Here is a 72089-nt window from a genome sequence, read left to right on the forward strand (position 1 = left end):
CAGCCAAAGAGATTGCTGAGCCAAAACCTGCCTCACTCTCTCTCTCTGTCTTCCATATACTCTCTTCTGTTCTTCTTCGGGGTGACCTTAGATCCCAGTACACAGCTTATTGGTACTGTCTTTTTTAATGGTCTATGTAACCGATTTGTTATCACGAATCACTCAATAGATTCAAGTCCTTGAAGGGTTACCCTATTATCTGAACAAGCACTAAAGCCTCAAGACCTGTACTTACTGAACCAGATGTGGGTCACATTGGATACCTATAAGGATTGACGTTTGTTTAAGGAGAGGGGCGTGATACAGATATTACAATACAAGGCACATCTGTAAAAAGGTTCATATACATGTAGACAAATGTGATGCAGACATTTTCCAAGATTACAGGATTGTGTATGTGACAAATTACACCAGACCCGAAAAATAAACCGTCTGTGGAAAGATGAAGAAGAATAAGAATGTCTTCTCCTCCACAGGTCCTCATATAATGTGTGAGACAATTCTTTACTAATCTGCTTCCTTGGACCAAATCTCAAAGGAAGAAAGAACCACAAATCGCCCATCGCAGCTACAGATTCGTTGCAGCCGATTCGTCACACACACAAAAAATCTCCTACATGTATAAAAAAAAATTCCCATATGCAATGACTAAATTAATTCATAAAAAATTTCATTATCGCCCTCTATTTCGCTGCACACGCTTGTACATACAATTTAGCGTTACATTTCTGGTGAATGTGCCGGAACCTGCGCTATCGTGTGGAAAGTGCCACAGCGGAAGTGAAGACTCTGCCTCTTCCTGTGAGGCGGACAATAGACCGGAGCGGGCAGAAGCAGCGAGGTGAGTGCGGAGCCGGTACTGAGAAGGGGGCCGGGGGGAGAGTGGCCACGGCGGGCTGCACAGGGTTAATAGGTGAGGGGGAAAAGCCGGGTTATACAAGTCAGTAGTGGGTGACGGGTCTGGGGAGTTGTGAGGCCTAGTAGCTCGGAGTGATGATCCGATCAGCTAATGATACAAAGGGAGAGCCATCCTGGTAACCTAATACCACCTGCCTGTGTGCCCCCATGTGATCGGGCACCCCCCTATTACTTAGTATATAGACCTAGTGTGGGCCACAACCTCTGATCCTGCACTGTATAAAGTGGGGGGCACTACAACTCCCAGCATGTGGCTATTTCATTGTGTGAGGGCTACAACTATCTGCACATCCATGGTGGGGGGAGCTGCAGTTACAGGGGAGATATTAGATGTCTTATCACTGAGACCATAATTAGAGTAGGGGTCCCAGGGGTGATGTATTCTATATAACCTATATAGCTATAGTGGTATACTAACAATCCCATAGAAGCGTATGGACCCCCAGCAATCATTGTGGCTGGTCATACACTGGTCCTGTGTAGCTATTGGTACAAAGGGAGATGCATCCTAGCAGCATACACCCCTGTACATATATAACCATGTTCTCAGATGTAAGAGGGCAGTGCAATAATCTGCAGTCAGGTATCAATGGTGGCTGCTGGTTTTCTGTTCATCCAGCATCCTCCACCCCTCCTCCAGACTTGTGCTTTGAAGAAAAAGGTGACCCATTTCTATACACATTATTAAAGAGTGCTTCCCACCAAAACCTGTTTCTTTGACCATTTGTTGCTTTACATACATTCCAGTATCCAGTCACCAGATATGGCAAATAGTGTTGTAGGCTACATCCTCAGGTCTGTGCCGACTATGCCCCGGTGAAATTGTTAGAGACTAATATTAGGATGCTACACATCTAGTTAACTGTGTTACTTCGCTATGTCTTAAAGTGATTTTTCCAGCTTAAATATTGATAATCTATCCTAAGGATAGGTTGCTAAGATCACATCTGTGTGGGTTTGACACTCAGCTTATGTCCCATTCAAACGTCACAGAGAGCAGAACGGAGGCCACCTCAGGTTCCGGTCAAAAATACGGGAGCTGTGACTGGATGCTGGTGCAGTATACCGGCATCCAGTCGCGCACTCCGCTCCGGATTAGGCCCAAATGAATGGGCCTAGTCAGGAGGGAGAGTCTTCAGGTGGATCCGCCTGAAAGAATGAGTATGTCGCTTCTTTTTCTGGCTCCCATTGATGCAGCCTCAAAATCCTGACCAAAAAACCCCATGTGAACTTACCCTCACTCTTATTTTCTGTGTATCAACTGCTGAGAACATCTAACTGCTCATCTTATAATAGTGATAGGATAGCTCATCCAATATTTTTAGTACATAAAACCCATTTAAAAAGGACACTATGCTCTGCTGGGCAGGTGTTATTTTGTTAAAGGTTGAGAACCACTGGATCAAAGCGCTATCAATGATTCTCATGACCCTTATTTAAAGGGGTTGTTGGAAATAACTATAAAACCCTGCACTAATCAAAACACCCTCGCCCCTCCTACTTTCTAAATTACATTATCAATCAAAAATGTATATTTACCCATTTTCTGTCTATCCGGTAACAATTTGTCTCTATTTCCAGAAACAGATGCCCCCTCTCCCCATAATTTTTTGCTTGGAAAACCCCTTTAAGTTTATATTTGCAGATCTGTCATTAATAGTATAAAGTCTTTGTATAGTTGATTAACTGACTTTTTTTTTTTTTTCCAGGTTCGATGTTGGGATTGGAAGAGTAATCAGCAAACATGTCAAGTAAGTGACTAATAAGGTTTTATTGATGTTTTCAGTGCAACGTTTGATTGTCCAAGTATAGAAAATATCCGGCTACAAGTACAGTTAATGGTGACTTTGCAGTGTAAGCTTTAAAAAGAAAAAAGAAATGCAGAAAAAAATATTAGTTATTCTTTGAGGACATGTAGAAAATTAGCTGGCAGTTTTGTGTGTCATTTAATCCTTTGCAAACTCTCCTGAAGCTGTAAGGCTGAGTGCACACTGGGTATTCTGGACCGGGATCTGAGGCAGAGGCCGCCTCAGGTTCCGGTCCAAAATATGGGTAGCTGCGACTGGATGCTGGTGCAGTGCACTGGCAACCGTTCGCGCACTCTGCTCCGAATTAGGTCCAATGAATGGGCCTAGTCGGGAGGAGGGAGTGTCTTCAGGCGGATTCACGAGGCGAAACGGCCTGAAGAATGAGCGTGTCGTTCTTTTTTTCTGGGAGCCGGAACAAACGGCTCCCGGAAAAAAGAACTGACCGGCTCCCATTGATTTCAATGGGAGCTGTCTTTTTGGTCAGGATTTTTAGGCGGATACGTCCTCAAAATCCTGACCGAAAAACCCAGTGTGAACTCAGCCTAAGAGACATATTGGGGAGGGGGATCCATTATCCTCTGCTCATTGTGAACACCAAACTATATGGTGTGCTGGTATCGTCCTGTAGTCTGTACTGACTGCCAGCAGTTTCAATACCACAGTTTAGAGACACAAAAGTTGACCATACACTTAAGAATGCATTACATCTAGAGATGAGCGCGTACTGTTCGGATCAGTCGATCCAAACAGCACGCACGCATTGAAATGAATGGACGTAGCCGGCACACGGGGGTTAAGTGGCCGGCCGGCGTCAAAGTGGAAGTACCAGGTGCTTCCATTCTTTTTTTTTTTTTTTTTTTTTTTAATGTAGATTGTGAGCCCCACATAGAGCTCACAATGTACATTTTTCCCTATCATTATGTCTTTTTTGGAATATGGGATGGAAATCCATGCAAACACGGGGAGAACATACAAACTCCTTGCAGATGGTTTTATGCCCTTGGCGGGATTTGAACACCAGGACTCCAGCGCTGCAAGGCTGCAATGCTAACCACTGAGCCACCGTGTGGCCCCCAGGTGCTTCCATTCATGTCAATGCGTGCGTGCTGTTCGTATCGGCTGATCTGAACAGTACTCGCTCATCTCTAATTACGTCCTGTCTGTCCATTTAAAAGGCACGTGAACTTTATGACAACTTAAGATTTTCTCGTAACATTTGTGTCATTACTAAATGTTCGGTTACTCCCTGCACCTTTGCCAACCTGTTCCATAGACCTTCATTCATATTTGTGGAGATATATGCAGATATGTCAAGATGGGAATAACTGGTTGTAATTCTCAATCACATTGGCAGGAAACGGGCAAGTGCGGCTAGTCTATACCATTTCCATAACTCCCATTGAAATGAATGGACGGTACAGAGAGGGCATAGCACAGCTGAGCTACTCTGCTACACATTCACTTCTTCCGGAATAATGGAAACCTCACACAGGAGCACCGCTTGTTTCTGTAAGTTGAAACTTGTGGTAAATTATTCCCATCTCGGCAAGGATTGACTGAGATGGGAATGAGACATGAAACTAAATGATTGAAAACCCAGCTATATTTTGTTGGGTTTTCAGGTTCTGCTAATCTTAGGTCTTGAGCTACAAATTGGCTAAAAAAATCTATTCTTGGGGCCACTTCACAGATTCTGACAGTGTAACTAGCAGTCCTGATCTTCCCATCAAAACAGCAGCCACAACAACAGAACCCCATTAGACAATTTTGGTATTCTGCTTTTAGGCTAAGGCCCCACGGGCCGTATCCGCAGCACTAAAGCGCTGCGGGAACAACCACTGCGTGATCGCATTGCGGTTCTTTCCACAGCGCTTTTAAGAGAAAGTTCACAGAGGTTTCGTCTGCGGACTTTCTCTTAACATTATATCTATGGGAAAGCCGACAGCGATTCCGTAGATATAATTGACATGCTGCAATTTGCAAAGCCGCAACGGCTTTGCAAATTGCAGCGAGTTCGCGCTGCGATCCTTTCAGCAAAGTGGGGATGGGATTCGCATGAATCCCATCCACTTTGCTTGCACTGTACAACGCTGCAATTTTTCCCGCAGCGTCTCCACTGCGGGCAAATCGCGGAGTTTATGTCCTGAGGGACCCCGGTCTTAAAGAGGATTTCCAGGAATAGAAAACATGTCTGCTTTCTTTGAAAAACAGCGTCACCAGTGTTCACAGGTTGTGAGTGGTACTGCACCCCCGTTTCATTCACTTCAATATAGCTGACCTATAATACAATACACATCCTGTAGACAGGAATGGCACCGTTTTTGGAGGAAGGCGGCCATATTTGTCTATTCCTGGACTGTCCCTATAAAAACAGTTGCTTTGCAGTCTATGGGACCTTCAATCAAAAGAATGCAGGTTCAAGCCCCCTGGTGGTTGTAGGGGGGGGGGATAATAAAATTGTTTAAAAAATTGAAGTCAAAGTGCATGTGAAGTAAGACTATGCACTGTGTAACTGGAACAAATAGTTTTTTTGTAGTTGTAGCATGAAATTTTCTTAAGGCTGAGACCCTAGGTTGCTGGAGATGTAGCTTTTTACAGATTTTGCTGCAGTTTTTTTGAGCCAAAGCCAAGAATTAGTACAAATGGAATGGGAAATCTATAGGAAGTTCTTATACTTCTACCTTCTGCTCAATCCACTCCTGACTTTGGCTCAAAAAAATGCAGCAAAATCTGTAACAATAAAAGCTGCGTTTCCGCAACGTGTGGCCTCAACCTAAAGTGGTTTTCCCGTGAACATAACCATGTTTAATCTTGTACACAATTAAAAGTTAGATGTTTCTGCAATTCTGAAGAAATTAAAAATGTATTAAAGTTTTTTTAAAAGCTTTTCTCTGACCATCGTAGCAGCAAGTCTTTTGGTGTGATCGACTGCCAATTAATATGAACAAGAATTTAGGAATTTTCTATGGTCAGAAACGCAGCCATGATTTTCTTATTGTGGCCGGGTTATCTTCCCATGCATGTGTTGTCCCTGCCTGATAACCTGTCCATGATAAGCAACCCACATTGAGATTGTGGCTAATGCCAAACTATAGAAAGTCCCTGTATTCATGGTCATATCCATCGGCAACTGATCATGACAACGACAGTCACAGCTAAGATGGTTAGAGAAAATCTTTACAGCTTTGCAAAATGTATTACTTGTATTTGTAAAGAATATTTAACTTTTAAATGTCTACAAGTTTAAATATGGTTATGTTCATGGGAAAAGCCTAAACTTGGATTTGCTCGGAAGTTTTCTTACTAACTCCGATCACTGGATGGGCTATCCCAGAACTCTTCTGTTGCTGACATCTATAGTAACTACATATCTTGCCACCAATTTACCATGTGTTCTTCTCCACAGAGCGGCCATCATATGCTCCGCCTCCTGCCCCGGCACCCACAACAGTAAGTGAAGCTGTTTATTCTTTCCAGTACTGCGCTGTAGAGCGGCTGTGGGTTATGTTCCTCTTCAGCGCCCTCTGTAGTGGACTTGATGTACCCACACCCTTCTGAGAAACCCTAGAGTAGAGCACAACAAAGTTTTAAATTAACGTCAACTCCGAAACCCAGAAAATGGATGTGCACTAATTTTAATCACATTTGTATGTGAGTTAAAATTAGTTTATTACTTTTATTTTATTTATTTTTTATTAATGGGCAACCTCCGCTCTCCTGATTGCTCAACTTTCTATATGAAGCAAATCCCCATGCCTGCTTTTTCATATAGTTACATGTTTGTCTGTCATTGTGTATGTTTGTGGTACCCGTGTACTTGCTGCTATTCTACTGTGTGATAAACTGCATTGCCTGCTGTTTGATTTCTGATTTGTTGTTTCTTTTTTTTTTTGTTATCAGTGTCTATCCTATCATGATACTAGCCACAAGTTATAAATTGTGTGTCCGATGTCCAGATCTCATGTACACTGTGCAGGCATTGGAAGCAGATCTATTAGTTCTGGGCATGGCATATATGCCCACATCAATATTTAAGTTGGCTTTAACACCTTTTTGGTGACGGAGGTGTCTGGCAGCTACTTAGTCTCCACCCAAGACAGCACAATTGGATGTCTCAAGGGATATTTTGACTTGGTGAATAAGTACTGACCCTTAGTTCTGTGGTCAATGAAATTCTTGACTTTCCCAAATCTTTTGAGAATAATTCAACAAATGTGTATCCTTTAAAGTAACTGAGAGGCACTAATGCTTTCTTACAAGCTGCTCATGTGCTTAAAATGATACGTTTCACAGCTTCTTATACATGCCATATGCAAATCATTATCATTTTGTGGCTTGTTTGGTTTTGTTTTTCTGTATTTTTATTTTCTTTCCTTTGTTTGAACTCATTTCTCATTCGTGTTTTTGTCTCATTTGTTTCCATCAGCAAATGCCCAGCACACCAGGGTTTGTGGGATACAATCCATACAGTCATCTTGCCTACAACAACTACAGGCTGGGAGGGAACCCAGGCAGCAACAGCAGGGTAACGGTAGGAGATTGTAATTATGTGTGACCCGAGGCCTTGCAGCACAGATGGGTTTGCCTCCACGGAGGAGTCCGGCCTCTCTCCTAAAGCCTGGTTAACCATGCAGTCTGAAAAAGGAACTGTCTGGTTAACTATGGCATAGGAGAAGAGACGTGCGTAAGTGGTATTACCATAAGAATTCTGGCTGCTGACCCAAAAACACAGATTGTGTTAATCCTATGCGGTAAGGCTTCTGCTTATAAAGTGAACCTCCAGTCACATTTTGGAGTATGTGAGACTGTTGTCCTAAAACCCACAGGCATTAAGAGATTGCTCCATAAAGGCCACCCCTGTCTATATACCCTATTAGAGTTTATGGTTATCATAGAGAGGGGTTCCTCACCTCCCCCTTTAGGAGACTCAACTGAGAGCTGATGTGTAAGGACCTTTTTCTGCCCAGTGAGTAGTTAGAGTTAGCTTTTACTGATGATAACTGATCGGACGTTAGAGAAGCCAGCTCTACAGCAATTTGCCATAACATAGGCGCTCATGGGCAACACGGTGGCTCAGTGGTTAGCACTGCAGCCTTGCAGCGCTGGAGTCCTGGGTTCGAATCCTGCCAGGAACGACATCTGCAAGGAGTTTGTATGTTCTCCCCGTGTTTGTGTGGATTTCCTCCCATTGTACAAAGACATACTGATAGAAAAAAATGTACATTGTGATCCCTGTATGGGGCTCACAATCTACATTAAAAAAAAAAAAAAAAAAGGCGACCATTTAAGTGCTTTTCACAACTGAGTATTTTCTACAATTGTCCTCTGCAAAATAAATAATTTGCACACAGTTAATGCTTTGATGGCTGTTAATGGTACTATCAAAGCTGTATACGTGGAGGTCTGAGCTGTAGACACAGGTATATTGATTTAGTATAAAACCTTGTTATTCTCTGTAAATGAGGGAGCGAGGTTACATATGACCAAGAAATTAACTTTTTGCACTTTTCTGGTTATTGGAAACTTCCCCATAGCTAAACTTCAACCAAAGATCCTAAAATGATCTTAAGCTATAAGGTTGTTGTAATAGACCAACACAACCTTCTCCTGTGTGACAGATAGTAGAGTTTAGTAGAGGAGACTTAAAAACTTTATAGCACCTGTCAGTCTTAAATGTTGTTTGTGACAAGCATGCTTTAGTGAGTGACAAGGTATGAACTCTGAAAAGCCCCAACTTATGATCTTCTCTTTCAGGCTTCATCCGGGATCACTATACCAAAGCCCCCGAAGCCTCCAGATAAGCCGCTCATGCCATACATGAGATACAGCAGGAAGGTGAGTGATTGATCTGAGTTTTAGGAGGCGCTGCTTTTTGTCTCCATGTCCGTACTATGTCAGAAAGCCCTGTTTATTCCCATAGAACAAATCTAGAATAAACATTGTACCTAGAGAAACCTGTAGAGCTTTAAGTAATAAAAGAAAAATCCTCTCCGCCACCCTTAATGTCTCTGAATAGGTCTGGGACCAAGTGAAGGCTTCCAACCCTGACCTTAAGTTGTGGGAGATTGGCAAGATCATTGGTGGGATGTGGCGTGACCTAACCGATGAGGAGAAGCAAGAGTACTTGAACGAATATGAAGCTGAAAAGGTATGAGGAAGTAGTGCTTAGATAACTGAAAAACCTCCCTAAAAAAAAATCCCATTAGAGCCTCAAGTGAAGGCTTCAATCGTTGTTTCTTCTGTGGTGTGAGGGTTGACTCAGCTGTTCACTGGGTCCCAGGCTGCGCTAGGTTAGGAATCAGTCCTAGGTACCAGGAGCATTAAGTGACACAAATTTACATTGTCCCATATACCCCCATTCCTACCCCCCAAAAAAAGAAATAGGTTGCTTATGCTTCTCCCTAATGAAGCTTAGGCAAATAGTGAAGAAAAATATCAGTTGTGTATCCTGCTGATAGTTATAAATCATTATCGATATCTATAAATGTCAGTTGTCCCAAAATTTCCAATACATTTACTTCTTAAATCATATTTACATCAGGAAATGTATTGTGTCCATGAGATACTTCTAACTCATTGTAAGGGTCCATTCACATGTGAACCGTCCGCGCGCCGCGTCTCTCTCTGGTCAAAACCTGCCTGCCGCGACCATCGTGGTCGCGGATTTCCCCTCCTATGTCGGCTCAAATGAATGAGCCGACACAGGAGGGTGCTGCCGCTAGGCGGAAGCCACGGCCCAGTGCGCCGCGGTTTCCGGCTGAAGATGGGACATGTCGCTTCTTTTCTCCGCTAGCAGCAGCCCACTGCTAGCGGAAAAAAGAAGCCCGGCGGTCTGCATAGACCACCATTGTAAAGGGGTGGATTTTGAAGCGAAATCCGCTGTCAAAATCCACCCCTTTGCCCACGTGTGAACGAGCCCTAAGAAGAACCTTTTAAAGGGAATTTCTATCATAAATGTAAGTGCGAAAAACAAAGCTTTTGTGTTATTTTTTTATTAAATGAAAATAGTTTCTCATTCACAGGCCACAACCCGTACATACATTAGCTACTCCTGCTCACAGCTTAAAGAGGACCTTTCATATATCATATATATATCTCTAGAAAGCCGACAATGCTCTGGCCTGTGAGGAACGCCCCTCCTAGCTATACTCATCCATAACCCTGTACTGTCAAAGGGGGTGTTCCTTACCACTCAGCCATGACACTAAGCTGTGAAGAACCAGTACCTTTCTATAGATGAGTACAGTTGCAGGGATGGGGGAGGCGCATTCCTCACAGTTTAACATCATGGCTGGGCGGTAAGGAACGCCCTTTCTGACAGTACAGGACTATGGACAAGTACTGTCAGGAAAGCCCTTCTGACAGGGGTAGAGATCGTTACTGATAAAACGGCACCAATATATCTTGCCTCGGGTGCACATAAAAGGAAAGCAGACAGTGTGCTAAATTCAGTGCACTGTTGGCTTTCTAGCGGAATATAAAACCGCATGTGCCAGAGGACATGAAAGGTCCTTTCTAAGTAGTTGGTATTTGATCTGAGCAACGCTCTGGGAGCCAAACAGCCAGACTCTGTATAACTGAGCTCACTCTTTGTTTATATAACAATTAAGTTTGCTTTTTTTAAAAAAAAAAAAAAAAAACTTTCAGACTGAGACCCCAAGCAGCGAATTGCTGCAGAAATACGTTGTGTTTTTTTCACAGGTGTTCTGCTTGTTATACCTATATATGTTGCGGTTTTTAAAATTGCAGCATTTTCACTGCAGATTTTTCTTCTGCAATGTGTGAATGGGATTAGCCAGAATCCCATCCAATATGCAGATACTGTTTTTTTCTCACAGCAGATACTGCATATTTGAAACATGGCGCCCCTGCCTTACTTTTTCACTGCACTGAACTTCTATACACTTTTGACAAAGACTCCTGGAATCTGAATAGCAAAAAAATACAAAAATTAAATATCTTTGTCTTCAAGAGGTTAACAACAATGGGCCTGTGTAAGGCTCAAGTCTGGACGTTGACTAAACCATGATGTGAATAATGTCTTGTGGAATTTATATAGAGTTGTTTGTCCTAAAAGCATTAAAGGTCCAGGTTGTGTAGGGGATTGTAGGCAATATTTCACACAACACATGGACTAGGTATGAGGCTTGTTCTCAATTAAAGAAACAATGTTTTTCTACTCATGTGTAACCCCTTTAAAGGTGTTATCCAGCAGGGAAATGTTTTTAGGCTTGTACAGAATAGGTTAAAAACTTAATAGACCTAATACCTAGCTTCCCCCCACCACAATTATTGCATTGGCATGTTGCTTTATCCCTTCTCGACAGATAGGAAATACTTGCTCAGTATAGTCTATAGTAGTGATGGCGAACCTTTACCCAAACTGCAACCCAAAACCCAATACATTATTGTGGAGTGCCAACAGTTTAACTTTTAAAACTCTGTGGATTCACAATTAGGGACCCACAAATTACAGTCGTGTGAATGGGGCTTTACAGAGCTTGTACTGAAAGGTAAAGGTCTCTGCGTTTGGTACTTTTGAAAAATTTTCTATTTACATCGCACAGGATCTGTTTTATAGTGACCGTGAAATGTTATTACATCTTGTACTAGTATGTCTGCTACAAAACAGATCCTGTCTGATATAAATAGTGAGGTGACCCCACACAGTACAATCTGCCCTGCAGTGGCCCCCCCACACAGTACAATCTGCCCCGCAGTGGCCCCCACACACAGTACAGTCTGCCCCTCAGTGGCCCCCACACACAGTACAGTCTGCCCCTCAGTGGCCCCCACACACAGCACAATCTGCCTCGCAGTGGCCCCCACACACAGTACAGTCTGCCCCGCAGTGGCCCCCACACACAGTACAGTCTGCCCCGCAGTGGCCCCCACACACAGTACAGTCTGCCCCGCAGTGGCCCCCACACACAGTACAGTCTGCCCCGCAGTGGCCCCCACACACAGTACAGTCTGCCCCGCAGTGGCCCTCACACACAGTACAGTCTGCCCCTCAGTGGCCCCCACACACAGCACAATCTGCCTCGCAGTGGCCCCCACCCGGTACAATCTGCTCCGCAGTGGCCCTCACACAGTACGATCTTCCCTGAAGTGTCCCCCACAAAGGATTAAATACTCCACATAGTATTAAATGTTTCACAGTAGTCCCCCTCCCCACACAGTAGTAGTAAATGTTCCACAGTAGTCCTCTCCCCACACAGTAGTAGTAAATGTTCCACAGTAGTCCTCTGCCCACACATGGGGCTCTGTGTGCCCTCTCTGGCACGCGTGCCATAGGTTCGCCATCATGGGTCTATAGGGTCTGCGGTAACTGCTGTTTTGGTGGTCGGGCTTTTTGTACCCTGGTGGACCCGAGTGAATGAGAACCCATCAGAGATGTGAACCTAGCCTTAAAGGGTTGAGGTGGACCTTCGCCTTTTCAGAAAAATGAGCCAAATTGGAGGAGCTTTCACAGCTGTGTCATCCGTGGCAACATTAAGTAAGATGCTTATATTTTCAGTGTCCTGCTTCAATCTCTCCCACCCATTGCAAACAAGGGGAAATAGAAACTGCCTCAAAATCAGTGCCAAATACTACTGTGTGAACATCCCTTTAGGATACATCTTTTTTCTTTCTTTGCATCTTTTCGGATATCACGACACTGAGAGGCATGGCTTAGATTGTGCAACTCCTTTTAGCTTCTCTCTTTTGTACAAGACGTATAGAAAGTTTTACATACCATTTTTTACACTAGTACTTGATGCCATGTCTTTAGTCTCGCCTTCTACATCTAGAATGGTGTCTATCACTGTACAAATAATGAAGACGCTTTCTCTCTTTCTGGTTAGAGCTATGGACTCTTGTCTCTGACTTCATTGTTTCCAAACCACAGCCCTGTTGCTGGTATTAACCTGTATTCTTACACGTACTAAATTATGAGCAGATTTCATAGATCAAAGATGGCGGCTCAGTGTACAGATCTTACAAAGTTGGTCAGCACAGCACGTACTTCATGTGAATTCGTTCACTTTATTATAAGAAATGCAGATCTGTCCTGTGGGTAAATTGCAGACTGTTTGCAGGGACACTTGTGCTCTTTAACTAAGCTTTGCCCGTTGTACTAAAATGGCGAATGGCTTGCTTTGTGATTGCTGTGCAGGTATTTTATGTGCATTTGCTATGCTTTGTGCATGACGCTTGTCTTTTGCCGATTTGTGATTTCAGGCTAATGTGACAAATTCACTTACTAGAACGACCTGTCAATGAAATGAAATGTTAATAAACAGCCAAAACAAAGAGCCCTGGTGAACTAGGCCAGAGGAAAGGTGGATGTCAGTATTCCTGCTGGTTTAGAGCCATGAGGATGTGTAGTCCCATTGTCCCTGGTGGTATAGGGCAGTGAGTAGGTTAATTCCTGTATCCCTGGTGGCCTAGGAAAGTGCGGGAGTTAATCTGTAACTCTGGTTGCCGCAGTTCTCCCTACAATCGAGCAGCGGTTCAGAAGCTGTCTGATGATCAAGCAGAGAACTCAGAAGTCAAGCATGTGATCAAAGTTTGTATGGCGATCCTAAAACCTTGAGGGGCCAGTGTTATTAACCATGCATTATGAGGATCTGTTCCTTCTGTAATAGAAAGCAGAAACAGGATGCAGGAGGAGAAGACAGTCCAGTCCTTACAAGCCTGTTATCCATGGATTGTGAAGAGCTGCTGATAAGATTTCTGTACAAGTAATGCTATTACCTTGATGGTTATTATCACTATGGCTGGAAGATTCGGCATAGGTGCAGTTTATATTTGCACTGCGTTTCCTTAAAGTCCTTAGATCCAGATTAGTTTCAAATACCTTATAATACAAATGAAAATAGGACGTAGCATGTTTGCCTTGAGAATGGGCTGTGTGCTCCACAATGCACTGGGTATAATACTCGTAGGTCTGGTATGGTGTGATAATCACATGTATTGTGCTAGAACCGTCCAAGTGTTGGAAAAAGGTTACTATAAGGGCCACAAAATTGATAAGGGGGTTATGGGGGACCTCCGTTTTGAGGAGAGACATAGGCTAAGGTCCCACATAGCAAAATGCAGCAAAAAACCCATATGGGTGGAAGCTGAACAGGCTGCTTGAAGAAACACAAACGCCATGCATATTGTCTGGTCCGGCGATGTGTTTGGTATTCTTCATTGAACTCTGAGTCTCATGTCTACATGTCTTCTAACTATAATAGTTGTCAAGATAAAATGCTGCTTATTACATATGGGGTAAAGGTTCCCCAGAAGACAGCAAATGCAGGATCTGTCAATGAAATAGTTGTAGTATTTGGAGAGGATGGGAAGAGACTTGAGACGTCTGCATTTTTGGAGCCATGTATATGGTGTATTTAATCTTTGGATCCCTGAGTTTATGCCCCTGCCATAGATTTGAATGGACAGCAATGTGCATGAGCAGAGATTCTTGTAAAGAAAAAAGTTTATACAGCAAGACAAACTGAGCTATTATGCCAAACAATGACATCTGCTTAGCGCAAAGTTTCTTTTCTAAATATAGAAAACATGCAACATAGAAAATGGACTGCTAATGTTTTTTCAGGTTGAGCGTAACTCCTAAGTACAGTCCTGGAACAATCCATTTAAGTGTCAGTAGACTGGGGATGCGAGGTCCTGTAAGGCGGAGGTCATTCTCAGAATAAATCTGTAGCATAGGCATTAATGGCTGTTACTTGTATATGATGGTAATTGTGGTTACTGGTGTGCTTCTTCTGCAGATTGAGTACAATGAATCTATGAAGACGTACCACAACTCGCCTGCTTACCTCGCGTACATCAATGCCAAAAGCAGAGCTGAAGCGGCCCTGGAAGAAGAAAGCCGCCAACGCCAGTCCCGCATTGATAAGGGAGAGCCATACATGAGCATCCAGCCAGCAGAGGATCCTGATGGTAAGTGTATACCATTCCCTGCAACTGGCCAAAGCTGTATATACGGATGTTTGCATGTGGTGGATTTCCATGTACATGAACACATAAATATCCATGTATACGTATTGAATGTTGCTAGCAGCCAGGGGGCGCATGGTTAAGCGTTTTTTTTTTTTGTTTTTTTTTTAACTCCCTTGAATTGTATGGATGATTTCCTAGCAGGTATTCCGGCTCCCCCTAGTGCCATATTCTAATATAACATGTTTTGCTTGCTCTGTTCTGCCCGTGGTTGTTAGCATTGCACCTGTAAAATTGCTTGCGATTTAGTCATGAGTATTATGTATACCTTATTCCTAACCTCCGAATCGAGATATTGGGGAACAGTCTGCTAGCTCTAATTGTGTTCATCGCTGAAGTATCTCCTCTAACTTACTCATATACCTTTATTTTGAAGACTACGATGACGGGTTTTCCATGAAGCACACAGCCGCCGCACGTTTCCAGAGGAATCACCGCTTGATCAGCGAGATCTTGAGCGAGAGTGTGGTGCCCGATGTCAGATCTGTAGTCACCACAGCCAGAATGCAGGTCCTTAAAAGACAAGTCCAGTCCCTTATGGTTCATCAGGTTAGTTCTAAGGAAGAACTAAGTGCCGTGGCTTGTTACTTCTCTCACTCACTAGTACATCATTTCTTTCTATATTCCCATTGCAGGGTTGTTTGCGTGTCAACCAATATCTAATATATGATTGTTGTTAGAAACTATTAATGTATATTTGAATCCTTTGCTAGATGTATATGTCATATATTCTCTTTATAAATGGCAGCATACTTTGTCAGCTTTTATATCCTGCATGAAAACATTCCAGCAAGTTATGGAATCATACACAGCCAAAGCACACTGGAATATTATTTTTCGAGGGTCATTTGGAGACGGAGAACTCCATAGATATACAATTCTGCCACTAGAAGGAGAACACTAAGGCAAAAGTGTTAGCTCCCTATGTACAGCTTCTACCCCATCCCAAGCAGATACTGAGCTGACTAATTTTAGCTTGTTGTCCTTAGGAGGGACACCTTCCTGTTTTTGATGGCGTTCTCTGCCTTCCTTATTTTAGTTTTTTCCCTAGTAATTTTATAGGTTCACAGAATGAAATCTGCAGTGTTACATATAAGGCTGACAACTTATATTCATCTGTGTGAGGCTTGATACACACAGAGTTCTCCCTGCGCGGTCCAGTCCTACAGCTTGGCTGTCTACATTTCCATCTGTGACATCCTGGATCCCTTCCGCTGAAGTCGCTGGTAATCCTCTGCAGTAACGTGCAGCTGGGACTTGGAAGAAGGCAACGCAGCTGAAGGACTGGAAAGCGCTGAGAGACATTGGGGACAGGGCAGGGGACGAGTTATATCGTGGGTATTGAAATGTGCTACCAGTCAGGATTGGGAGCAGCTGCATATAAAAATCCCTGGTTACATCTCTCAATGGAGAAATAAGGGAAGAGTAAAGAAGTGCAGGATGTCATAGGAGGAGTTAAATATAATGACTCAAATTCTACCAGAAAATCCAAAGTTTAGCTGTACTTTAGGGAGCCTTCACACGGAGTTTACGCTCCGCTCATTCTGAACGTAAACTTGTTCAGAGTGAGCGGCGTAAAAAACAGATCCCATTGACTTGAATGGGTGCCGGCATACGCGCGCTCCCCGTTGAAATCAATGGGAGGCTTTTTTACCTATTACTTTCAATGTGATACGCACTTATCAATAGGTAAAAAAGCCTCCCATTGATTTCAACGGGGAGTGCGCGTATGCCGGCACCCATTGAAGTCAATGGGTCTATTTTTTACGCTGCTCACTCTGAAAGAGTTTACGTTCAGAATGAGCGGAGCGTAAACTCCGTGTGAAGGCTCTCTTAATATTCAATCCAGGAAACTAAGGCAAATCGAGTTATGTTTTCAATTTTGGCATACACCTCAACCAGTAATGAGGTCCAGGTATTATCATGTGTTCTTTTATGCTAACACATAGCTTGCTCTAGGAATTTTTTTTTATTTTTATTTTTTAAACCACATATGCTTCTTTAGCAATTGCAGGAAAAACACCCATGTTATACTTTTTTTTTTTTTTTTTTTGTCTTTGTCTGGTACCTAGTGAATTGGCTCCACTGCATAGGCATCAATGTTGTGTATTCTAAAGCTGCTGCTAGAAAGCCTAGTCCTTATGGGTTATGGCTTCATTTCTATCTATCTCTCGGTGGAAGCGTGAATGAACACGCTGATATTACCTAGAAACTAACCTCACCCCAGTCCTCAGGTGTGGTGAATGGGTGTGTGTCCTATTACCTAACATCAGTCCCTCTGTTCTATAGACCCATACTTTTAGAACATCACTTTTTTTTGTAAATTGAAGCATTCTCTTAAAGTGGTCCATCCCCTTTAAGTGGCCTTTCTTTGTATACTGAGAAATATGTGACTTTCTGTAGTGTACTGCCCCAGTCTGTTGAAGGTTGAGCTGTGCAAGTAATGGATTCTGGGTTAGAAAGTTTTAGGTGTAGTAATGGAGACCTTTGGTGTCAATTATATTTTTACATGTCTTTGTTTTCCACCAGCGCAAATTGGAAGCCGAGCTGTTACAAATTGAAGATCGTCACCAAGAAAAGAAGCGAAAGTTCTTAGAAAGTACCGAAGCCTTCAACAATGAGCTTAAACGGGTAATTATTCCGGGGTATTTGTTAATACGGATCACATCACAAGTGGCTGTCACCTTTATTACCAGGCAAGGCAACAGCTTGAACCTATTTGAACCAAATCTAGGAAATAAAGGACTTTACTTAATGCAGTGATAGTGCCAAGCAGTAAACCGTAGCCACCTTTTACACAGCATGGGGTATTGGGGCATCCTGTGTTTCTGGCCTGTTATGTAGTTGTGCCGGCTCCCTTTCCTCTGTATGTAAGAGTCTGTTTTGTGACTGTTGTCTTACTTGTGTCTGTACTTCACAGCTGTGCAGCCTGAAAGTGGAAGTAGATATGGATAAAATTGCAGCAGAAATAGCTCAAGCAGAAGAACAAGCTCGCAAACGTCAGGAAGAGCGAGAGAAAGAAGCAGCAGAACAGGCTGAACGCAACCAGAACGCTGCAGCGGCGGCTGCTGCAGTAGCAGCAGCGGCCGCAGCAGCTGAGGAGGAGCAGGAAGCAGTGAAGTCTGAAGAAAAGAATGGCGAAGAGGAGGTGGCGATGGAGACAGGTGCGTGCACACTTACAGGTGATTTTTCTTTTTTTGTAGATCAATACAGTTTTTGTTGTAGCCAGAAGTTTATATAACAAGAAGGAAACGTTTCTGTTTTCCTCTTGTATTTCCGCTTCCTTTTGTGTGATCTTCTAGCTGCATTGAATACCACATGTGTGATTCCAGCCCTAGGCTCAGTTATCTGTGTCATGGCATCTAATGCTTTGCTGGATCTGTCATACTATGGGTATTTATCATCTACACTCACCGGCCACTTTATTAGGTACACCTGTCCAACTGCTCGTTAACACTTAATTTCTAATCAGCCAATCACATGGCGGCAACTCAGTGCATTTAGGCATGTAGACATGGTCAAGACAATCTCCTGCAGTTCAAACCGAGCATCAGTATGGGGAAGAAAGGTGATTTGAGTGCCTTTGAACGTGGCATGGCTGTTGGTGCCAGAAGGGCTGGTCTGAGTATTTCAGAAACTGCTGATCTACTGGGATTTTCACGCACAACCATCTCTAGGGTTTACAGAGAATGGTCCGAAAAAGAAAAAACATCCAGTGAGCGGCAGTTCTGTGGGCGGAAATGCGTTGTTGATGCCAGAGGTCAGAGGAGAATGGCCAGACTGGTTCGAGCTGATAGAAAGGCAACAATGACTCAAATAGCCACCCGTTACAACCAAGGTAGCCAGAAGAGCATCTCTGAACGCACAGTACGTCGAACTTTGAGGCAGATGGGCTACAGCAGCAGAAGACCACACCGGGTGCCACTCCTTTCAGCTAAGAACAGGAAACTGAGGCTACAATTTGCACAAGCTCATCCAAATTGGACAATTGAAGATTGGAAAAACGTTGCCTGGTCTGATGAGTCTCGATTTCTGCTGCGACATTCGGATGGTAGGGTCAGAATTTGGCGTCAACAACATGAAAGCATGGATCCATCCTGCCTTGTATCAACGGTTCAGGCTGGTGGTGGTGGTGGTGTCATGGTGTGGGGAATATTTTCTTGGCACTCTTTGGGCCCCTTGGTACCAATTGAGCATCGTTGCAACGCCAAAGCCTACCTGAGTATTGTTGCTGACCATGTCCATCCCTTTATGACCACAATGTACCCAACATCTGATGGCTACTTTCAGCAGGATAATGCGCCATGTCATAAAGCTGGAATCATCTCAGACTGGTTTCTTGAACATGACAATGAGTTCACTGTACTCCAATGGCCTCCACAGTCACCAGATCTCAATCCAATAGAGCATCTTTGGGATGTGGTGGAACGGGAGATTCGCATCATGGATGTGCAGCCGACAAATCTGCGGCAACTGTGTGATGCCATCATGTCAGTATGGACCAAAATCTCTGAGGAATGCTTCCAGCACCTTGTTGAATCTATGCCACGAAGAATTGAGGCAGTTCTGAAGGCAAAAGGGGGTCCAACCCATTACTAGCATGGTGTACCTAATAAAGTGGCCGGTGAGTGTATATTTATAATGGGGTGTCTGTCACCTGGAGATGATCCGTACATGCTTGGTGTCAGATATGGCAGTCTCCAACAGCAGTGCAGCCTCACCCTTATAGAGACTGTTCTCTATTAGTTTTGGGAGGCCTTACATATTTCGTCTCTGGCTTTGCTACAAATAGGACACCATGAAAGTTTGTTGCTACCAGGGAAAACATTTCCATCTACTCTAGCCCTGTACTATCTTAATATACAGTATTTTTGTTGCCACCTATCTCTTTTATATATGACGTCAGCAGATTCTGCATAGTACAAATCAGTTTGTTCATGTATAGACAAAATTAGACACTGCCATTTTACCACTAATAGATTGTAATCAACTTGACAACTGTTGGTTTTCCGCATGAGCAATGTACATGTGCTGCTTTGTTTTCCAGAGGACACCCCTTCTTTGCCGCCACCACCACCAGAGGAGACCAGTGAGAGCCAGCAGAATGGAGAGGAGGAAACTTCTACACCTGAGGACAAGGAGAGTGGGCAAGAGGCAGTAGATAGCACACTGGACGAGGGAACAAGTGACAGCAACACCGGCTCGGAAAGCAACAGTGGAACAGTGGAGGAAACCACTACAGATCAGGCAACAGAGGAAGCAGACCGGAAGGATTGATCTCAATGTACTAAGAGATATTTGAGTTGTGTTTGATTGTTGCCCATAGGTTGGTTAGGGAAGACGTCTCAAATCACTCCTGAGTTATAATCCCACTACACTGCTACTTCTAGACATCCACCTCTGTGGAGCATTTGTCTACACTGCCTTATCTGTTATGGCATATCCCTTTAGGTGTTTTGGTGGATAAGGATCTGCACCATAAAAATGGTGTTACGTAGCATCTTAACTGGACGACGCAAGTCTGTCCTCAATGTACTGTAACCTAACAGTGGGGTAAAGAGTGCCCTTAGGATGGGTATAGAATAGCCTCAGTACTGACTTGGGAATGCAGCAATGTTCACATTCTTTTAATTCTTCATCCTAAATTCCATTTTAATGCCCTCTCTCCACCACACTGCAACTTTGTAGCTGATGTGGCCTAAGCTCAATGCACGATACAGTTGTGTTAGAGGATCTGGTGTATCAATTGATATTTTTTATTTTTTTTATTTTTTTTTTTTATCAAATGCAGTTCAAATAAAGAAGAATGAAATACCTTGTATGCATGATTTCTCTCTCTGTATTTTAACATCAGATGCTACAACTAATCACACTTCGCACTTATAGGATCTTTGCCACAATTCAAGTGTAGCTGCAATTTTACTGTCCCTATTATTTACTGCCTATAATAAATTGATATATCAAACATCTGGGTAAGGCCACAGGGACAGTCATCAGCCCTCACCACGGCAAAATCACCTCAGCAGAAATTGGGGGAGGGGGGCTGCTAGCAGCTCACCTGCATATTTCTCTACAGCCCCCATTCCCAGCAGATTTTAACCTTTGTATTGCATAGGTTGAAATCCATGGGTATAACCATAAGCATTAATTCACATGCCACAAGTTTTACACCCACAGTAATATTGCTCAATGTCTCTGCGGCTTTAAGCTAAGGCCTCACGTTGCGGAAACGCAGCTGTTTCTGTTGCACAATTTGTTGCAGTTTTTTGAGCCAAAGCCAAGAATGGCTACAAAATGAATGGGAAATATATAGGAAGCTTTGATACTTCTACCCTATGCTCAATCCACTTCTGGCTTTGGCTCAAAAAACTGCAATAAAAAAAACTGCGTTTCCGCAACGTGGGGGCCTCAGCCTTAAGTGGTTTACCTAGTAACGTATGATAAGGAGAACACTGGAACCCCCATCAATCACTTGTGCACTCCTGCACTATTTGTGCCGGGGTCTCGCTGGGTATTTAAAGTACGGTTTAACTGTTTTCCACAGGGTGACAACATTCGCTATAGTCAGTCAGTACTAGAGTATATTCTTGTCAGTTTGCCCATGTAATTATACTGGGAACGTCATTTTATGAGGAGCTTAACTGCATAAGGAATAATTGAGATAATATTTTACCTGGCTGATGATAAAGGTGAATTTATGACTAAGTCAAGTTTAATAATTTTAGCTCTACAGGTTGAGTGTTTTTTCACTTTATAACAATAAGCCTTTAAACGGAGCTGCCCTAGAATTTTCTTCCAAGGGTTCTTGTATGTTTATTTTTTTTTTTTTTCCTTTGCAACCCTTTCTTTGATGACTCTTTAAAGGATGTGTATAATTAAAGATAGATTCCTTTTTGAGAAAGGATCAGATACGTACCAAACCATTGCACTGGAATAAAATTATTCACTTTTTTTTTTTTCAAACTTTGGAGCACTGCCAGTTACATAGTAGATGAGGTTGGATAAAGACATTAGTCCATCAAGTCCAACCCATAACCCTACAATCCCTACAGTGTTGATCCAGAGGAAGGGTGCATTCACACTTCAAATACACTGACTGATTCTGAACGATAAAACACATTCAGAATCAGCGCGTATAAAGCAGATCCCATTCATTTCAATGTGAGCCGGCATACGAGCGCTCCCCATTGAAATGAATGGGCTGCTTTTTTCTCTACGAGCGCTCTCATTGAAGTGAATGGGAAGTGTTTAGCCGAGCGCTTACGCCGTGTGAAGGGGCCCATAGAGAAAAAAGCAGCCCATTCATTTCAATGGGGAGCGCTCGTATGCTGGCTCCCATTGAAATGAATGGAATCTGCTTTATACGCGCTGATTTTGAACGTGTTTTAACGTTCAGAATCAGTCAGCGTATCCGAAGTGTGAATGCACCTGAAGGCAAAAAACCCCATGAGGCTCATGCCAATTGCCCCAATTCAGGGAAAAAATTCCTTCCCGACTCCAATGTGGCAGTCAGTATAAAAACCTTGGATCAACGTGTCCTTAAAATCTAGAGTCCATAACCTGTTATATTTTTCTCTTCAAGAAAGGCATCCAGGCCCACTTTGAACTTGTTTAATGAATCCGCCATCACCACTTCCTGGGGCAGAGAGTTCCAGAGCCTGCGAAGAATCCCCTTCTATGTTTCTGATGAATCCTTTCTCTCCTCCAGACGTAGTGGATGTCCCCTTGTCATGGTCACTGGCCTAGGAGTAAAAAGTTCTTTAGAAAGTTCTTTGTATTGTCCCTTCATGTATTTGTACACTGGTCACTAAGGGTCAGTTCACACGTGAAAACCGCCTAGCTTATTTGTGCGAGGTAAAAAACCTCGAGGAGTTTTTTCGACGCTGTTTTTTGCATTCCACGCAGTTTTTGACGAGGTTTTTGACGCGGTTTTCGCTAGCGGTTTTCGCTAGGGTTTTTTTTTCCTATATGTGCTATAGAAACTGCAGGCGAAAACCGCGCGGTTTTTTGCAAAAAACCGCGCGGTTTTTTACCGTGCGGTTTTTGCCTCCCATTCACTTCTATGCAATTCTTCAGGCGTTTTCCGCCTGAAGAAAGGTCATGTCGCTTCTTCAGGCGGAAAACGCTAGGAGGAAAAAAAAAGCTAGTGGTCTACATAGACCACCATGTTAAAGGAGAGGTTTTTGAAGCGAATTCCGCTGTCAAAAACCTCCCCTTTGCCCACGTGTGAACTAGCCCTAAAGGTAAGCTTGCTGTCCACCAAAATCCCTAAGTCTTCTTCATTGGCAGTCTTACCCAGTAATTTACTATTACATTTGCCGAGTCTCCGCCCATGCTTCCAGTTTCCTTAGATCCCCTTGTATTATTCTATTATCCTCCTCATTATTGATTACCTTACAAAGTAATCAATAATGAGAATAATAGATTTCTACAATTGAGGGAGGTCAGCCAGTCTCCTTGGATCTGCACCCATTAACCCTGAGAAGGTTGTATATTTTCTGTGCTGTCTTGTACTTCCTTTTTTATATATAACACATCACATTTTTGAGCTAGAACAGAATGTTTAGACAGGCTTTAACAATAATACGTCATGTTAACGAAAAAGTGTAATTTTCCATTTATCAGGCTGAGTTATATAGAAGTCTATGGAGAGAGGGCGGAGGAGTCTGCTCTGCAGCTGCTAAGCTTCTAAAATCAATCTATTCTAACTAGTAAGACAGTTCTCTGCCACTGCATACAATGAGGGAATAAATCACTTACTAGTTGGTAGTAGCTTCCCCTATCTCCATATACTTCTGCATGTGAGGGTGGGCATGGATACAGGTACTATTAGAGATATGAATGAATGAATGAAAAGTGAAGGAAGATAGGCTGTCTATGGGGCAGCACTGCAGTAACTATACTCGTTGCTACAGTTTGTAAAGGAGGGAGCATCGCAGCTCTCCTGTGCCGCCTTGGTAATGATGATCTGCAGGGATCCCGGATATGGGACCGTTGCCAATCTAATATTGATAGCCCATCCTTGGGAAATGCCATCAATCTTAGAAACCATACTCTACATAGCAGATGTAACACATATTCAGTGTAATACATCTAGCATTAAAAATGTATACACTACCCTTTAATTTAACTAGTTACCCGGCTAGAAGAATCCCACTACCATATTAGATATCCACCTGGTCAAACAAGATTTTATGTATTGGCTAGAAACAGAATTGTACTTCAGTACCATAAGGGTGGGATTCACGCTACTATTGTTAAAGAGGACCTTTCACCGATTTGGGCACAGGCAGTTCTATATACTGCTGGAATTCAGCGCACTGTCGGTTTTCCCGATCTGTGTCCCGGGTAAAGAGCTATCGGTCCCGGTACCGTAGGACTTTACAGTCAGTCTGGTACGTCCTTCTCCACAGCAGAGCCTATCGCGCTGTACAGTGTGAGCGGGGAGGAACGCCCCCTCCCTCTGCTCACACAGCTCGTCCATAGACGAGTATTATCAGGAGGGGAGGGGGCGTTCTTCCCCGCTTACACCGCACAGGACGATAGGCGCTGCTGTGGAGAAGGACGTACCTGACTGACTCTAGAGAGCTACAGTACCGAGACCGATAGCTCTTTACCCGGGGCACAGATTGGGAAAGCCAATAGTGCGCTGAATTCAATGCACTGTCGGCTTTCCTGCACTATATAGAACTGCCTGTGCCCAAATCGGTGAAAGGTCCTCTTTAATGTCACATTATTATTATTATTTTTATTATTGTTTATTTATACAGCACCATTAATTCCACGGTGCTTTACATTTGGGGGTTTACATACAATACACAAGTGGGGTAGAGGGCCCTGCCTACGAGGGCTTTCAATCTATGAGGGAAGGGGGGGTAGAGACAGATGAAGAGGGGGAGACTGTACAGATGGCAGTGAGGTGATAGTGTTATTGGAGGTTGGACGACAGATGTAGATGGAGGTTTCTCTGTCGGGGGTTCATTTACGTTCACCCCAATGTAAAAAAAAAAAAATATGATGGAAGAAATCACCCATTATATTGTTTATACTAGTGTCAATGGGAAAAGACACAGAGAGAGGGGGCTCCATCTGTGTCTGTTACTCCGCTATAGATAATGTCTGTTAACATTCGATGATGGGACATTAACAACAGTAGTGTGAACACCTAAGAGGATATAGCTAACAGTGGTTGCTATCAGACTGGTATTTTGCAGAGGGATACATCAGGAGGATTTCTCGATGAATATCTGCTACTGAGTGAGGGTACAAACTAGTAGCAAGTACATATCTATCTGAAAAAGCCCAAAACGGTGAGTGTCCATGGATATATAATGTATATGGTACATGTAAATGGTCTGCAATGCTCTGGTCCGGTTAAAATTTAACTTTTATTTTAATTTAAAAGTCCATGCCATGACTAAGGGGTGAGGGCACCTCGAAACGCGTTGGCGTTTTTTATGTATTTTGTTTTGTTTGTTTTTGTTATTTGCACTATAGACATGGACTTTTAAATTAAAATAAATGTTAAATTTTAACCGGACCAGAGCATTGCAGACCATTTGCATGTATCATTTCCAGTGGAACCTTTTTTCCTTGAAGTCCGGGGAACTATTAGGTCGTGCACCCTTTGGTAACCGGGTTATGGTGAGTGGCAATGTGCATATGTATGTTATTTTTGTTGGATATAATGTATATACAGGGTGTCTACCTGGAGTATCTATAAGGCTACTTTCACATCTGTTTTGAAGGTTCCATTACAGACAAAGTGCTGTAAGCTCCACCTTTTTGTCTGGTAAAATAATAGACAGAATAATGGAAACCTCAAGGATCCCATTATAGTAAAAAGGAAATATTGGACTTCGTTGGTGTTTGTCATTTAATGGATCTGTCATCACCTTGAACTCTTATAGAGAACCTTCCCCTCCAACTCTTTGCATCCTTTCATAGGCATTGCTATGCTGATTCTGGTGCAGTTGGAATTTTATCTCTAGCTCTTATGGTTTCAGAGCAAACATTGCTGGCAATTTCAGTACACTTATGCTCTCTGCTGTCAGATGGGCCGTCCCAGACTACCGACTCCATCCTAGGACCGCCCACCTGATAATGGGGAGCATAATTGTGCTGAAAATAACAGAAGTGATTGTTCAGGAACCGTAGGGGCTAGGGAAAAAATTCTAACTGTGTTGGAATCAGTGGGTGGGCACCTGTTAAAGGATGCAATGAGTTGGAATTAGAGAAGATGGTGAAAGGTCCCCTTTAACTTTAAACATACATTTCAAATGTAGTGTGAACACTATCTTACAAGACAACAATGGAGCATAGTTTCAATACATAAGTATTCGATGCTGTTGAGTTTGGTGATATACTATAATACAGTGTTGAGTTGGAGTTTTCTGTGAATGATTAAGAACGATCAGCGCCATCTTTAATCTCTCTGTTAGATAGTTTTATGAGGGTTGAGTAAATTCTGCTGACAAGAGTAGTATGGCTAATACACCAGGGTATATGAATGCATGTGTAAGATCTGAGTGTGTTTATAACCAAGATTAACCCATCTCATTAAAAACACAAGAAGTAGTAATTACTACAAGACGGTCTGGAATCCCTTTAGGAACACGTCATCGGACAGATCTTACTGTCTGGGCGCTTGGAGAATTCTGAACATTTTTAATAGAGATTAGACGAAAGTCGAGCCCTTCCATGACATAATAGCTGGAAGAGAAGGAGTTGTCTGTGATTATAGAAAGAAAAATGTTTGCTCTTTTTTTTTTCTTATTTATTTTTAGAGCTATAGTGTCGTGTCCATGAGCTGTGTCTGGACCTTAACACAGACATTTATTGTGGATCCACCTCTGAGTCCTGCACCTAGACGGTCACTGTCACCATGAAGAACCTCTTATTGGCATCATGTCTGCAATATATTCAGCTATACCGCTTTTCCCTGTTTCTTCACTATGTAGGTTCAAGGTTTTAATTACATATGTTGAGGTTCTTCATCCATGTGCTTTCCCTTTAAGGCCTCTAGGTAGGTCAATACAGCTTATGTATTTAAAACAAATCTCACAAATGTCATAGTCGTGCTGTTTTTACAATCTAACAGACCTAACCCTGATATATCCATTGCAGTCTCAGGCCTTACTATAGCTCCTAGACAGTATGCCTGCCTAATGTAAACCGTGCCACAGTTAGAATTCCTAATTCTAACCCTCCACTGTTCACGCTCCCACATTACCCTACGGGATATGATGCTGTACTGGACTATAATTTTATATGTCCAGGCACCATCTGCACAGTAAAGTATAGTGACTGGTGACAGATCAAACAGCTTTATTTATGTGTAATGAAAGTAATCTTTATCACAAAAATGTCTGGATCTCTGTATAACCAATGCTACCCCCGATGCCGCCCCTGCTACCTCTTGTTCTCCCCATCTACCTCATAGATTGTAAGCTCTTGTGGCCCTCAGTCCCATTGTGTGAAGTGAGTATTACTCTGTAATGCATCTTTTTGTCTGTACTTAAAACCTATAAATTGTACAGTGCTGCAGAATATCTTGGCGCTATATAAATATAATGTATTCTTATTATCCATGCTCCAGATAGAGCTGATTCCATTTATGTATATGCAGAACATCCTCGCCATCTAGTGGTGACAATATTAGCTAACCAATACTTTGAAAGGAAAGGGAAACTGCTGACCTAGTAGATGACACATAGAGAGATCTTTATATAGTAGACTAGCGCATGGCCCGTCCAACACCAGTGTGCCCATGGATCCCCGGGCCCCCACTTTGCGCCCCACTGGCCCCCTTCCCCTCCTCTCCCCCTGGCCTCCCCCACCTTTTAACGTACCCGGTCTCCCATTCCCTCGCTCCTTCCCCCCTACCCGACCCTGGGCCCCCTTCCCCCCCACTTCGTGCACCCTTTCCCCCTCCCTAAAGCCCCCCCCCCACCCTGGGCTTCCCGTGCGCCGAGGTTACAGGGGTGCATAGGTTTGGTAGACCGTGCAGCGCAGCTGCTGCGGCCATGCACAGTGCGCAGCACAGGTACACGGCGGTTCGCAAGACTTCGGCACAGTTCCCTCTACCCCTTCCGACCGGCGGACTCACTGCTCCACGCCGCGCACCGGGCTCAAGCGATGCCGGCATCTGCAGCTCTCGGCTGCCGGCATGCACAACGCCATTTTCTTCATGTCAGTGTGCGGCCAGCTTCTGGCTCAATAGCTCCGCCACCGCAGTCCCCTGCTCCAATCGGAGCCTCACGCCTGACGTCATGATGTCATCTCAGGTCCTGCAGCCTACACCGACCGTGAATCCGGTGCCCGCAGTCATAAACCCGACAATATACGGGGATGGTGAGGTGCCTATGTTCTTTTCCGGGTGCCATTCCAGGTATGTGCAAAATTTGAGTGAAATCCGTTTGCCCGTTGCGGCGTGATTGCGGAACAAACATTCAAACACACAAACTTTCACATTTATAATAGTAAGAATTACTGGGATTTGTTTTTACGTTTTATGCATTTTCACCTTTAGTATTCCTTAAAGTGTCTGTATTTCTATGGCTCTTGATGTATAACATTTCTGCATGTAGATCACAGATATATAATAATACCTGCACAGACTGTACATGGTGCATGTGCTACCTGTGTCTCAACAGACCCATTCACTTCATCTAGTGAGCCCAGGCTGTAAAAAGTACAAGTAAAGAACCTATCCTGAGGTTTTGCCTCAGGCTCGCTGCTGCATACATATTTAGAAGTTCTCCGATCCTCAGTGGTTAAAATGGGCTGGAACGTGCCACAACTCAGTTCCGGCAAAATGACCAATTAACTGTCAGAGTTTCGGTATAAAAATTGTCACAATGAGGAACATAAAAAAAACCAGTTACTTACCCCTCCTGGCTCTGGCAGGCTTTCGGGCCTACTTGGTAACGTCTCAAATATCACATGGGCTGGGGCTTGCGTCCTTGATCTCCCCTCATATTCGCACTTTGCATCGAACCTCTAGCCTCTCGAATCTGCTTAGATACTAACATTGGCGCAGTGGCGGTACGTAATAGGGAATTCAAGATTAGCCTGTTCGCGGACAAACGTCTTACTGACCCTCACTAAGCTTCATACATCCCTTCCTAATCTCCTCCATACTCTAAGGGTGCATGCACACTACGTAACGCCGGGCGTGTATGAGAGTCGTACACGCCGGCGTTACAGCAGGGCTGCCGAACACTTCCCATTCACTTCAATGGGAGCGCTCGTAAACGCCGCTGTTACGAGCGCTCCCATTGAAGTGAATGGGAAGTGTTCGGCAGCCCTGCTGTAACGCCGGCGTGTACGGCTCTCATACACGCCCGGCGTTACGTAGTGTGCATGCACCCTAAAGGAATACCGAGCCTTATCTGGCAACAAAGTCAACCCCACTAAGATGGAGGCCTTGCCCCTGAATATTCCAGATGCCATACTTCAGTTGCTCCAGTCCAACTATGATTTTCAATGGAGAGAATGCTTCCTTCGTTACCTCAGCATTCAACTATCCTCCTCCTGCTCTTCAATCTATTCAGTTAACTATTTTGCATTATTACTGGGTGGCCCATCTATCGCTAGGCTCACACTAGTGTTTGGGTCTCCGTTCTCAGAAGACGCATGCAGAAGACGGAAAGCTGTCAGAACGGGTCCGGCCGTGAGTGGCGGTGAGCGTTTTATGCTCTCCGCCGCGAAACCGGTTTTTTAAAACTGGACACAGAGCGGTGAGCGGTCCTGCCGACGGTCAGCACATCTACCGCCAATAATTTATCCGTGCAGCCTGGTGCTGCTGACAGCAACTATATTTGTAAATTGCCCCTGAAGAGTCTTGAATGAGACGAAACGCGAAGGGCTGCTTTAGGAGTTATATGTATGGCTGGGGTGACTGGTCTGAAGCTCTGTTATCTACTGGTGTTGTGTGGCCAGTCTCCTTTCCCTGTTGGAGTGGCGTTAGGCCAGTAGCCTCAGGGGGGGAGTTGGTACACTCACCAACTTTATCACATTGATCTCAGAGTTAAAGTATTCAGAACCAGTATCCCCTGACATGCCGACATACAATATATAGGGAGTTAGGGTATTAGTGTATAGGGACGAGGTTACATTCTATTGTTCCTTAGTGTACTCATCATAACCAAAACACGCACACAGTTATATTGGCTAAAAGACCGTCAGGTTGGCCGATCTTCAATAGCATTTTACCTTTTACATTCACAGTTGGTTTTAACTGATTAAAATAAAGGTGAAGTATTTTTTGTTTGTTTTTTTTTTGTTTATACCCTATCTTTGGGATCTAGGTCCTTTCAGTGAAGCAATATCATGAAATGGGTCTTTATAGCTGAAACTCAGTGATTTATTCAAGAACAAAGCATTGACAAAGGTTAAACAATTTGGGGAGTGTTGACCTCAATGAAACGAAAATAACTGACTGCGATGGTCTGCCTTAAATGTTGCACCAAGATGTTATAGATTGTCGAAGAGGGGAAATAGGAATAGAGGATCCGGAGGAGAGTGGTTATGTGTCCAGAATTGTGTATGCATAAGCTTTAACCACACCACTGTATATATGAGCTACACAGCCGATTTGGTCAAGAACCCCAATATGACCTATAAGCAATATTTGACAGTATTTCTTAATAGCAACAGGGGGTAGGACTCAAATCTAGCTACAGAGTCCTGTAAGATGTATTACCCCTGTGCCAAAGCTGTCTAGCAAACTTGGTCACTTATTCAGGGCCAGCGCACCGTCTATATTATTCCACTGAGAGGTGGAAAAAACTGTTATAATCCGCCCTCAGCTAAGATCTCAGCGCTCATTCATTTGGCTAGGCTCAATATAAAGCCTCCCTTCCTCCTAGACAACAGAAGGGGAGTCAGAGTCACCTCTAAGTACGCTGCCCTAAATAATAAAGGGGCAGCCATTTCTAGAGATGAAATATAACTAGCACAATTTTTCAGAAAGGAGGAGTGATAGCGCCCTTAAAAGAGCGAACTACCACGTAGCTTGTACCATGGAACTAGGTATGAAACTGCTCTGCTACAGCGCTATCCTCATATAAAGATGAAATTCCCCTAAAATAATCCCTCAGAAAATAGATAAATGACCCAAGTGCTCATAGATATAAGGCAGACCATCACCTAAGGCTGCGGTAATGAACTATTCCCTACACATACACGTTTCTCCAATGTAGTGTAACTGGATCAACATTTCCAGATACCCCTTTCTAACACTTGCTACCTTACAATAAGCTATGGAGGGATGAATCCCTCTTTAATCTCCAGAAATAACCTTTCCTTCAACCATTTTACGTTTGGAAAAGATAAGCATTTCCCCTGTACAACCACAATGGCTCCTCACAAGGTTTTATTCCTCCTGTCACTAGCAGCAGGTACACTTTATGGTTTATTTCTTCACCGGATCATTCCATTTCTACACAACTACACTTTTTCTACAATACCAGCAGAGATTGTGATGAATTATGGGCACCACAGCAAACCTAGACATAAAGTCACATCCACTGCCCATCTACAAGGAATACAGCACCAGAAGAACCAGCCATGAAGTTTTCCATTCCTCTGGACACTAGACTATTAGTTATGATGCCCACATCACATATGGCAGAGCTGGTACATGTAGTACTGGCAGGCAGGTGACACCTGAGGATTCCTTGACCTATGGCATCATGTGACCTGCACACGACCAACTGTCATTTATTCTCAACTGAAGATGGCAGCGACTGGATTATACAAGTGGATCTCAGCGATTCTACGGAAATTGCCTTTTATTGGCCATAGAGGAAGAGATTGGAAGAGAGGAGGTGAGAAGAAGGAAGATGGGAAGAGGAAGAGAGAAGAAGACGGAGAAAGTGGACTTATGGAGAAAAAGATGAGAGGAGATGAGAAGAAGGAAGATGGAAAGAGGAAGAGAGAAGAGGACGGAGACAGTGGACTTATGGAGAAAAAGAAGAAGACAGGAAGGGAAGCTAGTATATTAGAGGATGACAAGTCAAGAGCGGGCAGCAGCCAGGACCCCGGAACATCCAGCCCCTACCCGAAGCTTTACATCACCCGCTTCACCATCCATCAGGAGCTGGGTAGGGGCAGCTTTGGCCAAGTAAGTAATGGACAGTGACTCTATTTATTATATCCATTTTGTGTGGTTTATCCATTTTTATCAAGAATTACTAATTATTGAATATCATGTAATTATTTATCAATAAATATTAGATACAATAATTGTATTACCGTATTTTCCGGACTATAAGGCGCACATAAAAACCTACGATTTCCTCAGAAATCGTAAGTGCGCCTTATAGTCCGGTGCGCCTTATATATGGATGGAAGCGGCGGCAAAGTCTGCATGCCGCTTCCATACATACATAAAAGGCACCGTAAGGGTGCATTCACACTACGGAACGCCGGCGTGTATCACAGCCGTACATGCCGGCATTACAGCAGGGCTGCCGGACACTTCCTATTCATTTCTATGGGAGCCGGCATGCGAGCGCTCCCCATAGAAATGAATGGAAAAAAGCAGTCCATTCATTTCTATGGGGAGCGCTCGCATGCCGGCTCCCATAGAAATGAATGGGAAGTGTCCGGCAGCCCTGCTGTAACGCCGGCGTGTACGGCTGTGATACACGCTGGCGTTCCGTAGTCTGAATGCACCCTTAAAAGTTATATTAAACTACCCCCCCGTTTTAAAATAAAACCCTGAAACAGAATGTGAAACTTACCGAGCGGTGCAGGGTGGGCGGGCATTCAGGCCTCCTCTTCCTCCGATGTCCTGACCACTTCCTCCGGCGCTCGCGAACTGATAATGGCCTGGGCGCATGCGCAATATCATAATGCTTCTACTACTGCGCATGCGCCCAGGCCATTATCAGTTAGCGAGCGCCGGAGGAGGAGGACGGAACATCGGAGGAAGAGGAGGCCTGAATGCCCGCCCACCCTGCACCGCTCGGTAAGTTTCACATTCTGTTTCAGGGTTTTATTTTAAAACGGGGGGGTAGTTTAATATAACTTTTACGGTTGGGCTCTATCAGCATGATTTTGCTGATAGAGCCCCTCCTCGCCTGCCGAGCGCTTCCAATAGAAGCGGCTGGCACGCGGGGGGTTAAGCATCCGCTTGCAAAGTCTGCCTGCCGCCGCTTTCAATAACATATAATGCGCACCGGACTGCGCCTTATAGTCCGGTGCGCCTTATATATGAACCGAGACGGACTATAAGGCGCTCATGGGCAATGCGCCTTATAGTCCAGTGCGCCTTATAGTCCGTAAAATACGGTAATTAATAGCTAATGGATTTTATGTTGCTTACATATACCAAAGAGACTTTGTTATTAGAGCCTATTTCATGGGTAGTAAGTTAGTAACCTTAGATGGACAGTGTGAACAACGCCGGCCTCAGGAATCCCGTCATTAAGTCCTTGTCCTTGACATGTATTTTTATATTGTAGAGTTAACCCAAAATTCAGCAAGTGGTTAAACTGTTGCAGTAGTTATTGAAAAACATTATTCAATTATTTTTGAATGTTTTTTGATATCTTATGTGATAACAGTGGTGTAACTACCATCATAGCTGTAACAGGGCCTGGGACCTTATGGGGCCCAGTGGATCCCTGTTGCTTTTTTTTTTTTTTAAATAAATAGGCCACTACCTGTGAGTAACCCCAGCAGGTAATGGGCTCTATTTACTTACCAATCCCCATTCCTGCACATGCCCACCTAGGCTTCCTCCTTAGCCCTTCAAGGGGCCCCATATAGAATCACTGATGCTAAATAGGACATCGCTGATGTGATACGGCATGTGCGGGGCCCCCTAAAGGGCAGAAGGTGAAGTGGAGGCAGCTGTGATCATGAGCGGGGATCAATGAGTAAGCTCATGGGCCTGAGGAAAGAGTATTTGTTGGGCAAACCCCACGGATCGTCTGCTGATTTAGTTCGGACCATATACATCCCAACTGAAACTGCTTTTATTATACCTGAGGGTCTCTTTAGACCCCTGAAAATAATGATCAGAGGCCCAGGGGAGGTGATCATACATAAAAAAACTATGTTATCTCTCCTGGACTCTGCTGCAACTCCCTGCTGTCTTCAGACATCTTTAATGACATCACAGATGTCATGTGAGTCAGGCCAGCGTCACAACGCATAACAACACCGGTGTAACCCACGTCTGTGATGTTGTTGACGAGGAGTTGTGCCGCAGCCCAGGAGAGGTGAGTAAACCTGGTTTTTACGTTTGTCACCTCCCCTGGTCCTCCAATCATTTTGGTCAGACCTATATACTTTGAAAAGAGCAAGAGCGCAGTTTGACCACTTACATGGGTGGACACGGGATCCCTGATTTCCTGGTTGATTTTAGTCTCAGTGGTCAGACACTGGATCATCTACCCTGTGGGCAGGTGATATATTTTGAGTAGGGTAAAACCTCTGGGGTCCATGTTTTGGAACTTCTGCTTTTTATAGCCACAGCAAAGCGAAAGAGATTTATTTGATGCATGCTATTCATGTTACAGTAAAGAAAAGCTGCAGAAAATCAGCTTTTTCAAAAACACATCTAAAAAACAATAAAACAAAAACCAGCATGTTCATTTTAGCTGTGGAATTGTGAGCATTTTTCCTATATATTTAATAGGGGACAAAACCTCAGAGAAAACTGCAGCAAAGAAAAAATTAAAAACACTGTGGAAAAATCATCGTGTTTTCACTACATTTTAATACAATGTTTTTTGCTACGTTTCTCTACATGGGGCCTTAGCCTGTGATTGGATTTACACAGGACTTTTTTGCTGAAGAACTGCATGCTGTGTATAAGTGCAGCTAAAAGTAGCCCATAGTCCTATATATGCAGGGGCGTAACTACCGTGGTAGCAGCAGTAGCAGCTGCCACAGGGCCCGGGCCATTAGGGGGCCCGGTGACAGCCGCTACCGCTGCGGTTTTTTTAAAATAGGCAGTTACGGGCCCTATTCACTTGCCGATCCTGGCTGGGCCGGGATCGGCAAGTGACACCGCGGGCCCCACAGGGGCTATCATTATACTCGGGGGTCTTTGCAGACACAAAATGTCAAAAGTTCGCCACGGGGCCCCGCCATTCCTAGTTACGCCACTGTATATATGTCACCTGTATGAATATGACCAGTACACTAGAAGATTCCCATGTAATGGCCCTTACCATACAGGTGAAATATAAGCACATATACAATACAAACTACACACAGTTCTCCAGCAGACAAAGTGCTGTGTAAACTGAGCCTTACACCATCTCAATACACTATGTAGTATACTATAAAGATCATTTTAAAATTATACATAATGCTGCAACGTTTTGGCTCAAAGAGCTTGAAACAGGCTATTTGAGCCGAAACGCTGCAGCATGAGGAAATAAACCTCCTACACTATTTTTACCACATACTTTTTGGTGTATCATCTGCTTTTTGGAGTTCTATCTATCTATCTATCTATCTATCTATCTATCTATCTATGGCGTAACTAAGAATGGCGGGGCCCCGTGGCGAAGGTTTGACATGCCCCGACCCCCAAGAGGAGTAAGTGGGCGTGCAGGCTGTATGTGAACAAGAGGTTAACGTGGGGTGCAGGGTATGTATGAACAAGAAGGGGGAATGGGGGTGCAAACTGTGTGTGAGCAAGAGGGTGATATGGAGCGGGAACCCCTCATTCCACCACACTCTTGCTCACCCACAGCCTGCACCACCCATTCCCCCTTCTTTCTCACACACAGTCTATGCCCCACGACACCCTCTTTGCTCACACACAGCCTGCACACCCATTCCCTTCTCTTGCTGACATAGGGGGGAATGGGGGGTGCAGGCTGTGTATGAGAAAGGGGGGAATGGGGGTGAAGATTTTCTCACACGCAGCCTGCACACCCATGTACTCCTCTTCCTCACAGGCAGCCTGTAACCTATTTCCCCCCATTGTACACTGACCTGTACAATCCAGGTAGCTCCGCCCACACAATACTTTGATTCTATCTTAGTAGGTTAAAGGGATTCTACCATTTAAAACCTTTTTTCTGTGGATAAGACATTGGAATAGCCTTTAGAAAGACTATTCGTCTCTTACCTTTAGATGGGATCTCCGCCGCGCCGTTCCTTAGAAATACCGGTTTTTACTTGTATGTAAATTAGTTCTCTGGCAGCGATGGGGGCGGGCCCCAGTGCTGAAAATGCGATGAGGGCGTCCCCACTGCTGCTCGAGAACAGCAGTAGAAACCGGTATTTCTAAGGAACGGCGCGGCGGAGATCCCATCTAAAGGTAAGAGACGAATAGCCTTTCTAAGGGCTATTCCGACATCTTATCCACAGAAAAAAGGTTTTTAATGGTAGAATCCCTTTAAGGACTTTTGATGATGTCATGACACAGGTCCTTAACCTACCAGGATAGATACTGGCACAAGGTATTAGGGCTTGGGGCCAGCGGGCGGGAGATAGAAGTTTCTCCTGCCCGCTGTCACCATGCAAGTGCCGGGAGGCAGGGGTACGGACAGAGCGGCCCCTGCTTGGGTACAGTAGTGAAGCCAGCAATTGCTGTTAACAGCAATCACTACTGTTAAAAGATGGACTGTGGAGGAGGCAGCTCCTCTCCATCTTCAGGCAGCCCCCGGCGCTGCAGTAAATAGGGCCCGTTATTCCAGTTAACTGGAGTTACTCCAGCAGGTAACGGCCTATAAAAAAAAAAAATTGCAGTGGTATCGGCTACCACTGGTCCCCCTAGTGTCCCGGGCCTTGTGGCTCCTACTACCGCTGCTCCCCCGGTACTTACGCCCCTGCTATATATCATACCAGTGTATAAACATGCGCTATATACTGTATACATTACACACACAGCACACAAATGTACACACTATACACATTACATGTACACATCTACAGACATAATACACTTACTTTTTTGCAGTTTGCTAGCTGCAGGGGAAGCCATATGTGATGATTCTGTGACTGGAGGTCTGGCAGGAGGACTCACATCCTTACTGTGATGCAGACGTTGTCCCTGAATATCCATCTCCATGGAGACCAGGAGGAGGCGGAGGAAGGGGAGGGGTTTAAGGCAGCACAAGCAGTTTTATTAAGGTGGTCCCAGCAGTGTCAGTAGGGAAAACTTTCCAAACAGCTATACATGAGTCCCCCTTTGACAAGAATAACAAAGGATTAAGTCCCGCCCTTCCTATTTCCGGTCGAAGATCTCTTTCCGGTTTTGAGAGTTTGCCATGTCTAGCAGGGGTATAGGCATACTGTTTCGTGGTTACGACGAGCCTGCTGCAGAACCTCATTTGCTAAATGCTATACAGTATATATATTTATTTGCCGAATGCTATATATATGTATAGCATTCGGCAAATGAACACTGATTCTGCAGCAGGCACGTCCTTGCCACGGGCAGGCAAGAGTTTTTCTCATTGGAATGAATAGTCCGATGTTAGACTCCGCCTCCTCAGACGAGCCTCTGGCAGAACCAGCGTTGATTGGCCAAATCACTGGCAACTGGCCAATCAACGCTGGTCTATTCATTTCAATGAGAAAAAGTCAACTGGTAACAGCATACTTACCTGCTCGTAGCAAGGACGAGCCTGCTACACAATCAGCCTTCATTTGCCGAATGCTATACACTGTATAGCATTCAGAAAATGAGGTTCTGCAGCAGGCTCGTCGTAACCCGAGGACCATACCCTGAAGTACATACCCAGCCCTGGTTAATTCACTAAGGAACAGGAAGTCTTCTTGCCGCCCTTCCATTGCGCATGTGCCAACCGGAAGTTCGCAGGGGGACTCATGTATAGCTGATATACAGGCTGCCACTGCTGCCCCCTTCTCCCAATCTAAAGGACTGCAGACTACCTTCAATGGGGTAATATCCCACCAGCAGGGGGCCCCTTGAGCAAACTGCCAAGTTTACCTCCCCTACTCCCAGCCCTGTCTTTGGGGGTCTAACACCCATGACGCCCGCAGGTCACAAGTTCCGCATGTTGCTGTATTGATTACATACTGCGAGTCGCACTGCTCACTTCCTGTACAAACTGTAGAGTCGAGTATAGATACTGCAGCGCTGCCATATAGCATTCCTAAGGATAGGCCATCAATGTTATGTAACCCCTGTGTGCAGTTCAAGGCAACAAGGGGTTAACAGTTTGCAAACATTGTGCATGCAGCATGAAAGCAATTGTGTTTGTTTATCAAATCCTTGGAGGATGGGAGGTGCTACTTGGCAGGGGAGACCATGTGCTCAGGCAGTCTGCAGGAGAGAGAGATCACAGGTGGATGCAGGAATAAGATCTCCTGAGCTCCCAGAGGCTGAAAGAAAAAGAAAAGAGGATTCAATTCTTTCAGAGAAAAGGCTACCGACTCCAGGGGACGATTTGCCGAATATACAGGGTATCCATACTCTCCACAACCGACGGAGGCGCCTCCCTGCTACATCGGAATGTTCTTCCAGACTTAACCCTTTGGCAGCCTGTTGGACAGGACAGCGTTAATTCCTCTGGAACTGTAAGTGTACCTATCAACAGCATTCTTATTTAGACTGCATCCTATGATCCAGGAGTAACTTGTTCTTGACTAGTATAACTGTTTAAGCTGGAGCACTGCAGAAGGAGTAAAAGAGACTTGATGCATCCAGGCACCTGCCGTGCTGCCATGTCCTATTGTAAGGGATAGAGCCTGCTGCTGCTGATAGATGATTGTAGCCAGTACTGGATTTTCTGCAGTGTACCAAACCTTCTGGACTAAGGAATATTACCCTGCTAGGAGTTAAAGGAGCATTGTTCATTTCTGACATATTTCATGTGCACCAACGAAAGAAGATTCTTTCCAGAACCGCGGCAACAGGCCTTGTACTAAGACTGAGCTTTGTGATTGTTATGCATGGTCCTAGGGCTTTGCCATATAGACCTGCCATTTTCTAGATAGGTTTATCGTTTAAAGCACCACCTCTTACTGATGCTGTGAATGTTATTGCATATTGTACTTCACCATTACTTTTATTAAGTTCCATATAAAAGTTTCTTTGTTTATACCACAATCTTCTCTGGCGTGTTGGTGTGGGCGGGGCTTTCCCTTGTCAAGCCCCGGACAGAGATCTGAAGAAAGGTACTGTCAACCCGGAAGCACCAGAATATCACCGACAAGGGTGGAGGCACTGCGCTAAGCAAGGTAGAACGGCAACTCATACTTATCCGAACGCCCCGCTACCCGGGGGTGTGGCCAAAGGGGGTGTTACAGTTAGAAACCAGATAACTCACTAGGGAAGATTTATGGAGTCTGACATAGTCAAGGCCAGCCTTCTTTTCGCTGACTGATGGAACACTCAGTCCAACCCTCTATCATAGGAAGATATCCAGAAGGCCCTGCAGATAAATCCACCATATAATAAAACCTAAGAAATTCTTCTGTGACCACTTTCAAAGACTTCTGTCTTTTTCTTCAGGTGGTCCTGGCATCAGTCACCGGCCAAAACACCTTCATGACCGTGAAGATCATCACCAAGACATGGGAGAATGCAGCAATATTAAGGAGAGAACGGCAGATACTCCTGAAGTCCTGACAGTGCCCATTTCTATGTCATCTGTACATCAGTCTGAGGACAGGGCGTATTTCATCATGGAGCATCTGTCCGGCGGCAGCCTGGAGGAGTTACTAAGAAGAAGTAACCCTCTGAAGATCGACACTGTAAGGTGCGTAAATGACTGCTCAGAAGATGGGGAAAAAGACTGAAAGTGGACTTAAGAGCATAAGTGACATGGTGACATGACAGGTCAGATATAGACTGGAGGGAATACAGGTGACCATACACAGCGCCTCTTCTCTGCTGCTGGTGACTCTTTCATAATACCATGACATTAGGGGATTACTAGACAAGGATTTCCTGACATTGATACTACACTCTGTCCTCTCCATCAGATTCTACACAGCAGAGATCGTATGTGGCCTCCAGTTCCTGCATGGACACAACATCGTTCACAGGTAAGCAGACATTTCTCATGTAATTGTGGAAATAATGTACCCAGCTTTCTCAGAGTCCTCAATGATGAATGATTTTGCTATTCTCTTTTTTTTACATGTCTTTGGTCTTCTTTCATTTCAGAGATATAAAGCCCGACAACATCATGCTGCATGGGAATGGACACATCCAGATCATCGACATGGGGCTTGCCCGAAATATTGTCACCTCGTCCAAGAAGATCTGTGGAATGGCGGGCACATGCCATTATATGGCCCCTGAGATGCTTCTACGTCAGGATTATAATGCAGCAGTGGATTGGTGGAGCCTTGGAATTGTCATCTCCAGAATGTCATCAGGCTACTCCCCATTTTACTTTGGCGACAACTGGGAGGTGGCAAAACTCCATCATCAAAGATGAGCCACGAATTTCAACATGTCTGAATGACCAGTTACAACATCTGCTCAAAGACCTGTTGCAGAAAAATCCCGAGAAGCGGCTGGGTGTGAACAGTAACATCAGAAGACATCCCTTCTTTAACACCATCTGCTGGGAGGATCTGGGGCTCAGGAGAGTACAGCCGCCATTTATTCCATCCAAGGCAGTTCTGGAGAAACAACACCTTTCATGGCCGGAGCATCAGTTCCTTCACCCCGTGGCCAAGTTCAACTTTATGTCACCAAGCTGGACCCGGTGAGATCCTCCAACTCTTGTGATGATGTTCATTAATACTTACATGTAATGATGAAGATGTCCTGGTGTATTCTGCTCTATAGTCTTCTCCTTCCAGTGCTTCTCATTGCTCCTATCAATTACTATGTCTCTGCTTCTTCTTAGGATGATAGAAACACCCCAATTGTGAAGACGTCCACGACCATCTGGTGAGTATCCCGTACACACATATACATACCTATATACACAGGACTCATTCCATTATAATCATACATTGTAACTGAAAGTCGCATATCTGGAAACATTTATTGTGAAAAACATTTCCTCTCACATAACTAAAGTCTTGGATTCATCATCTCCTCAGTTATATCTGCTGTTGGTAAACACGGGTAACAGTCAACACAACCTCCAATATGGCTCCCAAACTTGCAAAACTCCTAACATTGACTCAGTGAAGATAGACTTTAGATCATTGCAGATATTCACACTTTACATATCAGATACAAATCTTCTCAGGATACAAGTTGTCTTGTTACAGTGGTTCACTTGTCTGTATTCACAATAGGTAAATGTGTGTGCTCTTGTGTCTTGCAGGACCTGCCCGTGCCCAGAACCTTGTGCCTCCTGACCCATACCTCTGCTGCTGGATAAGACCTCGGCTGCCTGCCTACAACATCCTCTCTACAACATCACAAGACTGCAGATTCTCCATCAAGATAATGCCCGAACATTGACAGCATCCTCTACTATCTGGCTGGCATCTGACATCGCTACCTCCTTGAAGACCATCCACGACCCTGGGAGTGGCCTGTGCATGTTCTCCATTTCCGCACAGGCCAGGTAAGTTACACATGCTACAAGTAAAGACACATAGATAAGACTGTTAGGGAGCGTTCACACTACCGTCGGTGTCCGACAGGTAGTGTCCGCTCCTAGTGTCCGCTCAAAATCTGTCACGGACATTAGGAGCGGACACTAGCTGTGTCCGTGACACCTGTCATTCACTTCACTTGCCTTTTAACGCGACCGCAAAATAGCGCGGCGCAAACGCGGCATATACACGGCGTTAACACGGCATTAACGCGGCGCTATGTGCAAAAATAAGCACAAAAAACGCCAGCGTTACTCAGTGTGAATGCAGCCTACGTGAATGACAGGTGTCATGGACACAGCTAGTGTCCGCTCCTAATGTCCGTGAGAGATTTTGAGCGGACACTTCCTGTCGGACACCGACGGTAATGTGAACGCTCCCTTAGATATAGATATCGGCTTTGATCCAGGAACTTGTTTTGATCGCCATATTTGGGGTCAGAAAGGAATTTTTCCTTTTGAGGACAATTGGCTCATTCTTCAAGAGGTTTTTGCCTTTCTCTGGATCAACACAGCAGCCTTAAATAAGTTTAGGATGATAGATATTTATAGATATAAAAAACAAAACATAAAATATAGAAAAAAATAGTTTTAGCTTCATAAAATGATATTATAATAAATTAGTAATAATGAATTAGATGTAGTAAAAATATAAAAACCATACAAAATATAGAAAAAAAATTTATCTTCATAAAATACTTATAATACATTAGTAATAGTGAATTAGATATAATAAAAATATAACACAAAAAACATACAAAATAAATATAGAAAAAAATAATTTTTAGCTTCCTAAAATGCTTTTATAATAAATTAGTAATAGTGATATAAAAATAGTAAAAATACAACAAAAAAAATGTACAATGTGCACTGTAGTTAGGTACTGGCGTTTGATCCTGGGATTTATTCTGATCGCCATATTTGGGATCAGGAAGGAATTTTCCCCCCCTAATATGAGGATAATTGGCTCTTTCCTCAGGGGAGTTTTCGCCTTCCTCTGGATCAACACAGTCGATATATAGGTTTAATTTAACATATATTATATTACACATTCACATATAGTAATGTAGCATAGAGTTATAAAAGAAAATTAACTATTGACTATTTATTAAAAATTTATTAAAAAATTTAAAAAAATACTTTAGCTAAGTACACACAGAAATATTATAATACGATAATAAATAGGTTTAGAGTCATAAAATAAATAGCTGACAGAAAATATTTGGATTATTAAAATATATATTTATATATATAGAGAATTTTTACCCCCCCCCCCCTTCCTATAGCTAAAAATACAATTCTTTTTTTTCCCCCCTCTTATATCTTTGTCTCTGTCTTTATTTCTATTAGATGTCCATGTAGTGTCCTAATAAATGAGTACAATTTTCCAGTGTCATCTTCCATAAATATCATGGAGATGCATTACTTGTACACCTAGGTTGTGCAGACAGAACAATTCCCTAATATATTATCTGGATCGCTCCTTGTATGAGCAGGAAGCCATCAGATAATGGAACAAGCGGTGATGGAGAAAATATATCCCCCAAATGTGACACTTAGCAGAATATAGGCTGAGATTACCACAGACTACATTCTGCTTTTGGAGCAGCAAGCATGAGTTACCAATATGTATCCTATGTCTGCAGATGGGATGACAAGTAATCGTCCGGGTATCTGAATGTCCCATGTCATCCCAGCTCCTAAAGGGAAGAATGTTATTAAACATTGGATAAGAATCTATAAATAGTATAGGGTCACATGAATGCATTGTCTGATGACTACAACGCCTTCCATGTGTCCTCTTAGTGCATATGGAGGCCACTTAGTTGGGTCCTCTGACTTCCTTTGATGAACTAGAATAAAGAGCTTTGGTATACCGGGGCGTCACTGCATTACAATCATAGGGAGCAAGGTTGAAAAAGGGATTATATCCAGTGGCAGATGAAGTAGACAATAAGCCCTGAGCTTGGCCTTAGCACTGCCCGCCATGACTATAAGACAATACCGCTCTTTCATCCCTGACCCCATTCTCTTTGTCAAAGGGGTGTGTCCACAAACAGACAATATCTGCACTGGTTGGACAATGTTATCCTGCGCAGGAATGGGCCTCAGACTGGTAACACTCACTATCAATTTACTTATTCATGTCCAGTAGGAACAACAGAAGAACAGGACAACAAAGAGTTATAAGAAAAGAAAGCATTCACTAAAACTGACATGTCAGGAGAGGTAGATCCCCATAAATTACTGTGTTCCAAACTTTCCAGACTCAGGGAATCCCCTGAAAAAATAATTCCATGGTACACCCTTAACAAAAATTTTTACTAGAAGACCAAAAAAGTCTTAAGGACACAAATAATATTGCATGAAGACGTGCAGTTATATTCCTAACCAAAGTGTTATGGCCCTCCTAGTGGATTTTTGCAGGAAGCCTGGTGAGAAGCACTGCCTTAGATCATGGGACAGGCCCTTTATAGGAATAATATTATCTGTCAGGCTTGCAGGTCCTAGTAGGCCGTACATAGAAATAAGATAGAAATCAATGTGTACTAATAATATAACAATATAATATGTATTAATAATGTAGAAGTCATATAAAACATCAGGTCATGGAGAGCCATCCACTGGTGTCTCGTGTTGTGTCCTGTGGCCTCGAAAGTAAATCTTTCATTACATTCACACACTTGGGGAGGAAGCAGATTTCCTCAAAGCTTCCAGATAAACGTTCTCATTTTCTATGTTGTCCCAATCCTGCTCCAGAAAAAAGGTGTAATGATAATAAACCAATAATCCAGAGAAATCCAGTGTTACCTAATCGATATAATATCTTGCCCTTTATATCAGATGAGCAGGAGACACATTATTACATTAGACAGAAGGTTGTCCTGTTCAGGGGTTCCCGAAAGTGTACCCTCTATGTAATCTGAGTGACTGACTGTAGGGACCATGCTGCCTCAATATAACATGGACAATCCCTAGGGCCATATAAAATATAAAAGTAAGTTAAAGGTGCAGCATTATGGAGAGCCTTGTGGATGAGGGTGATTAGTATATATTGTATTCTGTAGACTTATATCACAACCAAAGCACTTTACTCTGCACATATCAGTATTATCTGTCAGGCTTGCAGGTCCTAGTAAGCCGTACATAGAAATAAGATAGAAATCAATGTGTACTAATAATATAACAATATAATATGTATTAATAATATAGAAGTCATATAAAACATCAGGTCATGGAGATCCATCCACTGGTGTCTTACAAGTTTAACCCCTTCCCGCCGATGGCATTTTTTGATTTTCGTTTTTCGTTTTTGACTCCCCTCCTTCTAAACCCCATAACATTTTTATTTCTCCGCTCCCAGAGCCATATGAGGTCTTAATTTTTGTGGGACAAATTTTTCTTCATGATGCTACCATTAATTATTCTATATAATGTACTGGGAAGCAGGAAAAAAATTCAGAATGGGGTGGATTTGAAGAAAAAATGCATTTCTACGACTTTCTTACGGGCTTTGGTTTTACGGCGTTCACTGTGCAGCCAAAATGACATGTTCCCTATATTCTGTGTTTCGGTACGGTTCCAGGGATACCAAATTTATATGGTTTTATTTACATTTTGACCCCTAAAAAAAATTCCAAAACTGTGTTAAAAAAATTTTTTTCTAAAAGTCGCCATATTCCGACGGCCGTAACTTTTTTATACGTAAGTGTACGGGGATGCATAGGGCGTCTTTTTTTGCGGGGCCGGGTGTACTTTTTAGTTCTACCATTTTCGGGAAATGTTATTGCATTGATCACTTTTTATTCAAATTTTTATCAGAATCAAAACAGTGAAAAAACGGCGGTTTGGCACTTTCGACTATTTTTCCCACTACGGCGTTTACCGAACAGGAAAAATATTTTTATAGATTTGTAGAGCGGGCGATTTCGGACGCGGGGATACCTAACATGTATATGTTTCACAGTTTTTAACTACTTTTATATGTGTTCTAGGGAAAGGGGGGTGATTTGAACTTTTAATTCTTTTTATATTTTTTTATATTTTTTTAACTTTTTTTTTTATTTTTTTTTTTGCATTTATTAGACCCCCTAGGGGTGTTGAACCCCAGGGGGTCTGATCACTAATGCAATGCATTACAATGCTAATGCATTGCAAAAAAAGCATCCTTTCTTTTGCAGGCTGCATAGACCAGCCTGCAAAAGAGAGGATTTGCAGACAAGCCTGGGAGCCTGTACAAGGCTCCCGGCTGTCATGGCAACGGGACGTCAGCCCTGGAGCATGCTCCAGGAGCCGGCGATCCCGGCCAAAATGGCAGCGCCCATGCGCCGCCGGGAAAATGGCGCCTCTGGCACCTTTGACCGCGGCGCCGGAGGGGTTAATGCCTCCGATCGGTCCGGATTATTATAGCATATATACATTTATATACATTCATATACCGTATACACTGTCTACCAATAAGTATAAAGACACCCATGCAAATGAATATATCTGCAGTGTCACGCCTTCCGTTGTTAAATATTGTGTAGGAAACAGCATTGGCATTAGTCGCATGCAAGATGCCACAAAGTACAGAATTGTCCAATTTTGAGAAAGGGGTAATTGTTGGGTACCACAGAAATGCTCGATCCTTAAGGGACATAGAAAGCGAACTGAATTACCCAAAATGGACAGTGGCCTATGTGATTACGAAGTGGAAGGTGAACGGTGTCGGAATGTGCCCGGAGTCAGCAGACCCCCGAAACTGGGAGATAGAGACCAATGAGTGCTGGCCAGAGAAACCGCATCCAACCGATGGCTCACATACACCAGGAGTTTCACCAGGCATCCGGGAGTATTGTGTCAATCAATACCATCTGTAAGGAAGCATCTGCTGGGTTCTAACAACTACTGAATATGAATAAATGTTGTTTCTCTATTCCACCACAGATGTCCGAATACTTATTGGTAGACAGTGTATAAGTCAAATATATACTTATATGAATGTATGAATGCTATATATACTCATATATATCCATACACTCACATATATACATTATTATAGCATACTGTATATACTCACACATACCTGTATACAAACATACAGTACACACACAGTATACAAGACACATACTGTAAACAAATGTACACATATACATATTAAATATTACATTTTACAAAAAAAAAATACACTCACATTTGCCAGAAGTGGAGCATCGCAGCAGACTTCTCTCTATCCCCAAACAGAACGATCTAAGGGATGACTCACTCCTGGGAGGAGGAGGGGGAAGTCCGGGCTGCGCAGTAAGTTCTTCATAAGATAGCAGCAATAGTTGCTGCCGCTGCACATTGTGTACTCCTGCTATATGCTTTCCCTATATTAATAAGGAAAGTATGCCACTGGCTTGAGGCCCCTGTGTGTGTCAGGGCCCTGGGCAATTGCCGGCAGCCGGCCATCTTTAATCATTAGTGTTGCCTGCAGCCTGGAGCTCTCGAGGTTGCCGATCCTGCCCCAGACCACTTTTAGTCCTCATTTTGTCAATGTAAAGCAGTGGTCAGGGGTCCGATCGGGATGGACATAACTTTATATGTCCAGGCACCATCTGCACAGTAAAGTATACTGACTGGTGACGGCTCCATACAGCTTTATATATGTGAAATGAGAGTAATCTCTATCACAAAAATGTCTGAATCACTGTATAACCAATGCTACCTCTGATGCCGCCCCTGCTACCTCTTGTATCACGCCCTCTACTTCACAGATTGTAAGCTCTTGTGAGCAGGGCCCTCAGTCCCATTGTGTGAAGTGACTATTACTCTGTAATGTTTCTTGTCTATACTTGAACCCTATAAATTGTACAGTGCTGTGGAATATGTTGGCGCCATATAAATAAAATGTATTATTATTATCCATGCTCCAGCTGATTCCATGTGGATCACGGATATATAATAATACCTGCACGGACGGCACATGGTGCATGTGCTACCTGTGCCTCCACAGACCCATTCACTTCATCTAGTGAGCCCAGGCTGTAAAAAGGACAAGTAAAGAACCTATCCTGAGTTTTTGCCTCGGACTCGCTGCTGCATACATCTCCAGAAGTTCTCCGATCCTACTCTGTCACCACAATGTCCCAGCATTGTACAGGCCACTCCACCACAAATCGGATTCGGGAGCTCACAGAATACTTATGGCCATCTCTGCTGGTAAGTGAAATGCCGCCCCCTTGACATCACAGAATTAGGCCTGCTGCATTATATCAGGTCCCATACATGTCATAAAGATACTGGTCCAACTTAGTGGACGCAAATGAGCCTTTTGGTGTTTGGCTTTCCAACTATAAGCCACTTTTCATACATCCGGCATGTTACACATTTTAGGGGCCATTGGGAATCTGAAAGCTTATTTGCAGGCAAAACATGTGTTCAAGCTTTTTGCTTGGTTTCTGGGAAACATTTACGTCAAAATAGTCCAGTTGCATTACTTCACCTCACCACTAGAGGTGGCACATGGGCCTCTGAAGTTATTCAGCTTCTATACCAGAGGTAGGGAATAGAGATGAGTGAATACCGTTTGATCGAGAAGGTAATCGAAATACTGTTACTCGATCGAATACCACACGGTAAACCCATTAAAAAACTGATTCCCCTCCCTTCTCTGGCACTTTTTTTTACACCAATAACTATGCAGGGGAGGTGGGACAGGGAGTAGGACAACGTAGGCATTGTAAAAAAAAATGTATACAGTCATTGGCTGGCTAAATCAGGTGACCTCCATTCTATAAGAATAGTGGTTGTCAGATTCGGTTCAGATTCGACAGTGAATTTGAGGGTTAGCTAGCAATTAGAATTATTTAGGCAGGAATCACACAGTAACAGCTCTTATAGGAGCTAAACTTAGATCTACCACTGCTTGAAGATTGTATTTACACCATCTGTATATACAATCTTTTTGCTAATAATTTTCCCAAAAGCCCTTGTTAGGGCTCCAATGCTGTACCACCTTTTCTCCCAATCTACCTTTCCCATCTCCTGTTATATACCTGTTTTGAGCTCAGGATATACTTCTAACATACAGAGGTATTTGGGCGTTATACACCTTGCCCCCATACCACCTCAATAAGGCTCACCTCAAGGGACACAAAAGTAATTTTTGGAGGTCTCACCACTAGAGATGAGTGAACAGTAAAATATTTGATATTTGTTATTCGTTTCGAATAGCCGCTCAATATTCAACTATTCGATCGAATATTGAACCCCATTATAGTCTATGGGGGAAAATGCTTCGTTTCAGGGGATCCTACCATTCGACTCAGGAGGGTCACCAAGTCCACTATGACACCCCAGGAAATGATGACAACACCTCTGGAATGCAACTGGGATAGCAGGGGAAGCATGTCTGGGGGCATCTAACAAGCCTATGTCACAGTTTTACTCCAACATCACAGCCTATCAACTACACAATTTCCACACTCAAAAAAACCTCTATCAAAGTGGGAAAATACCTGGGAACCTTCTTTCTTCCCCTATTGGATGGACAGAAACCCAAATTTAAGCTAAAGAAACATGATGTCATAGGCCCAATTCGTAACCTGACCTAAAATTAACTAAACCACTATTAAAACCTAAATAAAAGACAATACACAATTCTGTGGATAAATAAGGCCGCGGTGTTTATTAAGGGATAATTTAGATATTAAATAATTAATTAAATTAATTTAAATAAAGAATAAACATAATTAACCAAGGTTAATAATCATAAACGAACCAATACAATATCACCAAATAATTCAAATATCAAAATAATCACCAATGAACCTAGTCCACCCAGCATTAGCAATCCCTAGGACATGGCCCCACCACAAAAACACCGCAGCCATATTTGGATCAAGTTTTCAAGTCCTAAATTAAAAATGTCTAAACCAATATCTGATAAATGAACTAAATCATTCCTATACAAACCCTTGCAAAAACCTTCAAGGTCTGTGTGCCTGTATGACAGGCCACCCAGAACTGGAAGAAATGTTTCCATGTTTTTATTGACCCTCTTTCTGATCTGCTCCATAAACTTCTTGTCCTCAGTGGACTAACATAGCCTGGGAACTATTTCAGAGAATTGGGAAACCTAAACTTGAAAAGGGATAAATCCCTTCTAAACTCTAACAACAATTGCAGCGTCTTTCGCTTTCCAATATCATTCCCTCCCGCATGTATTACAATCAGATCAGGTTCAGGCCAACATTGTTCAACCTTACACAACTCATCGTTAAGCCTATCCCATGTCAATCCCCTTACCCCGTGCCAAAAAAACGCAAATTTGTCAGGGTCCAGAGAAAGGTGCGCAGAATAGGGCCTCTTGGAAGCTCGTTTCTGTGCCCAATGTATGTACGAGTGGCCAATGATTCAAATAACCACTCGTATACCTATAAAAACAACAAAATTAGACCAAAAGAAGATCCGGCCTAACATAAATTTTAAACCTATCAGAGCCCCATCTACCTAATCTCTTGATCACACTATCCTCAAGACCCAATCTCGCAGCCTCAGTTGCTGCCCCGATACGAAACGAATGAGAAGAGAAAGCAAAATCTCCTAAATCCAACTTGCACAAACAAGACCTCAATACGGAATTAAACTGATATTTTGTCAGAGGAGAAAGATCCTCGTGCAACAAGAAAACCTTGCCTCCCACAGGCCTAATAGAAAGCCATTTATTAACCATCCGAACCGGACACCACTCAGAACTGTGCAAACGCCTCAACGTAATTGCACTACCCCTACCTAACTGATCCGTTTTAGATTTAACAATGCGAATAAAAACCTGCTCATCGTCACACACAACACTCTCCTTCAATAAACCAGAGTGATTAATCCTCCTAGCCGAAACTAACTCGCTGATCCTCAAAGCGGCAAAAAACGCCAGAACAAAAGCAGTCATAATAAACAAACTTCAAAATCACTCTTACAAACAGACACTAACACCCGACAGGTCCTATCAAGTAAACTAAAAGAAATTGGCCTCCTTCAAGGACAAACCAACGCAGATCTCATATAGACATTCAACACTTGCTTAATAGCAAAATGAGACGTTAAGTCTTGCAAACTTTGAATCCTAAAGAAGAAGGAAATCCCCGCTAGTCTTCTCGCAATACTAGCATGAGATAGTTTCCTTAACATTAGGTGATTCACAAATTTTAAACCCAAACCCACTTCACTCTGCCAACAATCAGCATGTAAACCAACACAAAAATCAATCCACTCCCTCCATGCGGCTGCATAAGCAGCCCATGTTCTCGGGGCCAGCAAATTTTTTAAATTAGACACTATCAGTCCCATATCATAGTCCAGAGGTGAGGAGAGCAAGCAACCCCCTGATGGTCCGCTCCAGGCGCCAGCTCTTTGAATCTGTGGAACTGGCGGCGAGATAAAGCATCTGCAATAACATTACTTTTGCCTTCAATATACAATGCTTTTAACCATATATTTAACTTTAAACAGCAAAGCGTCAAATGCCTTAACAATTTAACAACTAAGTCACATTTAGAAGAGAGCGTATTGATTGCAAAAACGATTGTTGTCAAAGTTGACAAAACTCTACTGTCCCTAAAATAACTGCCCCAAATAACAATAGAAACCACAACCGGGAATAACTCCAATAAAACTATATTTCTAGTAATCTTATTGAGGACCCAACTAACAGGCCACGCCTCAGCCGACCAATGACCCCTATAAAAACAACCATAACCAATACCTCCTGATGCGTCCGTGAATAATTCCAACTGATCCACATCAACAAATCTGCTTTGACAGACATTATGCCCATTGAACTTAGCTAAAAATTCCAACCACAGGGCCAAGTCTTCCTTAATCGAACCCGTCAATCTAATATGCGATCTGGGAGACTTGAGTCCTCTGGCTGAAAAATACAGCCTTTTTGAAAACACTCGTCCCATAGGGATAATCCTAGAAGCAAAGTTCAATAGGCCCAAAACAGACTGCATAGCACGTAATGTATATTTATTCCTGGCTAACATGGAAACTAATAATCCTTTCAACTTCAGCAACTTGCCATCCGGCAAGCTAAACTGCATAGACTGAGAATTGATTCTGATCCCTAAAAATTCAATATCCCAACAGGGTAAACTGTTTTTTTCCGCAGCAAGAGGCACCCCGAAAAAATCCATTAACTTTATGAAAACTTCCAACAACCTGGAACATACATCGGAATCTGCCGGGCCAACGAATAAGAAGTCATCCAAATAGTGGACAATACCCCCCTCAGGGACCTGGCTCTGTACAACCCAGTACAAAAAAAGACGAGAAAGCTTCAAAATAAAAACACGATAAAGAAAAACCCATTGGGAGGTACTTATCAAAATAAAATTCATTCTCAAACTGCAAACCCAATGAATTATAACCGGCAGGATTAATTGGGAGCAATCTGAAAGCCGATTTTACATCGACCTTCGCCATCAGAGCCTTGTGACCAAACCGTTGCAACAACACGATTGCCTGTTCAAAAGAAGCATACAGTCCTATGAAAAAGTTTGGGCACCCCTATTAATCTTAATCATTTTTAGTTCTAAATATTTTGGTGTTTGCAACAGCCATTTCAGTTTGATATATCTAATAACTGATGGACACAGTAATATTTCAGGATTGAAATGAGGTTTATTGTACTAACAGAAAATGTACAATATGCATTAAACCAAAATTTTTTATTTTTTTTTTAAATGTAGATTGTGAACCCCACATGGAGCTCACAATGTACATTTTTCCCTATCTCCCCCCCGCTGGACTCCGCTCTCCGCAGCAAGGTTCCTAGCAGCTCTTCCATGCCCAGGTAAGGTCTATAGCCAAAGGGGGGGTCCTGTAGCTTGGATGCTTCAGCTTCTTTTTGCCGGCAAATACTTGAGCCCGGTGAAAAACACCTCCTTATATTTACAAATTTTACTGCTGTTTAGACTTCCATGGACCAATCCGAAGATGGCTGTACCAAAAACACCAGCTGCAGGAGACGCCCATGGTAAGTACCATGGCGATATCTAAGGGGAGAAGGAAGGGGGGAGAAAACACACAAAACAACCCAGAGAAAACTTGACAAAACACTGCAAATAAAAATAAACTTTAATAACATTCAACAGCCTATATGGACCATGACACCATGTGTCCCCCAGACTAGGCGCTCTGGGGGGCCCCATTATCATTAACAAGCACCTCTTTGATTCACGTTGCCCATGACAAACACAGATGACACTCCTGTCATCTTCGCACCATTGGCTGGTGGAGGAAGACGAGAGGGATGAAGGGATGAGGGATGAAGTGGCATTTCATGTCACTGTCCCACACGAGGCTTGAGGGTGAAGTTCAGTGCATCCCATTGCTTCAGCACGGATTGTGTGAAGGGTATTGGAAAATGGAGGAAATGGAGAGTGACCCTTACAGTTGGGGGCAGCAAAGTCATGCCAAGTAACACACTGGCACACATGGCTGACTTCATGTTGGGTTGCTTCTCAAGAGACAAAGGCATACTTTACATCATGGAGACCAAACAATACTGGATTGACCAAAAATTGGATTGAGCTGATATAGCTTGACTGAATTGCTGTGTATAACACTTAGCTTTTGGGGGGTAGACCCTTAAAAATTGGATTGAGCTGATATAGCCTGATTGAATTGCTTTGGGAGGTACAGCATGGGAAAGCTGGATATTGCGTATATAGACTGACTGAATTGCTGTGTATACCACTTAGCTTTGGGGGGTACAGCATTAAAAACAGATTTGACCATACATGGCCTGACTGAATGGTTGTGTCTCCCACTTAGCTTTGGGGGGTACAGCATTAAAAACAGATTTGACCATACATGGACTGAATGAACGGCTGTCTCCCACTTAGCTTTGGGGGGTACAGTGGAGGAAAGCTGGATGTTGCGTATAAGGACTGAATGAATGGCTGTGTCTCCCACTTAGCTTTGGGGGGTACAGCATTAAAAACAGGTTTGACCATACATGGACTGACTGAATTTCTGTGTCTCCCAGGTAGGTTTTGGGGGTACACACCATGGATATCTGGATTGAGCGTACATAGCCGGACCTAATTGCTCTATATCCCTGTTTTGGGGGGACACTGCCTGCAAAGCTGGGTTGAGCGTATTTATCTGGACTGAATTGCTCTGTATCCCTGTTTTGTGGGGGACACCCTGTGGAAAGCTGGGTTGAGCGTATTTTTCTGGACTGAATTGCTCTGTATCCCTGTTTTGGGGGGACACCCCATGGAAAGCTGGGTTGAGCGTATTTATCTGGACTGAATTGCTCTGTATCCCTGTGTTTGGGGGGACACCCCGTGGAAAGCTGAGTTGAGCTTATTTATCTGGACTGAATTGCTCTGTATCCCTGTTATGGGGGGACACCGCCTGCAAAGTTGGGTTGAGCGTATATTGCTGGACTGAATTGTTCTGTATCCCTGTTAGGTGTTTGGGGAGACACCGCCGGCAAAGCTGGATTGAGCGTATATCGCTGGACTGAAAAGCTCTGTATCCCACTTTGGCGTTTGGGGGGACACACTGTACGAAGTTGGATTGAGCGTCTATCGACTCCTCTCCCTGCAGTATATAGCTCTGAAAAGAGCTGTTGTTCTTGTTCCATTTTTCCCTGCCTAGCTGAAGCTACTCCCTATCTAGCCCTCAGCAGCACCTCTGTCCCAATGTCTCAAAGCCGGAAAATGAATCGAAGATGGCGGCCGATGTTCTTATAAATCAGAGGTCACATGTTTTCGACAGCCAATGGGTTTTTTCAATTTTTTTCAATGCCTCCGTTATCGTCGTTCCTGTCCCACCTCCCCTGCAGTTATTGGTGCAAAAAAAGCGCCAGGGAATGTGGGAGGGGATACAAATTTTTACTGCGTATGCTACGAGGTATTCGATTGCAAACGAATACCTCGAATGGCCTGATATTCGATCGAATACCTATTCGATCGAACAGCGTTCGCTCATCTCTATTACTTACCTCTCCCAGGCTCTGGTTTAGTCCCTGCAGATGTCGGCAATCTTCAATGACATACGGGATGTCAGTTGAGCCGGGCTTGCGTCGTGATGCATAATGACGCAAAGCTGGCCCATGTGACATCAGGGACGTCACACGTGTAGGCCTAAAGCCTACCTGGAGTGCGGAGAGGTAGGTAATGCTGTTTTATGTTCCCAACACCTCTCCTGGTCCTCCAATCATTATACTCAGGGGTCTAAAAAGACCCTCAAATATAATAATAGTGTTTGTGGGGCCCACGGCCTCACTTACCGATCTCAGCTCCATGAGCAAGTAAATGGGGCCAGTAACAGCCTATTAAAAAAAAACAAAAAAAACGCAGCGGTAGCGGCTGTCGCTGGGCCCCTTAATGTCCCTGGCACTGTGGCAGCCGCTACCACTGCTACCCCGATAGTTACACCCCTGCTTGGATTGCTCTTCATTTACTGCCCCCCAGCTTCCTATACATTGGCATTCCATTACGACTTTCCGTCACGGATTATGCTTTGATGAATAAGCCTAAGGGCCCCTTCACACGGCGTAAGCACTCTGCTCATTCCGAGCCGTACACGCGAGCGCTTCTAAAAACTTCCCATTCACTTCAATGGGAGCAGGGGTAAAGCCGGCTTTACGAGCGCTCACGTTGAAGTGAATGGGAAGTGTTTAGAAGCCCTCGTGTGTACGGCTCGGAATGAGCAGAGTGCTTACGCCGTGTGAAGGGGCCCTAATGAGCGGGGAGTCTGAACCAACCACAGAATTCACAGCAAGATCGAGCAGGACAATTTTGCACTATTACTTAGGCAATAGTCCGCTGCATGTACTTTTCTGCAAAGTGGAGATGGGATTCACTGTAGAATGCTGCATTTTTCTCCATAGTGTTTCCGCTGTAGGTGTTTCTGACACATTGGGCCCCAGCCTGAATGAGATTTTATTTAATTTCATTTCCATTTTGTGGAAAAAAATGCTGCAGAAAAAGTAACTGAGAATGGAGTGGTCCAGTTTCAGACCAATATTGAAAGACCAATGTTATTGTATGTATAATAAAAAAAATTGTACAATTTTCCAGTATACTTTCTGTACCAATTCCTCACGGTTTTCTAGATCTCTGCTTGTTATCATTTATTCTCCTTATTCCTAGTGGATAAAAATCAGTCCATGATCATGTGATATTCAGTCCATGGTCATGTGATGGTCTGAGGTGCACAGCTCGTTACAGTCTCAGCTCAGTAATCAGACATCTGCCCGTTAATGAGCTGTGCACCCGTGTGTGTATCACATGACCACTGATAACTGGAGATATATATATATATATATATATATATATATATCTATATATATATATATATACATACACTAGCTGGTACCCGCGACTTCGTCTGCGGTGATTGTAGAAGTGGGTAAATACAGGCGCGGGTAAGGTTTTCGTACTGTGTATAAGGTATGGGATATGAAATGTAACTTTGTATCTTGTTGTTGCTGTAATTCTGAGAATACGTGAGACTTTTGTGTTGAAGCTAATTTGTATTTGAGCTGCTATACGGTGTTGTGAGAAACTGTACATAGTGACTTTGGGACAGAGGTATTTGAAGTAAGGGAGCGTTCACACTACCGTCGGTGTCCGACATGTAGTGTCCGCTCCTAGTGTCCGCTCAAAATCTGTCACGGACACTAGGAGCGGACACTAGATGTGTCCGCGACACCTGTCATTCACTTTAATGGGCATCAGGTGCGTTCTTTTGCACTCCGTGCCCGTCCTTTCCTGTCCGCAAGAGAAGATGTCCGACTTCTCAAGCGGACAGAGGAACCCTGCATGCAGGGTTTTTCTGTCCGCTTGAGAAGTCGGACATCTTCTCTTGCGGACAGAGAAGGACGGGCACGGAGTGCAAAAGAACGCACCCGATGCCCATTAAAGTGAATGACAGGTGTCACGGACACATCTAGTGTCCGCTCCTAGTGTCCGTGACAGATTTTGAGCGGACACTAGGAGCGGACACTACATGTCGGACACCAACGGTAGTGTGAACGCCCCCTTAATATACCTCGATATACGACATTGTATGCTTTGTTATTTTCTGCCAGTAGTGTGTTGACATTTTTTTTTTTTTAAAGTTGCCATATTCTGACAGCAGTCACTTTTTTATTTGTCTGTGTCGGGGGATGTGTTTTTTTGCGGGGCCGGGTGTAGTTTTTAGTTGTTGTATTTTCGAGAAATGCTATAGGTTTGATCACTTTTGATTGATATTTGTATGATAATGAAAATAGTGAAAAAACAGCGGTTTTGGATTTTTCAGTATGTTTGCCGCTACGGCGTTAAGCATCCAGGCAAAATATTTGTATAGCTTTGTAGGGCAGGTGATTTCGGACACAGGGATACCTAACATGTATGTGTTTCACAGTATTTAACTACTTTTATATGTGTTCTAGGGAAAGGAGGGGGATTTGAATTTGTAATACTTTTTATTTGTTATTTTACTTTTTTTTGTTTTTGTTTTTGCATTTATTAGACTGCCTAGGGGTATTGACATGGGTGGGCGGTGTCGCGGATTGTCAGAGCGGTGGGGGTCAGCAAACATGGCTGCTCCGGAGCGTTAAAGAGAGCCTCCTGGAGTATCGTTAAGGTGAGGGGCAAAGTGGTAAAGTATATGTATATGAGATTGTGTGGGGTTAGGGGCTGGGCTGTAGAGGGCAATATGAATTTTGGGGCTTGATATGGTCCAAAGTGTGTGAGATTGCAGAGATGGTGGTGTGAGTTTGGGTTTTGTGGGGGTCCTGGCACAAACGTAGGTGTGCTATTGTGACGAAAAGTAGCCTATTGCGCAATCGGGTATATTAACTATGTTTGTGGAAACTTTCAGCCAAATCGGTCGAGCGGGTTTTGCGTGATTGAGGAACAAACATCCAAACACACAAACTATTAATAGGATATATATTCATCCTTGGCAACCCCATTTAAATTGATGTCTACTAAGATCCCTTTTCTGGGAATGGAAGGAAAGGCAAGAAGGATTGAAATAATAGAAAGGATTCTGAATATATTTTATTGTTCGTGAAGAACCACAATCTATAAGGTCCTGTGTAATGTCCATGTCCTGTAGTACATTGGGCTCCTGTGTTCTCCACCATCAGGGTTCAGTTGAAGTATCATTACCTAGTGACAGAATATTAATATACACAGTACACAGAGCTTTCTACAGACATGTAGGGACAGCAGGCTCATAGTTTACTGGATTTAGGACGCAGCATGTGATATGGCATTAACAGCTACAAGCGGTGCCATTCTGGCGGTTTATAATTTAAAGGGGCTCTATCAGCAAGATCATGCTGATAGAGCCCCACATATGCGTGCATAGCCTTTAAAAAGGCTATTCAGGCACCGTGAATGTTATATTAAACTACACCCCCCCCCCGTTTTAAAATAATAACCTAAAAAAGAATGTGATCTACTTACCGAACGTGCACGCTGGGCGGGCATTCAGGGTGTGTCTTCATCTTCGTCCACGCCTCTTCTTCTTCCGATGTCCTCCGGTCCCGTCCTCCCCCAGTGCTCGCGAGCAGACACTGATATAAAAAAATAGCCTGGGCGCATGCGCAGTAGCATGCGGCTTCTACTACAACTACTGCGCATGCGCCCAGGCCATTTTTTTATCAACGTCCGTTCGCAAGCGCTGGGGGAGGACGGGACCGGAGGACATCGGAGGAAGATGAGGCGTGGATGAAGAAGAAGACACACCCTGAATGCCCGCCCAGTGTGCACGATCCGTAAGTAGATCACATTCTTTTTTAGGTTATTATTTTAAAACTGGGGGGGGGGGGGGGTAGTTTAATATAACATTTACGGTGCATGAATAGTCTTTTTAAATATGTGGGGCTCTATCAGCATGATTTTGCTGATAGAGCCCCTTTAACAATGGTGATATTTATTTGTAATGATATTTTCTGCCTGCATTACACTTATCGCTTCTAGCAAGACTGGCTCAGTGAGTATCAGCACCGGCTGCATATAAGTATTGCTGGTATGGATCAGTGTGTGAATCCTATTATAGAATTATTACAAAAATGGGGCAGAGGGGTAGGACAGATGGGGGGAGGTTTTTTTCCGCTTATAGAACAATATGGAAGGCGACTCCATGGGGACAGTTCACATCCAGGGGTTCACTATTCAGTCCAGAGCCGCTGAAATACTCTTGCTGGGTAAGAGCCTCTTAGATGATATGTCTGGACCTGTGGATAGAGGGGGAGGTTACATAGAGCATAGCATCTGCACAGAATATCATATATGTATTCCCAGTCATTATTTTATGCCAATTAGGGCATTGCCACTTAAAGTTGAGGTCCCACAAATATGTATTAAAGGGGTTGTCCTAAGACTTTAGACGTATCTATCCTCATGATAGGAGATAAGCGTCTTATTCACGGATCTTATCACTGAGAGCCCCACTGATCTTGACACCTGTGTCCTGCGCCCCCTCTATAAATAGAGCGGTGTTCAAGCATGTATGCTGCCACTCCATTCATCTCTACAGGACTACAGGATATTGCCGAGCACTATACTTTGCTATCTCTGTTAGTCCCATATAGATGATGAATGCAGTCACACATGCTCAGTAGTTCACTGTTGTTATCTAGAGTCTCTTGCACATGGACATTGGTGTGGTTCCTGCAACTGTGTAGACCGACAAATAAGAATCAGCACTGGACACATTCTTCTTACCAGTACTGGACACCAGAGGGCGCCATAGCAAGTATGTAACAGCAATATCTGTACTCAGGAGCATTGTATACAAATGTTATATGTTGTGCTATCTAATAGACTAAACTTATATTTACAGATAATCCCATTAACAACATTAGTATTTTTACCCTATACCCTTTTCTAAAGCAAGACAGTCTTCCTAGGACCCCAAATAATCGGCACTGTTCCAGTCATTGCCCATGAGTCCATATAATTCTGTATATATTCACATCAACTTACAATGTGCTATATACTGATATCAATGTATGGCTTGTCAATTACACATTTCTATAGAGATATGGCGGCCTGACTGCCGGGATGCCGAAAATGGGGGGATTGTTCTTGTACGCCCCATTTATTGCAATAATGAACAACTACAACTAAGTGACCAAATATAAAAGGAAAATGGAGAAAAAGATAACATTTATTGTTAGATTGGTGGGGTTCTCAATAATAGACGTGTAATGGCACGTCTAGTTATCACTCAGTAGGACACCCCTTATATATTACTCAGACTATAGTAAGAAATCCCACCAACCCCAGGACAAGTATTATACATTCTAATAAACCTGTAAAAAAACAATTTCTTCCACTATAATAACCAATTGTATCAATGACTTAAATTCTTCATATAAGAGACCAGGACGTGAGCAGTCTTATAGTTAATCGTGACCAACATGGGCTTTACCCTAAAAATACACTTCTTAATGTATATATATGTGGATGTATGATAATGTAATAAGACACATAACTCCTTCCCAAATCCCCACATACCTTCTGAGTTGGATCCTCCAGTGATGTCAGGACTCTCCTCCACATCTACATATGTCCTCCACACACTGAGGACTTATTCCTGCGTCATGAAGATCTTTAGTCATAGTCGTCCTACATGTAATGTCTCCAGCGTTACACAAACAACAGGGTCAGTGACTAGTTGTGGCATTTCTTAAGAAGGAGCTTTATGGCTGGTAAGTCTTTAGGGGGCACATACTTATTCAACATGGCTTCCAGTCTGGGGTGTGGAGCTAGACTGCTCAGGATCTTCCGGCCATACATCCTGGCTTGTGGGCAGCTATCCTGCACAGATTTGGCTACAGCTGTCAGTGCGCTGTCTGTGATACCTTTTTTTGCAGACAGGAGAAACTCTGGGCCCATGGTACCATAGGCCCCAATTTTCCTTGCTCAAACCAACACCATCATAATAAAAATTAATTTAAATAATTACTTAAATCAAATATAAATAAATAACTAAATACACAACACAACCAATTTCTTTAGTGGATAATAATTGGCCACGATGTTTATTAAGGTAACTTTATAACAAGAATTCAACCATAAATCAATAAATAAATCAATAATTTAAAAACCAATATAAATAATTTTAATAAATAACCAAATAAATAATCATATTAACCAATAAAATCAAAGTCCAATCAGCATAAGCTGATCAACTAACCACCTTCAATAAACACCATGACGATAAATCTAGAAATATTTTCTCCTATAAGGTGGGAGGGCGGGGGCTTGATTGAAGATCTTGACACGAATGGCCCAAACAGCTGATTTGCCAGCTTTTATTTTCAAAATTCGCGCCAAAACATCAGACAACCAATCAGCTGACGGGATATCCGAACAGCTGATTCCAGGCCACGCCCACTTCGAACATTCTCGAAGACCCCGTCAGCTGAGGTGGATGACCTGAACTTGAACCCTGATACTTTGAGGTGAGTGAAAATAGGCGGGAAAATACCTGACAGAAAATTAAAAGGGGAAATATTAACTGAGGGGAACTTCTAATTTAATTAAAAAAATTTACTTTAATAAACTAGTTATATGGTGCCAGGATACCATGTGTCCCCCGAGCAATTAATGCTCTGGGAGGCCCTGTCATCCTGTCCACCAAAGCTGCCCGATGTTTGACTGTGGTGGATCTCACTGAGCTGTTCTTATGGCAGAGTCCTCCCTCTATGAGGGCTCTCAGAGCGCGGCCTGGACTGACATTATCCACCATTGATGTTAGAGCGCTGTCCACTGCTTCCCGGATAAAGCTGCTGGCTTCTCCGGCCTTGTGTAATAACACCTTGACAGTCTGCTGGAGGTTATAGTCCATTTGTGTCTTCAATGTGGAGAACATAATGTCCATGCATTTGATAGCTGATGTGGACACTGCAGATCTCAGGTTGGTCACTTCCGTCATTACTGCGGTCCTCAGTTCTCGGATTGCTGGTACAGCAGACTCAGGATGGCCGGACAGCACAGAGACGATGGTGTCTAAACCTCTGGTCTTCTTTTCCCAGTCTTCATCTTCCAGGAGTCTCAGGGCTTCAGTAAATGTCATCTTAGGTCGTGACACTTTCTTCAGATGTTTATTCTGGCTCACCTTCTAGTCCTGGATTATAAAATGACTTGAAGACGGTCCTACTGCAGGTAAAACTGAGGCCTTCTTTGTCTTAGGTGCAGTGGGCTCATCTTGCTGCCCCCATGGAGTAATTGGGGTATTTATACACTGCTCCATACTTATAGGCTCTAGTTTCAGCAATGGTTTTGATATCTGGAAATAATTCTCCTCACAGGTCTTTTTCCTGAGGTATTCTGGGGTCTTGTCTGCTGATGCCACAGACTTATTATATCCTTGGCCATTGGTGATCTCTTTCTTTGGCCTTCTCGGTGGTTCTGGGGTGTTAGGAATGAACCAGCTCAGATTCCTTCTGTGGTCACCAGATGCTGGAGGTCTTTCAGGGTTTCTCAGTAGAGGATTACTGGTCAGCCTGGCCAGCGCTCTCTGAGCCACCATGTCCCTGTAGTCAGTGAAGTTGTCACCTAGGCGGTACTCTTTATATGTTAATGGCAGATTAATGCCATAATTATTTGAAGATGAGCCAGAGAGGTAAGAATCATCGCTCGGTGATACTGAGCTACAGACGGATGAGCCTGACTCCCACACCTTCCAAAAAAACAATTCTCAAAAATACTTGGTGTGCTCACCAATATCACTGCTGCTCTCTAGAAGAAAAGTCAAGCAATGTACAGAACACTGAGCGGGCAAGTTCTCCTGACAATGCTGCGTCTATGACATCAGCACCATATCAGCAATAGAAATGAGCGAACAGTAAAATATTTGATATTCGTTATTCGTTTCGAATAGCCGCTCAATATTCGACTATTCGATCAAATATCAAACCCCATTATAGTCTATGGGGTTGCTGTCCTCTCTGTGGGGACGGACCCCCCAGGTTCACAGATATATGACTCATTGGTCCTCTGACTTGGGAAGTCAGATATCCTTACCTCAGTGGCAGATCATATGGTCTCGGGCCTCAAATCCTCTACTTGTACCCTGTTTCCCCGAAAATAAGACATGTTCTTATAATTAATTAGCTAACGAAATATATGACCTTTCTTATTTTCGGGGGATGTTTTATGCAGCGGCTGGAGCGGGGAACAATCGGCAAACAAAGGGGGAACAATTAGCGGAGTGCCGGCATGATTGCCAGTTGTATGTGATCCAGAAGGTGAAGGGGGGGGGGGGTGTCTTATTTTCGGGGAAACAGGGTATTACCTATCGTGAGACCCAGTATAAGATCCTGTTCCACTAGTATCATACTCCGGCTCTCCTCCACAACCTTAATCCCAGTATGGCTGCCTTGCGATTCCTATTGTTCTACTAATGGTCTCTGATCTCTCATTTCCCCCTCCTCTCACTACCCCTCTTTTTCCCCAGTGTTTTCAGTTTGATCCATATACTTCTTTCTCCCTCCTCCTCTGTTTTTGTTACTGACTTGCTGTTATTCTGCCATTGCGGCTTTATTGACTGGTTTTTGCACTGACTGTTGTCTGATGATTTGGCAGCTGCCTTTGTACTTATTTCTTTGTTATTTTGTTAAAAATGTCAATAAAAATCACAGTTTAAAAAAACAAACTGGGGGGAGGAAGATAAAGAGAGGCATTAAACTGAGGGGCAGATAGAAGGGGACAGTAAACTGGGATAAACTCGAGGGGACATTAAACTGGGGCAACCGGAGGAGGACATTAAACCATGGAGGTAGTTGTAGTGGGACATTAACTGGTAGCTACTGGAGGCGGACATTAAACCATGGTGGTACCTTGAGGGGAACTATAAACTGGGGGCAACTTGTAGAGGACATTAAACTGGGGGCAACTAGAGGAGGACATTAAATTGTGTGTGTAGCTGGAGGGGGACATTAGTACTGTGGGATCAATTGGAGGGGAGCATTGTAACGTGGGGACATATAATGTTATGGTGACTGTAGGAGAATTGTACTGTGTGGGGGCACAAAGACAAATGGTTGGGAATGAGCGGAGTTAATGTAAAAGTTGGTGGAGCTATATTTGCCATCCTGTCCCTCACATTGTCTATTGAAAATTGGGAGGTTTGTTGGAAGCAGTAACCAGGTTGCTCAGCCTCCTCTCTTCTCTTCCATTTTCAGCAGTAGTTGCCTGTTCTATGGAGGCTTGCGTTACTTTAGTCTGCTAGTCCCTATAGTACAAGTAACTACAGAGAGACCCAGCAGCAGGGTACTGTTTCCAATCATGTGACCCGAGGTCGGAAGCAGCTGAGAATTTATTAAGAATTGATCAATCCCTGAAATTTATTAAGATTAGTACATTGTTCTTAATCAATTAGGTGCAGTTTCTGTCTCTTGTGCATGAGAAGTGAAAATCTATGCCGGCTAGGAGGAATTCAGCTATAATTCATGCAGTTTCTGGCGTAAATTCTATAAATCTACTGGGTCATGAAGGCCACACCTCCAGATTTATTTTAGTAAAAGTGGTGTGCAGGGTGCAAAAAGCCAATAAGTCACACTTTTAACACAAATTTGTCTGTAAATCTAAAAATATGAATATTTTAGACCAGAAAACTAGCTTAGATAGTTTGATAAAGTTCTGCCTTTAGCTTTCATTGATGACATTGGAAAGTTCATTCTTTGTCTTAGAGCCTTAAACAGGTCACGCACATTAGATTATCTTCAGCCAAAATGGCTGATATGGTCATTTCAGGTGATGAACAGCCAGTGATGAGACATGTAGAGGCTGCAAACAGCCTTACGAAACTGGATCGGTCATGCTGGAAATTTTCAGCAGCCTTTCGATTGAAAATCCCAGTGTTTGGCATGATCAGCCGCTTTTGCGCAGTCATCTGTTCTAAGGCAATAGCACATCATTGTGTGTCCTCATCCTCTGGCCTTTATTTGGTTTGCATAGAGGCTGAATAGCTTCAGAGGCCCATGTGCCACCTCTAGTGGTGAGGTGAAGTAATGCAACTGGACTATTTTGACGTAAATGTTTCCCAGAAACCAAGCAAAAAACTTGAACACATATTTAGCCTGCAAAGAAGCTTTCAGATTCCCAATGGCCCCTAAAATGTGTAACATGCCGGATGTATGAAAAGTGTCTTATAGCTGGAAAGCCCAACACCAAAAGCCTCATTGCTGTCCTCCAAGTTGGACCAGTTATTTTATAATATGTATGAGACCTGATATAATGCAGTGGGCCTAATTCTGTGATGTCAAGGGGGCGGCATTTCACTTACCAGCAGAGATGGCCATAATTACCATATTCTGTGAGCTCCCGAATCCGATCTGTGGTGGAGTGGCCTGTACAATGCTGGGACATTGTGGTGACAGAGTAGGATCGGAGAACTTCTAGATATGTATGCAGCAGCGAGTCCGAGGCAAAAACTCAGGATAGGTTCTTTACTTGTCCTTTTTACAGCCTGGGCTCACTAGATGAAGTGAATAGGTCTGTGGAGACACACGTAGCACATGCACCATGTGCCGTCTGTGCAGGTATTATTATATATCCGTGATCCACATGCAGAAATAAATCAAGAGCCATAGAAATACAGACACTTTAGGGAATGCTAAATGTAATAAAATGCATAAAACATAGAAACAAATCCCAGTAATCTACAATGTAAAGAATTCTCTAATGTGTCATCTACTAGGTCAGCAGTTTCCCCTTCCTTTCATAGTATAGGTTAGCTAATATTGTCACCACTAGATGGCGAGGATGTTCTGCATATACATAAATGGAATCAGCTCTACCTGGAGCATGGATAATAAGAATACATTTTATTTATATGGCGCCAACATATTCTGCAGCACTGTACAATTTGTAGGGTTCAAATACAGACAAAAAGAGACATTACAGAGTATTAGTCAATTCACACAATGGGACGGAGGGCCCTGCTCACAAGAGCTTACAATCTATGAGGTAGAGGGGCTGATACAAGAGGTAGCAGGGGCGGCATCAGAGGTAGCATTGGTTATACAGTGATCCAGACATTTTTGTGATAGAGATTACTCTCATTTCACATATATAAAGCTGTATGGAGCCGTCACCAGTCAGTATACTTCACTGTGCAGATAGTGCCTGGACATATAAAGTTATGTCCATCCCGATCGGACCCCTGACCACTGCTTTGCATTGACAAAATGAGGACTAAAAGTGGTCTGGGGCAGGATCGATAACCTCGAGGGCCCCAGGCTGCAGGCAACACTAATGATTAATATGGACGGCTGCCGGCAATTGCCCAGGGCCCTGACACACACAGGGGCCCCCTGCCAGTGGCATTTTAATGCCACTGGCATTAATATAGTTGAAGTATATATCAGGAGTACACCATGTGCTGCAGCAGCTATCACTGCCATCTTATGAAGAACTTACTGCGCAGCCCGGACTTCCCCCCTCCCCCTCCTCCTCCCAGGAGTGAGTCATCCCTTAGATCGTACTGTGTGGGGACAGGGAGAGGTCTGCTGCGATGCTCCACTTCTGGCAAATGTGAGATTTTTTTTTTCCTGAAATGTGATATTTAATATGTGTACATTTGTTTACAGTATGTGTCTTGTATACTGTGTGAGTATGTTTGTATACAGGTATGTGTGAGTATATACTGTATGCTATAATAATGTGTATGTGTGAGTGTATGGATATATATGAGTATATATAGTATTCATATAAGTATATATGGGACTTATACACTGTCTACCAATAAGTATTTGGACACCTGTGGTGGAATAGAAAAATAACATTTATTCATATCGAATAGTTGGTAGAACCCAGCAGATGCTTCCTTATGGATGGTATTGATCGACACAATACTCCTGGATGCCTGGTGAAACTCCTGGTGTATGTGAGACATCGGTGCAGTTCTTCTGAATTCCCTAGCCAGCACCCATCGGTCTGTAGTATCTCCCAGTTTCGGGAGTCTGCCAACTCGGGGCACATTCCAACAATCACCATTCACCTTCCACTTCGTAATCACATAGGCCACTGTCGATTTTTGGGTAATTTAGTTCACTTTCTCTGTCCCTTAAGGATCGACCATTTCTGTGGTACCCCACAATTACCCCTTTCTCAAAATCAGACAACTCTGCACTTCATGGCATCTTGTATGCGACTAATGCCAATGCTGTTTCCTACACAATATTTTGCAGTGGAAGACGTGACACCGCAGATATCTTATTGATAGACAGTGTATATGTTATATGTATTAGTGTATAGTGTGTACAATCCCATCCACACATTGCAGAATAATACACACAGCGGAAACACTGCAATTTCTAAAACTTGCGGTTATGGAAATCGTAGCATGTCAATTATACCTACAGAAACACCTACAGTGTCCCTATAGGTATATTGGAAGCAGAAAGTCCTCAGAGGAAACCTCTATGGAGTTTCTGTGGGAAGAACTGATGTGTTGCCGCCGGGATTTTTCCTGCAGGGCTATTTTGCTACATGGGGCTTTAGCCTTATAGTGTGATGATCAGTATACTGAGAAGATAAGGATTAGGCACAACAGCGAGATGCAGCTAACAAACACTGGAAATAAATAGCAGTGAATCAGAAAGTATTTTTTCCACAGTGTTTTTGTTTTTTGCGCAGCTGAAATTCCCCTGCCATGTTTTTAGAATCGCACACATTTTAGAATTTGCAGTATCTTCCACATCTTTTTTTTCTGCAATGTGTGGATGAGGTAAATTCGATTAAATTTCATTCACTTTGCTTGTTTTGTAAAGCACATCATTGTTTTATTTTTCTGCTGTGGCCAAAAACATTGTGTTTCTGCAGTGTGGGGCTTTAGCCTAAAGAGGTTGTCCACAAACTGGAGCCATCACTGTGACAGCCGCCAGGTAAGTGTAGAAATAAAAAAAATAAGCATACTCTCCTGCCTCCATCACCCCATAGTCTCTTGTCTGTGTCTGTTAGGTCTCATGGCCTCATTTATGGAAATCCTGTACCTAATTGGTCTTAGCAGTCACATGAGGTGCAGGACTCCCAGCAAGGAGGCGCCAGCATGAGACTGAATGGACAATAGTGGCGGACAACGGAGCACCGGGGACAGATGAGTATGAATTTTTTTATTTCTTATTTTACACCTCCCGCCCGGCACATGAGTTGCTCCAATTCCTGATCAAACTCTTTAAAGGATTTATCCATCTTTCTAATATTGATGGTCTGTCCTTAGGATAGGCCATCAATATTACATCTGCAATGATACAACAGCCAGGACCTCTGCAGATCAGCGTTTCCAGGACCGTGCAGCTACAGGTAATGGTAACATTTCTAGGAGCCACGCTGTTCACTTGCCATCCAGGATGTAGCAGTAGGTTTTGGTAATGCAGTGGTGAACATGGTATGGCGAGTGAGCAGCATGGCTCCCGACATGTTATTACCTTTAGCTGCCCTGTGTCAGTATCGCTGGTCTGCAGGAATCCTGATGGTGGGCCCCTAGAAACAATTCCACTGGTGGGCCCTAGACACCCCAGTCCGACACTGGATGGAAAAATATTAGAGCTCATGAAGGTGGTGAAAGGTCCAATTCATTTGACATTTCAAAATAAGTTGTGTGTGCATGAGATGTAATACTAGATTTGATCATCTTATCACTTACATTTTGCTGTTTTTACCAGTTCTCCCTCAGCTTGCTGTATTTGTACATTGCAGACCTCTCTGAGCTGGTGGTTGGAGATGAGCTGCCATACACAATGCACAGTAGGTAGAATGGACTCTGCTCTATAACTGTGTCTCTCTACATCACAAACAGCCCCTTAAACTTGTAAGACACCAGTGGATGGATCTCCATGACCTGATGTTTTATATGACTTCTATATTATTAATACATATTATATTGTTATATTATTAGTACACATTGATTTCTATCTTATTTCTATGTACAGCCTACTAGGACCTGCAAGCCTGACATATAATATTATTCATATAATAATACACGGTATCGGTACTATTTTGTGAAGGCTGCTCAGCCAAGTTTAAATTGCACCTGAAGAAGGGCATTTTAGCCCGAAACGCGTCGTGCTGTGTTTTGTAACTATTAAAAGTTTGGAAGATCTTTAACTTGACTAATGGATTTGTGCGCACTGATCCCCCAACCTCCACGGTCCTTTTGAGGTCAAGATCTTGAAGGACATTATTGTCTTGTACTCTATGATAACCTTGTATTGTCAGAGGGGGTGTTCCATACTGCCCAGTGATGACACTGCGCTGTGAGCAATGACCCCCACCCCCATCCCAAGTCTATGGCTGAATTCAGAGCACTGTCATCTTTCTGGTGGTATATGAAACTGCACATTGATGAGTACATGAAAGGTCCTCTGTAAGTAGTTTCATCTGATATCTGTATGTAGAGATGGGGAGTCTGGGGTTTGTATTTAGAGATATGATTGTGACTCTGGTATGAGGGCTACATTTAGGGGAAGGATGATCAGGGGACCATATTCAGAGATCTATATTTAAGAAGGGTCTGTTCTAGGGTCTGCATCTAAAGAAGGGAAATCTGGTCTAGGGTCTGTATTTGGGGAGGGTCTGGTCTGGAGTCTGCATTTAGAGATTGAGAATCTGGTCTATAGTCTGCATTTAGAGATTGAGAATCTGGTCTGGGGTATATATTTTTTGGAGGTGGGGAGTGTGGTCTGGTGCCGTTATTTAGAGACGGACAGTCTGGTCTAAGGTCTTTGCTTAGAAATGAAGAGTCTGGTTTGGAGTCCATATCTAGTGATGAGGAACCTGGTAGAGGTGGGAAGTCTGGTTTGGGTCTGTTAGGGGCAATCAGCCCTGGATATGTTGCTGTAGTCCTAATTAATCAATATATGTGTATTGGTGACGTCACAGCAATTGCACGGAGAACACACAGTCAGACACACAAGTATCGTGATCAGGATGTTCTACTTTATTGAACAACGTAACAAAGTTTATATAGGTAGGAAGTAAAATAACTATCACATAGTGCGGTATCCTAATATGGTGAGTAACATCCGGTAACACATAATGCATTTTGTTATTTTAAACCGATTTCATCTGGTTACACTACAGACAAAACAATATGCAGAACTCAAGGGAATGGAATGTTCCTCGGGAGATAAATCTATAAGCAAAGTTCAGCAGTTAAACATTTTCTTCTATTTTTCTCAATATAACCAAGGTTGCAAAGATTAACCCTTCACATTTCCTCCATTTTTAGACATATGATGATTTCCTCTGCCAAGTACATTCACCCGGGTGGGTGCCAGACCTGCTGGATTCCTCAGCTAGAGTGCCTCATCATTATATCTACCTAATGTATCTGTCAAGGTTGTTCCAGTTTTGCCTCATTTTGTAAAACACATAAAGGTTAAAACAAGTCATACAGAAAAACAATACAGCGAGTATAATAATCAGATTTTTGATCCAGTGAAATAACTTCACAGCCGTGGGCTCCGCGCCGGCCCCACCCACATGCCCGTCCCTGCCCACAGGCATGCCCCGCCCACAGACCCGCCATGACCACGCCCGCAAGAAGTAGGTAGTAGATCTTTGGACTTGGGCATGTTATAAAGTAGCTCACATGCTGACAAAGTGTGAGCACCCCTGATCTGCATGAATTTCTGTGGTTAAGTAAAGTTCAAGCTCACTATCTAGCACAAATGTCTTTTTTCCAAACAAGACTAGAGACGTTTCTAAGGCCCCCAGGAAATGGTGCTGAAAGGTTCAGGGACGACAGTGTTTGTTCGTCATCTGTGACTATACAAACAAACTTTGGAGCCACCTCTACCATAATATGGCCTGCAGTGGTAGGTAGTCTAGTCATTAAAGTGTAGGAGACATGGTTCTAGTAAGATACTCCTCTTAGTACAAACATACCCTTGTTCTGTTTCTGAACAGGTGTCAGGACTATATGTGTTCATGTTAGTTCAGACATTTTCAAACAAAATAATAATTTCAACAAGCAAAAGAAACACAATATTATCATCACAATTTACATAATACATTTTCAAAATTTTCATCAGAGTCAATGTCCTAAAAATCTGACACAACTCTCTTTGGCCGCAGGGATATAAATTGATCCAATAGTCCAATTGTCCTTTAGGATCTCAGGATCCTTATCCTCTAATAGTTTAACAAGACTTTCCTTATAATCTCACAGCTGTATTGGCTATCAACAGGAACTGGAAGGGAATCTCATGTGTCTCTTATCACCAGCCAATCTTTGGGTTATAGCTTATAAGTTCCTTCCATTAACTCAGAATCTGGAGGGAAGGAGAAACTGAAGATATACATTAATCATATGCTATTGATGATTCATCACATAGTCAGTCAGCACATCAGACGACATCTGGACAATTATGGACAACAATACAATCGAAATCTAGGGCTAAGACTAATTTCTCCTATCACGAATGTACCTTACAGAGAAAACAAATACAAGTGACAAGTGATAAAGACTTTCCAATACCTTGGGAACAGCATGGGGGTTAAGATACACTTGTTATATCCCCATAGAATACATTTTCCTTATTACCTGTATGGTAAGTCCCATTATCACTTTGATGGTCTCAGGGATCTTACTTACACTACATCTTTCAGTAGCCGTCTATCTACAGTCCCATTTGTGGTGGTTTTCTTCACCAGATATGCCCCAAGCCATCCTGAAGAGAGATATTATATACACCCATACCGTCTCACCTTTAGTAACCGCATATAGTTAACCTGCAATCTCTGGAACAGGTACAAGGGCTCCAAGTATGGCTCTGAGAAAACTTTTCACTTTTTGGCCTACATTGTGTTTAACACAAGCCATGCAGACTTACATACATCTGACTGCAGTGATGCTAAATCCTGCAGCTGACCATCCTCCGCTCACCAGGTCATACATGGCTACTACTAAACAATGCACTTAGTAATAATCTGCTTATGCCATCAGTAGGAACAAATGCTCTCAGTGTATATATTCTTTTATATTAACCTTACAGAAAGCTCTCACTCTCCAGATAGGACCATAGTCCTACTATAGCAAACACCTACCCTCAGGCCTTGTACCCTTTCCAGTGATGGCTTCTCATGAACTGAGACCTGTGGAGTCCCATAACAGGTCTCCTTATGCTTGGTTTACCTCATATTTGGTGACTGTGGCATATCTGATGCAGGATCCGCCATCTTTCCCAAATCCAAGACCATCTATAAAAGAGCTCAATCAAAAAGTTATCAATAGGTTCTTATTAACAAGGAAGGAAAAAAAAACAAAAAAAACCTAATGCAGCAAGCAAATGTGACTTGTCAGAGAAATGAACTTTAACACAATTTTATGTACATGGACTGGACCTGAGAGAAATAACCTTTAATTACAATTCTATATTCATTAACAATGGCTTTGGTCTTCTGCCTTTTTTTCCCCCCAAAATTACTTCATGTTCTGTGAAAGAGATATACAGAGACTCCAAGGTCAAAGCTAGACAATCCAAGAGTGCGTATTATCTTATCATGCTGCAGCTCACATAGCTCAACCTCCTCTTTCATGCCACTTCCTGGCACCTCTTCATTACATCAACTTCCTTCAACTATTCATTCCATGATTCACATAATGTAACACATTGTGACCACTCATTGAACAAAATACATAGGGAGCCCAATGTTAATAAATGTATTTACAACCTCTTTCTTTTTAAAGATATAAATGTTTAGCACAATTTCACACTATATTCCGGATTATTGGATGGAGGTCTCAAAATTCCAGATTATCGGAATTTTCCTAAAATTGTACTTTTAAAGTCAAGATGTTACTAACAACACAGTATTAACAAAAAAAACCTTCTACCGTACCCCACTTCTAG

General features: G+C 43.2%; 1 protein-coding gene and 1 long non-coding RNA gene across 3 annotated transcripts; both read left to right on the plus strand.

Annotated features, from left to right (window-relative positions):
* Positions 1 to 757: 757 nt before the first annotated feature.
* Positions 758 to 20541, plus strand: SMARCE1 (SWI/SNF related BAF chromatin remodeling complex subunit E1). Of its 2 annotated transcripts, none has more exons than XM_075278332.1 (11): positions 758 to 841; positions 2628 to 2669; positions 6133 to 6176; positions 7153 to 7257; positions 8481 to 8561; positions 8743 to 8874; positions 14489 to 14660; positions 15094 to 15266; positions 17247 to 17348; positions 17638 to 17881; positions 19765 to 20541. In XM_075278332.1, exons 2-11 carry the CDS (start codon positions 2663 to 2665, stop codon positions 19992 to 19994), a joined length of 1290 nt encoding a protein of 429 aa, XP_075134433.1. In that variant the 5' UTR covers positions 758 to 841; positions 2628 to 2662; the 3' UTR covers positions 19995 to 20541. The 2 variants fall into 2 exon arrangements, with proteins under 2 accessions (XP_075134433.1, XP_075134434.1); XM_075278333.1 differs by having other exon boundaries at positions 7153 to 7251; positions 19765 to 20540.
* A 19685-nt stretch (positions 20542 to 40226) lies between these two features.
* Positions 40227 to 41224, plus strand: LOC142209416 (uncharacterized). The gene is made up of 3 exons (XR_012716942.1): positions 40227 to 40384; positions 40529 to 40572; positions 40958 to 41224. It is a non-coding gene; the product is annotated as an uncharacterized LOC142209416 (long non-coding RNA).
* Positions 41225 to 72089: the final 30865 nt, after the last annotated feature.

This window comes from Leptodactylus fuscus, chromosome 6, assembly GCF_031893055.1.
Source record: "Leptodactylus fuscus isolate aLepFus1 chromosome 6, aLepFus1.hap2, whole genome shotgun sequence".
In the NCBI taxonomy this organism is placed as follows: Eukaryota; Metazoa; Chordata; class Amphibia; order Anura; family Leptodactylidae; genus Leptodactylus; species Leptodactylus fuscus.

Coding starts and splice junctions, on each gene's coding strand:
- SMARCE1 (XM_075278332.1), top strand. Junction 14,661..15,093: donor GCCAGCAGAGGATCCTGATG/GTAAGTGTATAC, acceptor TTTATTTTGAAG/ACTACGATGACGGGTTTTCC. Junction 17,349..17,637: donor TCAACAATGAGCTTAAACGG/GTAATTATTCCG, acceptor TGTACTTCACAG/CTGTGCAGCCTGAAAGTGGA.